Source organism: Bos taurus, chromosome Y (assembly GCF_002263795.3).
Source record: "Bos taurus isolate L1 Dominette 01449 registration number 42190680 breed Hereford chromosome Y, ARS-UCD2.0, whole genome shotgun sequence".
In the NCBI taxonomy this organism is placed as follows: Eukaryota; Metazoa; Chordata; class Mammalia; order Artiodactyla; family Bovidae; genus Bos; species Bos taurus.
The window spans coordinates 25,596,632-25,668,720 of NC_082638.1; positions in this window are offsets into that span (position 1 = coordinate 25,596,632).

Consider the following 72,089-nt stretch of genomic DNA (forward strand, 5'->3'; position numbering starts at 1 on the left):
GCGGGAAAAATCCTAGGGATGGAGGAGCCTGGTGGGCTGAAGTCCATGGGGTTGCTAAGAGTCGGGCACGACGGAGTGACTTCACGTTCACTTTTCATTTTCATACATTCGAGAAGGAAATGGCAACCCACTCCAGTGTTCTTGCCTGGAGAATCCCAGGGACAGGGTATCCTGGTGGGCTGCTGTCTATGGGGTCACACAGAGTCGAACATGACTGAAGCAACTTAGCAGCAGCAGTAGCAGCAGCAGCAGAGCTTTCGAACTTGCAAATAACATGAAATACCAAAATACGTTGTTACTTTTCCTTTCTCCACCTCTCTCTTTCTCTCTCTCTCTCACACACACACACACACACAATTTTTACATGTTAAAACACTTATGTGAAAAACAGGTAGTATATTTTTAAATAACATCTCAATATTTAAACAAAGCTGTACTTCATGTATTTAAAACAAAAACACATAAATTACACATTGGTTGCCCTATATTTGATATTATTGAAAAATTCTAAAATTTGAATTTTTTGTTTTTAATGGGGTTTTTAACTTTGACTGAAATACTTGCTTCAGACTTACTGAAAGTAGAATTAACGGTTTTTTTTTTTTTTTTTTTTTTTGCCTCCTACTTTTAGATTTGGGAGATGATGGATCAGAATCAGATGTGTTCACAGTAATGGATGCTACTTCCACCAATCCTGTTGAAGGGGTTCCAGTGATACCTGAAAAAAAACTCTTGTTTCAGGAGGTAATCCTTCTAGATGCTTAGGCTTCTTAAACATTTGATGACACTGGGTCTTGTGCTGTCTTTTCTCTTTAAAAGTTAAAAACTGTAGCCTACATTTGGAACACTGATGAAAACTTTTCCCAGTGCTGTCTATAATGACATATGTATGGTGTTGCAGTTTTAAACATTTGGAGACAAAAGGCGCAAAGTAAACTCTTAATGTTACCATGGTAAGTTCTGAAATGTGCATCCACATCTGCAAAGAATGATGATCTGTAACTGCAAACCTGGCATACATAGGGCATTTCACCAGGCTTATGATTATCTTTCATGTGCTGTTAGAGAACCTGATCTGTCTCAAAGGACAATTCACAGATTTTACAGACTGCAGAGGGCTCCTGGGAAGTATGGACACTTTCAATGTGAAACTGCAGCTGGAAGGGAGTAGAAAACTGGCAGTTGCAGTGCTGGCAGGTGGTGTGGTATTTCCAGCTGTCACCTCTCTGCCTCTCAAGCCCCAAATGGTGCTTCATGTGATTCATAAACTTGACATTTTTTAGAACTTTCAAGCAGCTGAGGCATTTAAAGGCTGTGTGAGTTTTCGGTTCTGGCTGCCCATCTCCTATATGCTGTCCATAGTAGAAGTCACAGAGTAACACAATCAGATTGCCTTCTGTGGGATCAACAATCTTGTTTTGACTTGCTACACTTGGAAAGTCAATTTTTGTCAGTCCATTTTACCCTAAAGGGCTTATAGGTTTGCAATGGACATTGTCCTTTAGAAAATGTGTTGGATAAGATTCTCCATTCTGAACATGGCTTAATGAGGTATGAACACTGTCTGGTGTGCTTTGCTGAGTAGTCACTGTTTGAAAAATATCTGGAGGGGACAAAGCTAAAGAATGTTCTCCTATAATTCCATCACTGAGTTTAGGCTTTTTGGGATTTGTGCTATTTGTTTCAGAAGTGGAAAGTCACTTTGATACATGAGGACTTTTATCCATAGCTCCTGCATAACTGCTGTTTCTACTGGATGCTGCAATGAACTTGTGAAGGTAATCAAAGGAGAACATAACTCTGAAAAGCTATTAGGCACTATTTGTGGTGAAATATTTTTAGAATCTGCTTTGGACAAAGGCTCAATAATAATAGGACTATCTGTTGATCTTGATTCAGAGACAGAAAGTGGCAAGACAGTCTTTGCTTCTGATGCAGGAGTCACATGATTAACAGGCTGTAATTTCTGAGCATTATCTTTCCTGAAGTGACCATACTTTTTTCTCCTTGAACAAGAATCTGGGGTAACTCTGTTCAGTATGTTTGAAATGACTGGTTTTGAATTTGAGGTCATCCCCACAAAGATCACATCAGCATCTTCATTTACACGTTCCACTCCAAAAAGATCAGTTCAGCGTGTTCATCATCTACTTATTTGATTTCTCCCTTGCTTTTCTGTGGTTCTGGCTCTTGTTCTTTTTCACGTAACATACATGGTCGTTTCATATTTTAAGTACTTTTTTTTTATTCTTGGAGGATGTGGCCACAAGTCCCAGTGCTTCCTTGAAATAAACTGCCACCTAAGTATAAATATACTACATATTATTTAAGTACAGAAAAATGTGCTATTTGTTTGTCTCCAAAACTCTAAGGTAGTTATAAACACCCTTATCTTACAGATAAAGACATTTAGCATCAAAGAGACTAAATGACAGCTGAAAAACCTATGACTACAAGTCTACATGACTCGAGAATCGTAGCTTTGTCCCATGTTGATTTTAATATTTTCTATTTAAAGAAAGAAAGAAAGAAAAAAAAAACCCACCACTGTTCATTAGGTCAAATCACATGTAAAGGACAATTTTTTTTACAAAAGCACTATTTTACAGCGTTTAGAAATATGGACTTTGGAGTCAAAGAAGATTAACCTGGAATTCTAAGTTAACCACACACCAGCTGCATCTTTTTCAGCAAATGTATAATTTTTAAATGCGTTTCCGTATCTTAAAGACAAACAAGCTTATTTCCTAGACTTAAGGTTAACAACTCCTTTTTTTAAAGCATCAGCTATTCAATGGCATCTTGTTTTGTAGGAAAACTGAAAAAAAAAAAAAAACCCTTATCTTAAATGCACATTACAACTGATTCACAAATACTAATTTCATAAATATTAATACAGAAAATAGGGCACAAATTCAAAGTATATAGTATCTCTACATAGTTAGCAAACAGCATAATTCGATGTCAAGCACTTAACACAGGCCTAGGAAATTGAGAATGAACTCTCTTGATAATCTCACCCCAAATCCACACTGATACATCCTAAATTTCTCCCTCTAATCCTGACTAAACTTAAATCCAACAATGCTTTATCCTTCACTCCACATGTCTCTTCCCCATAAGCAGGCAAAATGAGGTCAGTATTTCTCTAATACCAAGATCAGACAGAGACATCACACACAGACACACAACCAATGTCCCTTATGAATACAGATGCAAGAGTCCTCAACAAAACACTGGCAAAAAAACCCCTAACAACATATAAAAAAGGTTATATGCCATGACCACATGGGATTTATGCAGGTATGCAAAGTTGGTTCATTATATGAAAGTCAATCGACACTATGCCATTTTAATACAATAAAGGACAAAAAACATATTTGCCTGCAGAAAAAGCATTTCCCTGAGTCTAGCACCTATCCATAATAGGGGTTAAAAACACTTAATAACTAAGAACAGAAGAGTACTTTCTCAATCAAAGGGTACCTGTAAAAGACCCACAGCTAACATCATACTTAATAATGAAAAACTGAGAGCTTTCCCCCTAAGATTGGGAACAACACGAGGAAGTCTATCCCACACTTTGGCTCAATATTATACTGGCAGTTCTATAACCAGAGCAATCAGGTAAGAAAAAGGAATTATTGTTTTGGTTGTTTAAAAAAAAAAAGCCTTCAGAATGGAAAGGAAAAAGTCAAAGTATATTGGAGATAACATACTTTTATATATAGAAAATCCTGAAGAAACCACAAGTATTAGAAGTAATAAAAAGCTTTCAGAATACAAGATAAATATTTTAAAAATCAAGCAGATTTCTATACAATAGCAACAAACAGTTTGAAAAAGAAATTAAGTAAACACTTGACTGTACACTAGCATTAAAAAGAATACTTAGGATGTCAGAAAGAGAAAGACAAATATCATATGGTATCACTTACATGTGGACTCCAAAATATGATACAAACGAACTTATCTATGAAACAGAAACAGACTGAGAGACATAGAGAGTAGACTATGTGATTACCAAGAGGGGAAGGGTGGGGGAGGCATAGATTGGGAGCTGGTGATGAGCAGATGCAAATTATAATGTTAATATATAGAATAGATAAACAAGATCCTACTGTATAGCACAAGGAAATATATTCATAGTTTGTGATAAATAATAATGGAAAAGGATATGGAAAATATTGTGTGTGCATGTGTGCGTATTTACATATGAAGGAAAGGAAAGGTAAAAGGAAAGAAAGGAAAGGACAACTCTTGGCAAGCACGTACAGAAAGTGGATCCTTGTGTGTTATGGGTAGATTTTAAAATGGTGCAACTGCTACAGAAAACAGTATAAAGCCTCCTCAGTAAATTAAAAATAGAACTACCACATGATTCAGCAATTCCACTTCTGGATATAAATTTAAAAGAAGTTAACATGGGGTCTTGAGATATTTGCACAGCCATGCTCAAAGCAGCACTAATCACAACATCTAAGAGTTGGAAGCATCTAAACGTCCATCAAATGTGATATATACATACAATGGAATATTATTTAGCCATATAAAGGAAATTTTGCCACATGCTGCAACATGCATGATCCTTTAAGACATCACCTATAGGAGAACATAGGCCAAACACTCGCTGACATATATCACAGCAGGATCCTCTATGACCCACATCCCAGAATATTGGAAGTCAAAGCAAAAATAAACAAATGGGACCTAATTAAACTTAAAAGCTTCAGCACAACAAAGGAAACTATAAGCAAGGTGAAAAGACAGCCTTCAGAATGGGAGAAAATAATAGCACATGAAGAAACTGACAAACAGCTAATCTCAAAAATATACAAGCAACTCCTACAGCTCAATTCCAGAAAAATAAATGACCCAATCAAAAAATGGGCCAAAGAACTAAATAGACATTTCTCCAAAGAAGACATACAAATGGCTAACAAACACATGAAAAGATGCTCAACATCACTCATTATCAGAGAAATGCAAATCAAAACCACTATAAGGGACATTTTCACTCCAGTCAGAATGGCTGTCATCCAAGTCTACAAGCAATAAATGCTGAAGAGGGTGTGGAGAAAAGGGAACCCTCGTACACTGTTGCTGGGAATGCAAACTAGTACAGCGACTATGGAGAACAGTGTGGAGATTCCTTAAAAAACTCGAAACAGAACTGCCATATGACCCAGCAATCGCACTGCTGGGCATACACACTGAGGAAAACAAAATTGAAAGAGGCATGTACCCCAATGCTCATTGCAACAGTATTTCTAATAGCCATGCCATGGAAGCAACCTAGATGTCCATCAGCAGATGAATGGATAAGAAAGCTGTGGTATATATACCCAATGGAGTATTACTCAGCCATTAAAAAGAATACATTTGCACCAGTTCTAATGAGGTGGATGCAACTGGAGCCTATTATACAGAGTGAAGTAAGCCAGAAAGTAAAAGCACCAATACAGTATACTAACACATATATACGGGATTTCAAAAGATGTAACCATAACCCTGTATACGAGACAGCAAAAGAGACAGAGATGTATAGAACAGTCTTTTGGACTCTGTGGGAGGGGAAGAGGGTGGAATGATTTGGGAGAATGGCATTGAAACATGTATAATATCATATATGAAACGAGTTGCCAGTCCAGGTTTGATGCATGATACTGGATACATGGGGCTGGTGCACTGGGACAACCCAGAGGGATGGTACGGGGAAGGAGGAGGGAGGAGAGTTCAGGATTGGGAACATATGTATACCTGTGGTGGATTCATTTTGATATATGGCAAAACCAGTACATTATTGTTGTTAAAAAATAAATAAAAAATAAATTCACTTAAAAAATAAAACATCCAGCCAAAGGAATTAAGCCAGTCATAAAAAAAGACAAATACTGTAAGTTTCCACTTATATGAAATATCTAACATAGTCAAGCAATAGAAAGGAACAAAGTAGAATGATGGAGTCCAGGATCTAGGGAAACAGGGAAGAAAAGAGGAGTTGTTGTTAAATGGGACAGGTGATGGGTATAGTTTCAATTTTGCAAGATGAAAAGGTGTAAAGATATGTTTCTTAACAATATGATAAGGAATTCCATGATAGTTCAGAGGTTAGGACTCCACGCTTTCCTATCAGGGGCCTGGGTAGGGTTCTCAACCAGGAAACTGTCATTCAAGCTGCATAGCATAGCGAAAACTATGACAACAACAATAAAACAACACTGTAACTGTGTGTGTGTGTGTGTGTGTGTGTGTGTGTGTGTGTGTGTGTGTATTAGTTGCTCAGTCATGTATGAGTCTTTGCTTTCACATGGACTGTAGCCCATCAGGCTCCTTTGTCCATGGGGTTCTCCAGGCAAGAATACTGGAGTGGGTTGCCATTTCTTTCTCCAAAAAGGCTGATGAAAGTATGTGAAATACTTAGCATGTAAAAATGGTTAAAATGGTGAAAATTTAAGTTAGATTTTTTTTTTACAACAATTAAAAACTTTTAACAACCAGGAAAAGAATTTGAATAGACATTTCACCAAAAATACTGCTTAACATGATTGAAAGTGAAAGAAATTAAGTCGCTCAGTCCTGTCCGACTCTTTGCGACCCCATGGACTGTCACCTATCAGGATCCTCCATCCATGGGGTTTCCAGGCAAGAGTGCTGGGGTGGATTGTCATTTCCTTCTCCAGGGGATCTTCCTGGCCCAGGAATCAAACCCAGGTCTCCTGCATTGCAGGCAGACACTTTACCTTCTGAGCCACCAGGGAAGCCCTTAGCAAAATGTAAATCAGTTTCATTGAAATACTACTTCACACACATTAGCTTGGCTATAATCAAAACCAGGAAAAATAACAAGGGCTGCAGAGAATGTGGAGAAAACGAATCTTCATATATTGTTGAAAAATGTTGAAAATATACTGCTGAAATATATTGTTGAAAACATATTGCTCTAAAATGGTACAACCACTTTGGTTTGTCAGTACCTCAAAAATTAAATATATAGTAGCCATATGATCCAGAAATCTCACTCTTTTGTATATATATAAAAAAAAATCCCTGAAACTATTAAGTCCATTCAAAAACAGTGTTCCCAACAGCATTACTCACAAGAGCCACAAAGAATACACCATCCAAATATTATCTATTAATTGATGAATGGATAAAAAATCGTGGTAATTGTTCTCAATGGAGTTCATGTAAGCCATATACCATATTGATGTACCATATACAGCCATTAAAATGCATTGCTATACAGCCAAGAAGTGGATGAATCTTGAAAATACACAAACTAGGGGACTTCCCTGGAAATGTTTAAGTGTTTAAGACTATGCACAGTTTCCATCCCTGGGCAGGGAACTAAGATCCCACATGCCACATAGCAAAATAAATAAATATTTTAAAAGAAAGCGTGACATCTGAATAAAGCCAGACACAGAGGTCACACATTGCATGTGGGAGAACTGTAGGTAGAAAAGAAGCAGGAAAGAGAAGCATTCTGTAACGCAAATGAAACATTTTTTTCCAGGGAGGAGGAAATGCACTGCTCTGATAAAGGCTGTCAATAAATTAAAGAAAATAACAACTAAAAATTGACCACTGAGTTAAACATTTGCAATTCACTGTTGACTTTGACAAGAGTGAATTTAAAGGAAAATGAGAGACCTGGAGATAACAGATTCTACAAACAACTCTGAAGAAGTCTACCATAAGCAAATATGAAATAAAAAAAGCATAGGCGATGTGTCACCAAAGGACAGATTTTTAATGAGAGGTAAGATTATAGTCATTCTGTTTGCTGATGGGAACCATCCAGAGAAACAGAAAACTTAATCCAGGACAAAGAAGAGACCTGCTAGAATATCACTGAATAAACAAGAATTGAGGTGGCAAGAATACACAGAAGAACTGTACAAAAACAGATCTTCATGACCCAGATAATTAGGGTGGTATGATCACTGACCAAGAGCCAGATATCCTGGAATGTGAAATGAAGTGGGCCGTAGAAAGCATCACTATGAGAACAGCTAATGGAGGTGATGGAATTCCATTTGAGCTATTTCAAATCCTGAAAGATGATGATGTGAAAGTGCTGCACTCAATATGCCAGCAAGTTTGGAAAACTCAGCAGTGGCCAAAGGACTGAAAAAGGTCAGTTTTCATTCCAATTTCAAAGAAAGGCAATGCTAAAGAATGCTCAAACTACTGCACAATTACACTCATCTCACATGCTAGTAAAGTAATGCTCAAAATTCTCCAAGTCAGGGTTCAGTAATATGTGAACTGTGAACTTCCTGATGTTCAAGCTGGTTTTAGAAAAGGCAGAGGACCCAGAGATCTAGTTGGCAACATCCGCTAGATCATGAAAAAAACAAGAGTTCCAGAAAAATACATTTATTTCTACTTGATTGACTATGCCAAAGCCTTTGACTGTGTGGATCACAATAAACTGTGGAAAATTCTGAAAGAGTTGGGAATACCAGACCACCTGACCTGCCTCTTGAGAAATCTGTATGCAGGTCAGGAAGCAACAGTTAGAACTCATCATGGAACAACAGACTGGTTCCAAATAGCAAAAGAGTAAGTCAAGGCTGTATACTGTCACCATGCTTATTTAACTTCTATGCAGTGTGATATCATGAGAAACTCTGGAGTGGAAGAAGCAAAAGCTGGAATCAAGATTGCAGGGAGAATTATCAATAACCTCAGTTATGCAGATGATACCACCCTTATGGCAGAAAGTGAAGAGGAGCTAAAAAGCCTCTTGATGCAAGTGAAAGTGGAGAGAGAAAAAGTTGACTTAAAGCTCAACATTCAGAAAATGAAGATCATGCCATCCGGTCCCATGTACTTCATGGCAAATAGATGGGGAAACAGTGGAAGCAGTGTCAGATTTATTTTTGGGGGATGCAAAAGCACTGCAGATGGTGACTGCAGCCATGAAATTAAAAGACACTTACTCCTTGGAAGGAAAGTTATGTCCAACCTAGATAGCATATTCAAAAGCAGAGACATTACTTTGCCAACAAAGGTCCATCTAGTCAAGGCTATGGTTTTTCCTGTGGTCCTGTATGGATGTGAGAGTGGGACTGTGAAGAAGGCTGACCACTGAAGAATTGATGCTTTTGATCTGTGGTGTTGGAGAAGACTCTTGAGAGTCCCTTGGAAATAGATCCAACAAGTCCATTCTGTAGGAGATGAGTCCTGGGAATTCTTTGGAAGGAATGATGCTGAAGCTGAAACTCCAGTATTTTGGCCACCTCATCCAGAGTTGACTCATTGGAAAAGACTCTGATGCTGGGAGGGATTGGGGGCAAGAGGAAAAGGGGATGACAGAGGATGAGATTGCTGGATGGCATTACTGACTCGATGAACCTGTCTGAGTAAACTCCGGGAGTTGGTGATGGACAGGGAGGCCTGGCGTACTGCTATTCATGGGGTCACAAAGAGTTGGACATGACTGAACAACCGAGCTGAATTGACCCTTAGAAAATGGCCAGGTATGGCATGCCAACAAACAAACAAACAAACAACAACAACAACAACAAAAACGGGCGCAAACCACATTTCAGGAAGGAAACATCTACAGGTAAATACTTAGTCAATGCTTAGAAAAAAGCCTCTGGAAATGTGCCTCATTTGCTCTATTATCAGTGAATTGAAAACTTAAACTGCAAGGCAATAATACTAATGGGAAACCAAAAAGGCCATTATCCAAAAGTCTACAGACAAGAAAGAGTAGAGCAATGTTAGTAAAGGGGAACCCTGTATGCCATTGGTGGGAGGTAAGGTAAGTGCTCAGAGACTTTATAAGCATGGCTGCCAAAGTACCTAGGAATCACAAAATGATGTAGATGATGTCATATGTCAGCTCCACTTCCAGAGTATTTGAGCAATCAACAGATCGTGAAAAACACACACAACACCCCCACCTCTACAAACATACCCTGGAGCAGCAGTCACAATGCCCAAGAGATGAAAGGAAAGAGAATCGCTGGCTGCAAATTAAAAGAGAAACATATGGGACATAGAGACACAATAAATATGAGTCTGACATTATGAAAATGCAAAAAAAAAAAAAGCCATTTGCAGGAATATGCAGAAACCTAGAGTGAATCACAGTAAGTAAAGAAAGGCAGATTAAAGAGATATTACAACATATGCCTTCCAGAAGGGATTAAAAAACATATTGATGGGATGAGTACCCAAGGAAAAGTGAAATGGACTTACACTCCTGGTAAGAAAATTACAGTTGGCAAAGGGTTTTGGTGGGTGAGAGGCCAACAGGTCAAGGCTGGAATAGACTTATACCCACAAATACCTATGCAATTCATAATCCACATGGACCTCCTGTATCAAGAGATATGTACTCAATAGATTCCAAAAGATACCTCTGACAATAACCAGAGCTAAATTCCTCCAAGTGTCTATGGAAAGGAAGGTGGAACTGTTTCTATGCAACAACTACAACGGTGTTAATAGTCTTAAAAAATATATAGTTTCGCTTTAAAAAAAAAAAAATCAAAGAGTAAACAACCAAAACTTTTGGTGACTACCTGTGTCTCATTTTACTCTCATTTACAACCAGACTTGGGAATAACACAGAGGCTGCTGTTACCATGGGTACAAGAGGAGGGAATGAAGAAATGCTGTCACCTTGTGGACATTTTCTCTAACAGCAACCTTAAAATTCTTGCTGATGGCCACAATATTCACAAGGGTGCTGAGCTCTAACTGATATCCACCCTTAACAAATTTTCAGGATTCACAGAGGGGAAAATAAGTAAAGTAAACTTGGGAGAAGCTAACAGGAAGAGGATATGAACAGCTAAACATAATTCCGTGTTTCTTTAAAAAAGCACATGACACATAGGGTGAATTCTAAGAGATACAGACATCTAAACTCTGAGGACATTATCACCTCCGCCTGAGCATGGAAAAGGGCCACTGTCAAATCCTGGACGTGGCATCAATGGCAGAGTAGGAGTAGTACAGTGGACGCTTTAAGGTAATGCTTTAATGGACCTGGTAAGAGCCACTATGGACATGACTAGAAAGGTGCACTCCCATGAAAGAAAAATAAATAAATAAAGAGGTCATGACAGCATGGTAAATCAGATCCTCTCCTGCAGTATTTCAGACATGAACAGATTTCAAACACCACACACCCCAAACTAGATCCTGCTGCATCATTCAGAACATCAAAGCAATGAAAGGTAAGATAGTGTACTTGGATAGAGGAATGGATAAAGAAGTGTGATATAGGTCTGGAATGAAGCTTTAATCAGGACTGAAATTTGAAAGTAGGCCCTCTTCACCGATAGAGAGAAATCCAGAGATCGTCACACTAAATGAAGGAACATTTCAAGAAATATCATGGGATACATTGGAGTGGTGGGATACAGAAATCCACTGCAGTGTGTGCCCACACAAATGTGATGTGGACATCCAAACTGGCAAGAAACTTATGGTAGCCAAGGACCTTGGTGGATGGAAGGGATAAATCTGGAACTTGGTATTAATTTCTTCCCACAGATACATATTAAATACAAAATCCGTATAAACCTATTGCAGCAAGAGTGGTAGACAAAACAATTTCTAATAATATGTAGGGAAAAGCAAGCACCGCTGAATACATAATGTCATCTCAGTGTTTCAGAACAAGAATCTGTACATGTAAAACCAACTCATCCTTGTCTTCAACTTAAAGAGAATATGAGCACTTACTTCAAAGATCCAAAAGTGAGGATACATCAGGTTTCATGGCATCCTTTGGCTCATTCTGCTCTAATGTACTCCCAGGCCTGACAAAAACACTCAGACATCACAGGCCATCCTAAAAAGGAGCAAATAATAAAGTCTTGCAGCATAGAGTTTTCTCTGTAACAGCAGCCTTAAAACTATCACTGATGGACATCTGATATACACAGGGTCCTATTGCTGGACTTGATATGACACCTACCCTTGAACATGACAGTAGTCACTCATCAAAAAAATAAATAAATAAATAAGTGAAAAAGAAATACAGGACACTCTTAAGAAGAAAATATCAACATTTAAATACAGCTCAAACTGCTTGGAAAAAAAAAAAGAGACTCCCTTAATATTCCAAAGGCTTCTGAGCTTTAAATATATCTGTCTTTAGAGGAGAACATAGACAAAATACTCTCTGACATACATCACAGCAGGATCCTCCATGACCCACCCCCCAGAATATCGGAAATAAAAGCAAAAATAAACAAATGGGACCTAATTAAACTTAAAAGCTTCTGTACGACAAAAGAACTATAAGCCAGGTGAAAACACAGCCTTCAGAATGGGAAAAAAAAATAATAGCAAATGAAGCAACTGACAAACTAAACTCAAAAATATACAAGCAACTCCTACAGCTCAATTCCAAAAAATAAATGACCCAATCAAAAAATGGGCCAAAGAACTAAATAGACATTTCTCCAAAGAAGACATACAGATGGCTATGAAACACATGAAAAGATGCTCAGCATCACTCCTTATCAGATAAATGCAAATCAAAACCACAATGAGGTACCACTTCACACCAGTCAGAATGGCTGCGATCCAAACGTCTACAAGCAGTAAATGCTTGAGAGGATGTGGAGAAAAGGGAACCCTTTTACACTGTTGGTGGGAATGTAGATTTGTATGGCCACTATGGAGAACACTGTGGAGATTCCTTAAAAAAAAAAAAAAAACAACTAGAAATAGGACTGCCATAGGGCCTAGCAATCCTGCTGCTGGGCATACACACTGAGGAAACCAGAAGGGAAAGAGACACGTGTACTCCAATGTTCATCGCAGCACAGTTTCTCATACCCAGGACATGGAAGCAACCTAGATGTCCACCAGCAGATGAATGGATAAGAAAGCTGTGGCATATATACACAATGGAGTATTACTCAGCCATTAAAAAGAATACATCTGAAGCAGTTCTAATGAGGTGAATGAAACTGGAGCCTATTATGCAGAATGAAGTAAGCCAGAAAGAAAAACACCAATACAGTATACTAACACATATATATGGAATTTAGAAAGATGGTAATGACAACCCTGTATGCGAGATAGGTAAAGAGACACAGATGTATGGAACAATCTTTTGGACCCTGTGGGAGAGGGAGTGGGGGATGATTTGCGAGAATGGCATTAAAACATGTATAATATCATATTAGAAATGAATCGCCAGTCCAGGTTCCATGCAGGATAAGAGAAGCTTGGGGCTGGTGCACTGAGATGACCCAGAAGGATGGTATGGCTAAGGAGGTAGGAGGGGGTTCAGGATGGGGGAAATGTGTACACCTGTGGCAGATGCATGTTGATGTATGGTGAACCACTACAATAGTGTAAAGTAAAAAATAATAAGAATAAAATAAATAAATACAGAAATACAGAAATGAAAACAAAAAACCAAAATTGCTAACTCTTTTGTGTGGATGAAAAATGTCAAATAGCACACCATATCTGGAAGAAAATACCAACAGGTAAATACAGTTCTCAGTATTTATTTAAAAGCACATGAAATACACTCATTATAGTGAATTACTAAGAACTCTTTTAGCTTCACCTTTTTGTGATCCCGGAGACCATAGCCCAACAAGTTCCTCTGTCCTTGGAATTTTCCAGGCAAGAATTCTGGAGTGAGTCGCCATTTCCTCCTCCAGGGCATTTTCCCAAATCACATCTCCTTTGACTCCTGCCTTTGCTGAAAGATTCTTAACAACAGTGCCACCTGAGAAGCCCAGTGTATTACATAGATAATCCAACTATGCTAATGAGTTATCACCTCTGAGTAGTGAAAAAGTACCAAATACTATACAGAGAAGACATGGTAGAGAAACATTGTTAAAGGGGAATCTTTATGGTACTAGTGAGATATATTTGGTAGGAGTCATTATAAATGTCACTACTAAGTGCCCTTTATTTTTTTTTTTAATTTAATTTTATTTTTCAATTTTACAATATTGTATTGGTTTTGCCAAATATTGAAATGAATTTGCCACAGATATATATGTGTTCCCCATCCTGAACCCTCCTCCCTCCTCCCTCCCCATACCACCCCTCTGGGTCGTCCCAGTGCACTAGCTCCAAGCATCCAGTATTGTGCATCGAACCTGGACTGGTAACTCGTTTCATACATGATATTTTACATGTTTCAATGCCAGTCTCCCAAATCTTCCCACCCTCACCCTCTCCCACAGAGTCCAGAAGACTGTTCTATACATCTGTGTCTCTTTTGCTGTCTCCTTTACAGTGTTACTGTTAACATCTTTCTAAATTCCTTATATATGCATTAGTAAACTGTAGTGGTGTTTTCCTTTCTGACTTACTTCACTCTGTATAATAGGCTCCAGTTTCATTCACCTCATTAGAACTGATTCAAATGTATTATTTTTAATGGCTGAGTAATACTCCATTGTGTATATGTACCACAGCTTTCTTATCCATTCATCTGCTGATGGACATCTAGGTTGTTTCCATGTCCTGGCTATTATAAACACTGCTGCTATGAACATTGAGGTACACATCCCTCTTTCCCTTCTGGTTTCCTCAGTGTGTATGGTGAGCAGTGGGATTGCTGGATCATAAGACAGTTCTATTTCCAGTTTTTTAAGGAATCTCCACACTGTTCTCCATAGTGGCTGTACTAGTTTGCATTCCCACCAACAGTATAAGAGGGTTCCCTTTTCTCCACACCCTCTCCAGCATTTATTGCTTATAGGTGTTTGGATCGCAGCCATTCTGACTGGTGTGAAATGGTACCTCATAGTGGTTTTGATTTGCATTTCTCTGATAATGAGTGATGTTGAGCATCTTTTCATGTGTTTGTTAGCCATCTGTATGTCGTCTTTGGAGAAATGTCTATTTAGTTCTTTGGCCCATTTTTTGATTGGGTCATTTATTTTTCTGGAATTGAGCTGTAGGAATTGCTTGTATATTTTTGAGATTAGTTGTTTGTCAGTTGCTTCATTTGCTATTATTTTCTCCCATTCTGAAGGCTGTCTTTTCACCTTGCTTATAGTTTCCTTTGTTGTGCAGAAGCTTTAGAATTTAATTAGGTCACATTTGTTTATTCTTGCTTTTAATTCCAATATTCAGGGAGGTGGGTCATAGAGGATCCTGCTGTGATGTATGTCGGAGAGTGTTTTGCCTATGTTCTCCGCTAGGAGTTTTATAGTTTCTGGTGTTACATTTAGATCTTTAATCCATTTTGAGTTTATTTTTGTGTATGGTGTTAGAAAGTGTTCTAGTTTCATTGTTTTACAAGTGGTTGACCATTTTCCCCAGCAGCACTTGTTAAAGAGATTCTCCTTAATCCATTGTATATTCTTGCCTCCTTTGTCAAAGATAAGGTGTCCATATGTGTGTGGAATTATCTCGGGGCTTTCTATTTTGTTCCATTGATCTATAATTCTGTCTTTGTGCCAGTACCATACTGTCTTGATGAGTGTGGCTTTGTAAAAGAGACTGAAGTCAGGTAGGTTGATTCCTCCAGTTCCATTCTCTTTCTCAAGATAGCTTTGGCTATTCGAGGTTTTTTTTGCATTTCCATACAAATTGTGAAGTTATTTGTTCTAGCTCTGTGCAGAATACGGTTGGTAGCTTGATAGGGATTGCATTGAATCTATAAATTTCTTTGGGTAGTATAGTCATTTTCACTATATTGATTCTTCCAAACCATGAACATGGTATATTCCCCCATCTATTAGTGTCCTCTTTGATTTCCTTCACCAATGTTTTATACTTTTCTATATATAGGTCTTTAGTTTCTTTAGGTAGATATATTCCTAAGTATTTTATTCTTTCCGTTGCAATGGTAAATGGAATTGTTTCCTTAATTTCTCTTTCTGTTTTCTCATTATTAGTGTATAGGAATGCAAGGGATTTCTGTGTGTTGATTTTATATCCTGCAACTTTACTGTAATCATTGATTAGTTCTAGTAATTTTCTGGTGGAGTCTTTAGAGTTTTCTATGTAGAGGATCATGTCATCTGCAAATAGGGAGAGTTTTACCTCTTCTTTTCAATTTGGATTCCTTTTATTTCTTTTTCTGCTGTGATTGCTGTGGCCAAAACTTCCAAAACTCTGTTGATTATTAATGGTGAAAGTGGGCCCCCTTGTCTTGTTCCTGACTTTAGAGGAAATGCTTTCAATTTTTCACCATTGAGGATAATGTTTGCTGTGGGTTTGTCATATATAGCTTTTATTATGTTGAGGTATGTTCCTTCTATTCCTGCTTTCTGGAGAGTTTTTATCATAAATGGATGTTGAATTTTGTCAAAGGTTTCTCTGCATCTTTTGAGATAATCATATGGTTTTTATTTTTCAATTTGTTAATGTGGTGTATTACATTGATTGATTTGAGGATATTGAAGAATCCTTGCATCCCTGGGATAAAGCCCACTTGGTCATGATGTATGATCTTTTTAATGTGTTGTTGGATTCTGATTGCTGGAATTTGTCTTTTCAAGAATACGAGAGACTGAGCATATGACCTGGCAGCTCCACTCCTAAGAGTATGTATTAAAACAAAACAAAACAGATTTTGAAAAAAACATGTAACTCAACCATGTACTGCAGGGAGATGAACAACATCCTATAATGGCACCACACTCCGGTACTCTTGCCTGGAAAATCCCATGCACGGAGGAGCCTGGTAGGCTGCAGGGCATGGAGTCGTGAAGAGTCAGACAGGACTGAGCGACTTCCTTTTCACTTTCTACTTTCATGCATTGGAGAGGAAATGGGAACCCACTCCAGCGTTCTTGCCTGGAGAATCCCAGGGATGGGGGAGCCTGGTGGGCTGCCGTCTTGGGGTCTCAGAGTAGGACACAATGAAGCAGCTTAGCAGCAGCAGCAGCATACATGAAAAATCAGGCTTCCCTTGTGGCTCAGCTGGTAAAGAATCCACCTACAAAGCAGGAGACATGGTTTCGACCCCTGGGTGGGAAGATCCCCTGGAGAAGGAAAAGGCTACCTACTCCAGTATTCTGGCCATGGGCCGTATAATCCATGTGGTCGCAAAGAGTCGGACATGACTGAGTGACTTTCACTACCACTACTATACATGAAAATCAAGAAACTGATGCAGCCACTATTGAAAACAGTAAGCAGGTCTTTTATAATAATAATTATTATTTTTCCTTAAGGGTAATTGCTTTTCAGAGTTTTGTTGCTTTCTTTCAAACCTCAACATGAATCAGCCATATGTATACATATATTCCTTCCTTTTGAACTACCTGCCCATTATCTCCTTCCTTGGTATAGAGTTTTTTTTATACTCTAAAAATACAGTTACTATATGATCCAACAATAACACTTCTGGGCATATATCCATTAAGATGAAAACTCCCATCAGAAAAGTGATATGCACAACAGTGTTTATAGTAGCACAATGTACAGTAGCAAAGACATGCAAACGACCTTAAGGCACTTAAATATGTGAGTGGATAAAGACAGATATATTATGCATACAATGGAATATTATCCATAAGAAAGAACGAAATAATGCTAGTTTTTCCAACATGGATGGACCTAGAGATGATCATACTAAATAAGTCAGAGAAAGACAGGAGCTTAGGTGGGTTCAGCTCACCTTGACACATCCTTTGGACCTCAGTTGATGGGAGATCTTCATCTTTTCCTCCTGGGTATCTAGAGTCAGCTGTTCCAAGAATGATGCTAAAACTGAAACTCCAGTGCTCTAGAGCCTTCCCAGTCACCTTAGTAATTTTGAAGACTCGCAGTGGTCTACTTCAGAGCCCCTGAGTACCCCTATATATACCCTTCCCCAGGTGGCCACACCCTTACACTTTATGAGGTCAGCAAGCCACTTGCACAGCTAATGGAGGCCCTGGTGAGCCTTGACCTCACAAAGCCTCATCCTGACACCTCTAGGGGAGTATGGGGAGCAAGTCAGAGAGCGTTGACCTCTCCCGATTCTTTTAACCACACCCTCTAGCTTCCTAGAGTTTTGGGCCACCTTTAAAATTTCTTATTTTACATGTTCTTTGTCCAGAAGCTTAAAAGGGAAAATTTACATAACTTTTTTTGTAGTAAAACTCCTGCATGACTGAATAGAAAATAAACACGGAATTATAAAATGACAATTGAGAAATATTTGGAAGACAGCTGACAAATGACTCATTTACCTCATTTATGCAGAGTCCGAAGTTAAAATAAGAAAAGATGAAAAACCCAATAGAAGAGAATTGTGAAAAAAACAAGAATAATTAAAAAAAAAAACATAAAAATTACCCTCCCCCGAAAAAAGGAAAATTACCAAAAATCAGGAAGAAATGTCATACCTACCTGGTAATAAAATAAATGCAAACGAAAACAATAATGGATTATGATTTCTTACCATGAAAACTGCCAAAGTTCAATGACAAAGTTGAAATATACCAAATTTTTCCTCCAAATGGACGATGACAAATTGGAAAAGGAGTGTTTCAGCAGTGTTGTGAGCGCATAGTGTGACGCAACTTTCTGAAGGACAATATGACATTATCTAGTAAATTTATAAATACATAGAGCCACTTGGCAAGACCCTGTTTGGAATGTCCATTTCAGAAATATTTCTGCAATTTCACCTAGATTATATATCTAATGCTCATTGAAAAAAAAATTTTTTTTTCCCCATTATCCTAGATAATTTCTTTGGTATACTTCCCCACACTGTCTTTCCCCATGCAACCCCTGTTCTCAGTTCTGTTATTGTAGATTACATCTGCTTCTTTTAGAACATCCTTTAAATGGAGCCTAGAGTATGTACACATATACACATGTAGTTGCTTAACAATGTTGTGTTACATTCTGCTGTACACAAATCACACTAGGTGTACAAGTGTATAAACATAACCTCTTTCATTTAATTTTCTTCTAAATTTAGGTCATCACAGAGCATGGAGGGCAGTTCCCTGTGCTACACAGATAGTTCCCATTAGTTATCAAGGCATTATTTTCAAAAATATGCAAATGGCTACGTAGCCCAGTATCAAAAACAAACAAACAAACAAAAAACACCTTCGTAACAAAACAGGCAGATCTAAATAGTCATTTCCCAAAAGAAATCATACAGATGATGAAAAAACACTTGAAAAGAGGCTACGTTCAGGTTAGTCACTCAGTCGGGTCCGACTCTTTGTGACCCTATGGACTTCAGCAGGCCAGGCCTCACTGTCCATCACCAACTCCCGGAGTCCTCCAAACTTATGTCCATTGAGGCAGTGAAGCCATCCAACTATCTCATCCACTGTCGTCCCCTTCTCTGTCTGCCCTCCATCTTTCCCAGCATCAGGGTCTTTTCAAATGAGTCAGCTCTTCACATCAGGTGGCCAAAATATTGGAGTTTCAGCTTAAACATCAATCCTTCCAATGAACACCAGGACTGATCTCCTTTATAATGGACTGATTGGAACTCCCTGGAGCCCATGGGACTCTTAAGAGTCTTCTCCAACACCACAGTTCAAAATCATCACTTCTTCAGTGCTCAGCTTTCTTTACAGTTCAACTCTCACATCCATACAGGACTACTAGAAAAAACATAGCCTTGACTAGATGGTCCATCGTTGGCATAGTAATGTCTCTGCTTTTTAATAAGTTGTCTAGGTTGATCATAACTTTCCTTTCAAGGAGTAAGTGTCTTTTAATTTCATGGTTTCAGTCATCACCTGCAGTGATTTTCGAGCCCCCCAAAATAAAGTCAGCCACTGTTTCTGCCATTTCCCCATCTATTTACCATAAAGTGATGAGACCATGATCTTCATTTTCTGAATGTTGAGCTTTAAGCCAACTTTTTCTCTCTTCTTTCACTTTCATCAAGAAGCTCTTTAATTCTTCTTCACTTTCTGCCTGCAGAAAGGGTAGTGTCGCCTGCATATCTGAGGTTATTGATATTTCTCCCAGCAAACTTGATTCCAGCTTGTGCTTCCTCCAGCACAGGGTTTCTCAAGATGTACTCCACATATGAGTTAAATAAACACGACAACAATATACAGCCTTGATGTGCTCCTTTCCCACTTTGGAACCAGTTTGCTGTTCCATGTCCAGTTTTCACTCTTGCTTCTTGACCTGCATACAGATTTGTGAAGAGGAAGGTTAGGTGGTCTGGTATTTCCATCTCTTTGAGAATTTCCTACAGTTTATTGTTATTCACACACTCAAAGGCTGTGGCATAGTCAATAAAGAATAAATAGATGTATTTCTGGAATTCTCTTGCTTTTTCACGACCTGACAGATGTTGGCAATTTGATCTCTTGTTCCTCTGCCTTTGCTGAAACCTCCTTGAACATCTGGAAGTTCATGGTTCACGTATAGCTGAAGCCTGGCTTGGAGAATTTTGAGCACTACTTTACTAGTGTGTGAGATGAGTGTAATTGTTCTGTAATTTGAGCATTCTTTGACATTGCCTTTCTTTAGGATTGGAAGGAAAACTAATGTTTTCCAGTCCTGTGGCCACTGACGAGTTTTCCAGATTTACTGGCATATTGAGTGCAGAACTTTCCAGCAGCATCTTTGAGAATTTGAAATAGCTCAACTGGAATTCCATCACCTCCACTAGCTTTGTTTGTAGTGTGGCTTCCAAAGGCCCACTGGACTTCACATTCCAGGATGTCTGTCTCTAGGTGAGTGATCAGACCATTGTGATTAAATGGGTCTTGAAGATATTTTTGGTACAGTTCTCCTCTTAGTGTTTTCTGCTTCTGTTAGGTCCATATCATTTCTGTCATTTATTGAGCCCATCTTTGCATGAAATGTTCCCTTGGTATCTCTAATTTTCTTGAAGAGATCTCTAGTCTTTTCCATTCTTTATTTCCTTCTATTTCTTTGCACTGATCACTGAGGAAGGCTTTCTTATCTCTACTTGCTATTCTTTGGAACTCTGCATTCAAATGGATATAGCTTTTCCTTCCTCCTTTGCTTTTGGCTTCTCTTCTTTTCACAGCTATTTGTAAGGCCTCCTCAGACAGCCATTTTACTTTTTTGCATTTCTTTTTCTTGAGGATGGTCTTGGTTCCTGTCTCCTGTACAGTGTCATGAACTTCCATCCATAGTTCATCATCACTATTCATTAGAGAAATACAAATCAATACTACAATGTGGTATTCCTTCACACCAGGCCGAATAGATAGCAACAAAAATTCTACAAGCAATAATTCCTGGAGAGAATGTGGGAAAAAAGGGAACAATCTTGCACTGTTAGTGGGCATGTAAATTGGTACTGCCACTATGGTGAAGAGTATTGCTGCTCCTTTAAAAACTAAAACATATAATCACCTTATGACCTACTCCTGGGCATTTTTTCTGGAAAAAACCTTAAAACCAAAAGATTGATACACCCTAATGTTCATTACAGTATTATTTCCTGGAGGCACGACATGCAACATTTTTTAATTATAGCAAAAATGGAAAAAAGAAAAAAAAAGTATAAAGCAAGCAGTCTCTAAAGATGTGGTCAAATTACTCAGTATTTGTAAAAGAAAAATCTTCAGTATAAGTAAACAAAGCAAGAACCACATATCAGAACCAAGTTATTTGCTAAAATTCAAATAACAGAAAGTATTTTATAGTGAAAGAACTAACACACCCTGATATTTTATCTCTCCAGCTCAGGAACTCAGAATTACTTCTTTTTTTTTTTTTTTAATAAATTTTATTTTATTTTACAATATTGTATTAGTTTTGCCAAATATCGAAATGAATCAGCCACAGGTATACCTGTGTTCCCCATCCTGAACCCTCCTCCCTCCTCACTCCCCATACCCTCCCTCTGGGTTGTCCCAGTGCACCAGACCCAAGCATCCCAAGTATCATGCACTGAACCTGGACTAGCGACTCATTTCATACATGATATTATACATGTTTCAATGCCATTCTCCCAAATCTTCCCACCCTCTCCCTCTCCCACAGAGTCCATAAGACTGATCTATACGTCAGTGTCTCTTTTGCTGTCTCGTACACAGGGTTATTGTTACCATGTTTCTAAATTCCATATATGTGTGTTAGTATACTGTATTGGTGTTTTTCTTTCTGGCTTACTTCACTCTGTATAATAGGTTCCAGTTTCATCCATCTCATTAGAACTGATTCAAATGTATTCTTTTTAATGGCTCAGTAATACTGCATTGTGTATATGTACCACAGCTTTCTTATCCATTCATCTGCTGATGGGCATCTAGGTGTGCTTCCATGTCCTGGATATTATAAACAGTGCTGCGATGAACATTGGGGTACATGTGTCTCTTTCCCTTCTGGTTTCCTCAGTGTGTATGCCGAGCAGTGGGATTGCTGGATCATAAGGCAGTTCTATTTCCAGTTGTTTAAGGAATATCCACACTGTTTTCCATAGTGGCTGTACTAGTTTGCATTCCAACCAACAGTGTAAGATAGTTCCCTTTTCTCCACAACTTCTCCAGCATTTACTGCTTGTAGACTTTTGGATCGCAGCCATTCTGAGTGGTGTGAAATGGTACCTCAGAGTGGTTTTGATTTGCACTTCTCTGATAATGAGTGATGTTGAGCATCTTTTCATGTGTTTGTTAGCCATCTGCATGTATTCTTTGGAGAAATGTCTATTTAAGGAACTCAGAATTCTGAGCGAGTAGTAAATGAGATCATGGGCGATTTCTTTCTTTCTTTCTTTTTTTTCTAAGCAATTAACATTTTCTGTTATGATCATGTGTTAATTTTTTAATAAATTATACAGTATATTTTTCAATATGTGAATAATGTATCTGGATTTTATAAATTTCATTCATAAGCATTCTTCTGTTTCTCCATGAGATGGCAGTATAAGCACAGTAAATATATGAGTGAATACATTCGGATTTTATAAATTACATTCATTATCATTTTTCTATTTCTGCTTGAGAGGGCATCATATGCATCCATTCAGTTCAGTTCAGTCGTTCAGTGGTGTCCGACTCTTTGGAACCCATGAATCGCAGCACGCCAGTCCTCCCTGTCCATCACCAACTCCCAGAGTTCGCTCAGACCCACGTCCATTGAGTCAGTGATGCCATTCAACCATCTCATCCTCTGTCGTCCCCTTCTCGTCCTGCCTCCCAACCCTCCCAGCATCAGAGTCTTTTCCAATGAGTCAATTCTTCGCATGAGGCGGCCAAAGTACTGGAGTTTCAGTTTTAGCATCATTTCTTCCAAAGTAATCCCAGGGCTGGTCTCTTTCAGAATGGACTGTTTGGATCTCCTTGCAGTTCAAGGGACTCTCAAGAGTCTTCTCCAACACCAGAGTTCAAAAGCATCAATTCTTCGGCGCTCAGCTTTCTTCACAGTCCAACTCTCACATCCATACTTGACCACTGGAAAAACTATAGTCTTGACTAGATGGATTTTTGGTGGCAAAGTAATGTTTCTGCTTTTCAATATGCTATCTAGATTTGGTCATAACTTTTCTTCCAAGGAGTAAGCGTCTTTTAATTTCTTGGCTGCAGTCATCATTTGCAGTGATTTTGAAGCCCCCCAAAATAAAGTCTGACTTTGTTTCCACTGTTTTCCCTCTATTTCCCATGAAGTGATGGGACCGAATGACATGATCTTCATTTTCTGAATGTTGAGTTTTTAGCCAACTTTTTCCCTCCCCTCTGTCACCTTCATCAAGAGCATAGTAAACATTTATTCATACGCACATATACATATGAGAGAATACATCAACATTTTATGAATTACATTCATAGTATTATTCTATGTCTCCAAAAGACGAAACATAAGCACAATGAATATTTTTTCATACCCACATATAATCTGGAGAGTCTCTTGGATTGCAAGGAAATCAATCCAGTCAATCCTTAAGGGTATTACTCTTGGATATTCACTGGAAGGACTGATGCTGAAACGTCAATTCTTTGGCTACCTTATCTGAAGAACTGACTCATTGGAAAGGCCCCTGATGCTGAGAAAGATTGAAAGCAGGAGGAGAAGCACACAACAGAGGATGAGATCATTGGTTCACATCACTCACTCGGTGCATCTGAGTTTAAGCAGGCTTGGGTAGTAGGTAATTGGACAGGGAAGCATGGCATGCCACAGTTCATGGAGTCGCAAAGAGTTGGACTCGACTGGGCAAATTAAGTGAAGTGACAGATACATATAAAATCCTTATACACACTCAAAATGGACATACTATACCAAGAGTGATTTATAAGCACTTTTTAATAATATATTTTAGAAAATAACCATAGATGAATAGCTCTATGTATGGTTAAAAAGATACAGGAATATGTACAGTTACAACAATAAGGCCATTTGAGTCAATATGCAAGGTCTGAGAGCTGATCATACTAAATGAAGTGAGGCACACAGGGAAACATATATACCAAATAATATCATAATATCCAAATGTGGAATCTAAGATATGACACAAATGAACATATGTATGAATCAGAAAGACACTCATAGACATAGAAAATAGACTTACAGCTTCAGGGCAGAGAGAATTGGGGGAGAAATGGAGTAAGAGACTGGGGTTAAGAGATAGAAAACAAATTATATGGAATGGATTGACAAATTCCTACTCTAGAGCACAGAGGACTACATTCAGTATCCAATTATAAATCATAATCAAATGTGATTTAAAAAGGCATATATATATATATAAATTATATATATATATGTCTTCCCTGGCAGTCCAGTGGTTAAGACTGCAGATTTCCACTGCAAGGGATGCAGGTTCAAACCCTGGTCAGGGAACTAATTCCACTTGCTGCACAGTTTAGCCAAAAAAAAAAAAAAAAACAAGAGAGAGATATTAAATAAAAGAATGTGTGTGTGTGTGTATATATATATATCTCCACACTCAACGTATACATATGTAAATATATGTCTATAAGTGAATCACTTTGCTGTAAAGCAGAAATTAACACAAAATTATAAATGGACTATACTTCAGTTCAAAAGTAGCATGACTGAGGAAAGAAAAGATTGCTATATTTCATTGTGTGTAAAGTTAATATCCAAAGAAAATTGCTGTATACAAACACGGCTGACTACTTAATGGCAGGCTTGCTGAGATACTTAAGGAGACACATACTGAAATGCACCAAGGAAAAAGATTGATTGTTGATTGGAAAGAGGGATGGACAAATGGATAGATAGGTGACAAAGAAAGTTGATAAATCGGTTACAAAACCAGGCTTCTATGTATGCTGTGTAAAAGAGACACACCTGAAACCAAGGGGCATATACAGAGTGAAAGTGAAGGGCTGAGAAAAGGTATTTCATGCAAAATGTGAGCAACAGGAATCAGGAGTAGCAATACTCATATCAGATAAAATAGACTTTGAAATAAAGGGTGTGGAAAGAGACAAAGAAGGCCACTACATAATGGTCAAAGGATCAATCCAAGAAGAAGATATAACAATTAAAAATATATATGCACCCAACATAGGAACACTCAATACGTAAGGCAAATGCTAACAAGTATGAAAGGGGAAATTAAAAACAACACAATAATAGTGGGAGACCTTAAGACCCTACACACACCTATGGATAGATCAACCAAACAGAAAATTAGCAAGGGAACACAAACTTTAAGTGATACAATGGATCAGTTAGACCTAATTGATTTCAAAAGAACGTTTCACGCCAAAGCAATGAATTTCACCTTTTTCTCAAGTGCACATGGAACATTCTCCAGGATAGATCACATACTGGGCCACAAATCTAGCCTTGGTAAACTGAAAACAAAAATCAAAATCATTTCAAGCATCTCTTCTGATCACAAAACAGTAAGATTGCATGTCAACTACAGGGGGAAAGAAACCGTGACAAATAGAAACATATGGAGGGTAAACAACGTGCTTCTGAATGACCAACATATAACAGAAGAAATCAGAAATGAAATGCAAATATGCATAGAAACAAATGAAAATGAAAACACAACACATACAAATGGCTGTGAAAAGAAGAGAAGAGAAAAGCAAAGGAGAAAAGGAAAGATATAAACATCTGAATGCAGAGTTCCAAAGAAAAGCAAGAAGAGAAAAGAACGCCTTTTTTTCAGCGATCAATGCAAAGAAATAGAGGGAAATAACAGAATGGGAAAGACTAGGGATTTCTTCAAGAAAATAAGAGATACCAAAGGAACATTTCATGCAAATATTGGCTCGATAAAGGACAGAAATGGAATGGACCTAACAGAAGCTGAAGATATTAAGAAGAGGTGGCAAGAATACACAGAAGAACTGTACAAAAAAGATCTTCATGACCCAGATAATCACGATGGTATGATCACTGACCTAGAGCCAGACACCCTGGAATGTGAAGTCAAGTGGGCTTTAGAAAGCATCACTACGAACAAAGAGAGTGGAGGTGATGGAATTCCAGTTGAGCTATTCCAAATCCTGAAAGATGATGCTATGAAAGTGCTGCACTCAATATGCCAGCAAATTTGGAAAACTCAGCAGTGGCCAGAGGACTGGAAAAGGTGTTTTCATTCCAATCTGAAAGAAAGGCAATGCCAAAGAATGCTCAAACTACGGCAAAATTGCTTTCATTTCACACGCTAGTAAAATAATGCTCAAAATTCTCCAAGCCAGCTTCAGTAATATGGGAACCATGAACATGCTGATGGTCAAGCTGGTTTTAGAAAAGGCAGAGGAACCAGAGACCAAATTGCCAACATCCGCTGGATCATGGAAAAAGCAAGAGAGTTCCAGAAAAACCTCTATTTCTGCTTTATTGACTATGCCAAAGCCTTTGACTGTGTGGATCACAAAAAACTGTGGAAAATTCTGAGAGAGATGGGAATCCCAGACCACCTGATCTGCCTGTTGAGAAATTTGTATGCAGGTCAGGAAGAAACAGTTAGATCTGGACATGGAACAACTGACTGATTCTAAATAGAAAAAGGAAAAAAAAAATAAATAGAAAAAGGAGAACGTCAAGGCTTTATATTGTCACCCTGCTTATTTAACTTCTATGCAGAGTAAATCATGAAAAACGATGGACTGGAAGAAACACAAGCTGGAATCAAGATTGCAGGGAGAAATATCAATATCAATATCAATAACCTCAGATATGTAGATGACACCACCCTTACGGCAGATAGTGAAGAGGAACTAAAAAGCCTCTTAATGAAAGCGAAAGTGGAGAGTGAAAAAGTTGGCTTAAAGCTCAACATTCAGAAAACGAAGATCATGGCATCCGGTCCCATCACGTCATGGGAAATAGATGGGGAAACAGTGGAAGCAATGTCAGACTTTATTTTTTGGGCTCCAAAATCACTGCAGATGGTTACTGCAGCCATCAAATTAAAAGACACTTACTCCTTGAAAGGAAAGTTGTGACTAACCTAGAGAGCATATTCAAAAGCAGAGACATTCCTTTACCAAAACATTCGTCTAGTCAAGGCTATGGTTTTTCCTGTGGTCATGTATGGATGTGAGAGTTGGACTGTGAAGAAGCCTGAGTGCTGAAGAATTGATGCTTTTGAACTGTGGTGTTGGAGAAGACTCTTGAGAGTCCCTTGGACTGCAAGGAAATCCAACCAGTGCATTCTGAAAGAGATCAGCCCTTGGATTTCTTTGGAAGGAATGATGCTAAAGCTGAAGCTCAAGTACTTTGGCCACCTCATGCGAAGACTTGACTCATTGGAAAAGTCTCTGATGCTGGGAGGGATTGGGGGCAGGAGGAGAAGGGGAAGACATAGGATGAGATGGCTGGATGGCATCACTGACTCCATGGGCATGAGTCTCAGTGAAATCCGGGAGTTGGTGATGGACAGGAAGACCTGGCATGCTGCGATTCATAGGGTCACAAAGAGTTGAACATGTCTCAGCGACTGATCTGATCTGATCTGATCTGAAGGGAAAGGTTCATAGAAATACAAACTTACCCTAAGAAACAAGAGAAACCTCAAATAAATGACCTAACTTTACACCCAAATCAACTAGAAAAAGAAGAAGTGAAGAATCCCAGGGTTAGAAGAAGGAAAAAGTAATAATAACAATTAGGTAGTATACTCGTTTTCACTATATTGATTCTTCCAATCCATGAACATGTTATATTTCTCCATCTATTAGTGTCCTCTTTGATATCTTTCACCAGTGTTTTATAGTTTTCTATGTACAGGTCTTTAGTTTCTCTAGGTAGATACATTCCTAAGTATTTTATTCTTTCCATTGCAATGGTGAATGGAATTGTTTCCTTAATTTCTTTCTGTTTTCTCATTATTAGTGTATAGGAATGCAAGGGATTTCTGTGTGTTGATTTTATATCCTGCAACTTTACTGTAATCATTGATTAGTTCTAGTAATTTTCTGGTGGAGTCTTTAGGGTTTTCTATGTAGAGGATCATGTCATCTGCAAATAGTGAGAGTGTTACTTCTTCTTTTTAATTTGGATTCCTTTTATGTCTTTTTCTGCTGTGATTGCTGTGGCCAAAACTTGAAAATCTATGTTGAATAGTAATGGTGAAAGTGGGCACCCTTGTCTTGTTCCTGACTTTAGAGGAAATGCTTTCAATTTTTCACCATTGAGGATAATGTTTGCTGTGGGTTTGTCATATATAGCTTTTATTATGTTGAGGTATGTTCCTTCTATTCCTGCTTTCTGGAGAGTTTTTATCATAAATGGATGTTGAATTTTGTCAAAGGCTTTCTCTGCATCTTTTGAGATAATCATATGGTTTTTATTTTTCAATTTGTTAATGTGGTGTATTATATTGATTGATTTGAGGATATTGAAGAATCCTTGCATCCCTGGGATACAGCCCACTTGGTCATGCTGTATGATCTTTTTAATGTGTTGTTGGATTCTGATTGCTAGAATTTTGTTAAGGATTTTTGCATCTATGTTCATCAGTGATATTGGCCTGTAGTTTTCTTTTTTTGTGGGATCTTTGTCAGGTTTTGGTATTAGGGTGATGGTGGCCTCATAGAATGAGTTTGGAAGTTTACCTCCCTCTACAACTACCCAAAGCAACTTATAGATTCAATGCAATCCCTATCAAGCTACCAACGGTATTCTTCACAGAGCTAGATAAATAATTAAACAATTTGTATGGAAATACAAAAAAAAAAAAAAAAAACTCAAGTAGCCAAAGCTATCTTGAGAAAGAAGAATGGAACTGGAGGAATCAACCTACCTGACTTCAGGCTCTACTACAAAGCCACAGTTATCAAGACAGTATGGTTCTGGCACAAAGACAGAAATATAGATCAATGGAACAAAATAGAAAGCCCAGAGATAAATCCATGCATATATGGACACCGTATCTTTGACAAAGGAGGCAATAATATATAATGCATTAAAGACAATCTCTTTAACAAGTGGTGCTGGGAAATCTGGTCAACCACTTGTAAAAGAATGAAACTAGAACACTTCTAACACCATACACAAAAATAAACTCAAAATGGATTAAAGATCTAAATGTAACACCAGAAACTATAAAACTCCTAGAGGAGAACGTAGGCAAAACACTGTCTGACATACATCACAGCAGGATCCTCTATGACCCACCTTCCAGAATATTGGAAATAGAAGCAAAAATAAACAAATGGGACCTAACTAAACTTAAAAGCTTCTGCACATCAAAGAAAACTATTAGCAAGGTGAAAAGGCAGCCTTCAAAATGGGAGAAAATAATAGCACATGAAGAAACTGACAAACAACTAATCTCAAAAATATACAAGCAACTCCTACAGCTCAACTCCAGAAAAATAAATGACCCAATCAAAAAATGGGCCAAATAACTAAATAGACATTTCTCCAAAGAAGACATACAGATGGCTAACAAACACATGAAAAGATGCTCAACATCACTCATTATCAGAGAAATGCAAATCAAAACCACTATGACATACCATTTCACACGACTCACAATGGCTGTGATCCAAAAGTTTACAAGCAATAAATGCTGGAGAGGACGTGGAGAAAAGAGAACCCTCTTACACTGTTGCTGGGAATGCAAACTAGTACAGCCACTATGGAGAACAGTGTGGAGATTCCTTAAACAACTGGAAATAGAACTGCCTTATGATCCAGCAATCCCACTGCTAGGCATACACACCGAGGAAACCAGAATTGAAAGAGACACATGTACCCCAATGTTCATAGCAACACTGTTTATAATAGCCAGGACATGGAAGCAACCTAGATGCCCATCAGCAGATGAATGGATAAGAAAGCTGTGGTACATATACACCATGGAGTATTACTCAGCCACTAAAAAGTAGAAATTTGAATCAGATTTAATGAGGTGGATGAAACTGGAGCCTATTATACAGAGTGAAGTAAGCCAGAAAGAAAAACACCAATACAGTATACTAAAGCATATATATGGAATTTTGAAAGATGCTAACAATAACCCTGTGTACGAGACAGCAAAAGAGACACTGATATATAGAACAGTCTTATGGACTCTGTTTCAGAGAGAGAGGGTGGGAAGATTTGGGAGAATGGCATTGAAACATGTATAATATCATGTATGAAATGAGTTGCCAGTCCAGGTTCGATGCACGATACTGGATGCTTGGGGCTAGTGCAATGGGATGACCCAGAGGGATGGTATGGGGAGGGAGGAGGGTTCAGGATGGGGAACACATGTATACCTGTGGCAGATTCATTTTGATATTTGGCAAAACTAATACAATTTGTAAAGTTTAAAATAAAATAAAATTTAAAAAAACAATTAGGGCCGAAATACATGAAAAAAAGCACAGGAAACTATAGCAAAACTCAGCAAAATAAACGCTGGTTCTTTGAGAAGATAAATAAAATAGACAATCCATTAGCAAAACTCATCAAGAAAGAAAGGGGGGATAATCAAATCAACAAAATTAGAAAGGAAAATGGATAAATCACAACAGACAACACAGAAGTACAAAGGATCATAAAAGACTACTATCAGCAGCTATAGGACAATAAAATGGACAACTTGGAAGAAATGAACAAATTCCTAGAAAAGTATAACAATCCAAAACTGAACCAGGAAGAAATAGATAATCCCAACATACCCATCACAAGCATGGAAAGCAAAACTGTAATCACAAATCTTCCATCGAACAAAAACGAAGCTCAGGACCAGATGACTTTTCACCCTCATGGTTACCTTGGACACCTGGAGAGAACAAGAGAGGGAGCACAGAATGCCACTTGTTTGGGGAAGAGGGTGAAGATGGATAGGAACGATAGTTTCAGGAAAAGTGTGACCAGAGAAGGGCTATGTGCCAGGCCAGTAGAGGGCAGGGGGTCTCATGGGGCGGTGTCAATGGGCAAGAGGAGCTTGGATGGGTGCAACTCACCTTGACACTTTTGTGGACCTCAGTTGACAGGAAGTCTTCATCTTTTCCTCCTGGTTGCCTGAAGTCAGCTGTTCCATAAGTGCTCTAGAGCCTTGTGGCTTCTGAGTCTCTTTAGTCATTTTGAAGACTCCCAGTGGTCTTCTCCAGAGCCCCTGAGCACACCTCTATATACCCCTCCCTAGGGTCCACAGCATTATGCTTTATGAGATCAGTAACTCACTTCCCCAGCCAATGGTGGCCCTGGCTGAGAATTGACATCACAAAGCGCAATCCTGATACCTCTAGGTTAGAATGGGGGGCAACTCAGATGATTTGATGGGGGCGGGGGGGAATGCATCATTTTTAATGGCCCTTAGGAGCCCTCCAAACTCACCTGTCATCCTCATCTCTCTAAGTCAACTCTGTTGTGTCACAAGGCAGGGAGCATGTGTCTCCTCCAGACCTTGACCCACAGCCACAGTATCGAGGCTTTGATTCTGTTCTCTCCCACATTTCGCCATCACCTAGATTGTAATATCTTGCCTAAAGTACCTCCATGATAATTAGGCTGTATTGAAGTGTCTGTGGAAATGAAAATCATCCCACCTTCCTCCTACAGTTCAGTTCATTCTCTCAATCGTGTCTGACTCTTTGAGAGGTGGTCTTAAAGCACTTTCAAGACCATTTAATTCTGGGCCACCTCCCAGAAGCTTTTTCCATCCCACCTCCTTTGTTCTAGCTTCCATTCAGACACTGCTGTCTTCAGACTGTGAGACTGCGCTGAATACACTTGCCCTTTCTCCACATGGAGCTGTCTTGCTTCAAGTCTTGGACTCATGGTCACCTCACTATGTGTAAAAAAAATGGTTCCCCAAAGACGTGCACATGAATGTTCATAGCAGTCTTATTTCTAATAGTCAAAAAGTTGAGATGAACAAGATGGCAGAGTGGTAGTTGCAGGAGGAATACACCTCTCTCCTTGGACACATCAGGAATACATCTTCAGACACAGAAGTGCTTGCAGAACACCAGCTGAGAGCTGACAGGAGTACCTGACCAGTGGAAAAGAATGTATAGAACCACAAAACTTGGTAGGATGAAGGAACTAGGGGGAAAAACAGGAGTGTTAATAGGTCTGAACCTGCCCTTGGTGGGTGGGAGAACTGAAGTAGGTTTCCACTCCCCACATTGGAGTAATTGTTTGGATCAGAGGAGAAACAGTTAAGGCTGAGAATGAATCAGCTGATCTGTGGCAGCCTACACCAATACATACAATGTATGACATAGCATAATCCATTGGTTTTTGTCCCCTTAAGAGTGTAGCATTCGTTAAACATTTGAAAATCCATCAGGATAAAGCAACTTACTAAAGAACTGAAAATGATGACACAGTAGGGTCATCTCGATAAATGCTGAAAAATAATTTGATAAAATCTAATATCCCTGGGTTGGGAAGATTCCCTGAAGTAGGGATTGGCTACCCACTTCAGTATTCTTAGGCTTTTCTGGCAGCTCAGCTCTTAAAGAAAGTGCCTGGCATCTCAGAGATCTGGGTCCATCCTTGGGTTGGGAAGATCCCCTGGAGGAGAGCATGGCAACCCATTCCAGTATTCTGGCCTGGAGAATCCCCAAGGCCAGAGGAGCCTGTTCGGCCTACACTTCATGGGGTTGCAAAAAGCTGGACACAACTCTGTGACTGAGCACATTCTGTAACATTTTAGCAAACTAGAAATAGAAGAAGAAATAGAAATAGAATTGGAGAAGGCAATGGCACCCCACTCCAGTACTTTTGCCTAGAAAATCCCATGGATGGAGGAGCCTGATAGGCTGCAGTCCATGGGGTCGCACAGAGTCGGACAGGACTGAAGCGACTTAGCAGCAGCAGAAATAGAAGACTTCCTCAACCTTATGAAAGTACTACACTATCACTAACATCACACTTTATGGTAGAACACTGAGTGTTTTACTTCTAAAATCACAATCAACAGAAAGATGTCCACTCTCATTATATTGAATTTCTGTCCATGAAGTCATATTAGGAAATGATTGAAAAGCTATCCAGTTTGGAAAAGAAGAATAAAGCTGTTTTTATCTGTTGGTGACATCTATGTAGAAAATCCAATGAAATCTACAGGAACAGAATACCTAAAACTAAGAATTAATTTACGCAATGTCACAAGATATACAGATGATATATAAAATGTAATTAATTGCTTTTCTATATAGTAGACCAATTTAAAATTAAAATAAAAAATAATAATAGTCACATTGAAGAAAGAAAAACTTAAGAATCAGACAGAATATATGAAACACACCAATGCAAAAATGGACAAAAGATTTGAACAGGAAATTCACTAGATAATGATATACAGACGGCAAGTAAGCATGCAGGGCACACCGAAAGTATGGCTCTCATGAGAGACAGAGAAGAACAAGTGTGATGAGGAAGTGAAAATATTTGAACATTCATGCACTGCTTATGGGAATACAAAATAGTACACCATGGTGGAAAACAGTTTGGAAGTTCCTTCAAAAGTTAAACATTGGGTTACCATATGTCCCAGCAATCCCTTTCTTAGGTTTATACCAGCAAGTATGAAAAAAAAAAATACCCAAAGAAGTGCACATGAATGTTCATAACAGTCTTATTTCTAGTAGTCCAAACGTTGAGATGAACAAAATGGCAGAACAGTAGCTGGAATTGTAGTACATTTCACTCCACGGATACATCAAGGACACACCTTCAGACACAGAAGTGTGTGCAGAACATCAACTGAGAGCTGACAGGAGTACCTGACCAGAGGAAAATAATAAACAGTACCACAAAACTCGGTAGGGTGAAGGAACTAGGGGTGTGGGGAACAGGAATGTTAATAGGCCTGGACCTGCCCTCGGTGGGTGGGAGAACTCTAAGTCGGTGTCCCACCCCTACCTGGGATCAACTGTCTGGATCAGAGGAGAAATATTTTAGGCTGAGAGTGAAACAGTTGATCTGTGGTAGCCTAAATGGAATGAGAATCAGACAGTCCTTGCCACAGTCATACACACCCCAGACAGGGACACAGGTCCCATAGAAGGGACAGCAGTTGGGATCTGGATTTTGCAGATTGTGGAGCAATCCTAGGGCAAGGGCTGGTATTGACTGCAGAGAGACGGACTGATGGGATGTGAGGAAGGAGATCGGGTTGGAAATGCTTGTGGAGGAACACCAGGCCACATGGAAGCAAGGGGATCCTACTGGGTCAATCATAGTAGGTGGAGCCCTCACCATAGTCTCTTTCTCCCCATACACCAGCATCGGCAGCTGAACAATAGAGAGGCTGGCCAATCAAGTGCCTGACTTACTGATCTGCAGACTAGGACCCCACCCAGGGGCCCCATCTATGTGCCTGATGCTCCAAACAACAGAGAAGTACCCCAGGCAAGGGAGCCCTCTAAGTGCCTGAAAGAGTGGAGCTATGGAGGAAGAGTGGCAAAAGAGGCCTCCTTATCACCAGCTACAAGAGGCTGGTGAAAAGACTCTGATAGGGTCAAAACTTCTGCGGCAGAGGAGGTCATTGTCCCTGCACAGTTATCGCTACCACGGTCCCCAGAAATCAAGAAGCTATGCCAAGTTCATGCTCAATGCTCGCTGGGGCAGAGCTGCTACAGGCCAAAAAAGTCTTGTGTCTATGGATACCTGGTCACTTCAGTTCAGTTCAGTTCAGATCAGTTCAGTTCAGTCGCTCATTCCTGTCCCACTCTTCGCGACCCCATGAATCGCAGCACGCCAGGACTCCCTGCCCATCACCACCTCCCGGAGTTCACCCAGATCCACGTCCATAGAGTCAGTAACGGCATCCAGCCATCTCATGCTCTGCTGTCCCCTTCTCCTTCTGCCCCTAATTCCTCCCAGCATCAGTCTTTTCCAATGAGTCAACTCTTCTCAAGAGGTAACCAAAGTACTGGAGTTACAGCTTCAGCATCATTCCCCCAAAGAAATCCCAGGGCTCAATTGCTTCAGAATGGACTGGTTGGATCTCCTTGCAGTCCAAGGGACTCTCAAGAGTCTTCTCCAACACCACAGTTCAAAAGCATCAATCCTTAGGCGCTCAGCCTTCTTCACAGTCCAACTCTCACATCCATACATGACCGCAGGAAAACCCATAGCCTTGACTAGACGGACCTTTGTTGGCAAAGTAATGTCTTTGCTTTTGAATATGCTATCTATGTTGGTCATAACTTTCCTTCCAAGGAGTAAGTGTCTTTTAATTTCATGGCTGCAGTCACCATCTGCAGTGATTTTGGAGCCCCCCAAAATAAAGTCTGACACTGTTTCCATCGTTTCCCCATCTATTTCCCATGAGGTGATGGGACCGGATGCCATGATCTTCGTTTTCTGAATGTTGAGCTTGAAGCCAACTTTTTCACTCTCCACTTTCACCTTCCTCAGGAGGCTTTTTAGTTCCTCTTCACTTTGTGCCATAGGGCGGTGTCATCTGCATATCTGAGGTTACTGATATTTCTCCCGGCAATCTTGATTCCAGCTTGTGTTTCTTCCAGTCCAGGTTTTCTCATGATGTACTGTGCATAGAAGTTACATAAGCAGGGTGATAATATACAGCCTTGACGTACTGCTTTTCCTAATTGGAACCAGTCTGTTGTTCCACGTCCAGTTCTAACTGTTGCTTACTGACCTGCATAGAGGTTTCTCAAGAGGCAGGTCAGGTGGTCTGGTATTCCCATCTCTTTCAGAATTTTCCACAGTTTATTGTGATTCACACAGTCAAAGGCTTTGGCATAGTCAATAAAGCAGGAATAGAGGTTTTTCGGGAACTCTCTTGCTTTTTCCATGATCCAGCAGATGTTGGCTGATCATGTTTCCATGATCTCTGGTTCCTCTGCCTTTTCTAAAACCAGCTGGAACATCAGGAAGTTCACAGATCACGTATTGCTGAAGCCTGGTCTAGAGAATTTTGAGCATTACTTTACTAGCATGTGACGTGAGTGTAACTGTGCAGTACTTTGAGTATTCTTTGGCATTGCCTTTCTTCGGGATTTGAATGAAAACTGACCGTTCCAGTCCTGTGGACACAAGCTGAGTTTTCCAAATTTGCTGGCATATTGAGTGCAATACTTTCACAGCATCATCTTTCAGGATCTGACATAGCTCAACTGGAATTCCATCACTTCCTCTAGCTTTGTTCGTAGTGCTGCTTTCTAAGGCCCACTTGATTTCACATTCACATTCACAAAATCACTGCAGATGATGACTGCAGGTATGAAATTAAAAGACGCTTACTTCTTGGAAGAAAAATTATGACCAACCTAGATAGCATATTCAAAAGCAGAGACATTACTTTGCCAACAAAGGTCCGTCTAGTCAAAGCTATGGTTTTTCCTGTGGTCATGTATAGATGTGAGAGTTGGACGGTGAGGAAGGCTGAACACTGAAGAATTCATGCTTTTGAACTGTGGTGTTGGAGAAGACTCTTGAGAGTCCCATGGACTCCAAGGAGATCCAACCAGTCCATTCTGAAGGAGATCAGCCCTGGGATTTCTTTGGAAGGAATGATGCTAAAGCTGAAACTCCAGTACTTTGGCCCCCTTATGCGAAGAGTTGACTCATTGGAAAAGACCCTGATGCTGGGAGGGATTCGGGGCAGGAGAAGGGGACGACAGAGGATGAGATGGCTGGATGGCATCACTGACTCGATGGACGTGAGTCTGAGTGAACTCTGGGAGTTGGTGATGGACTGGAGGCCTGGCCTGCTGCGATTCATGGGGTCGCGAAGAGTCGGACACGACTGAGCGACTGAACTGAACTGAATAATATATAAAAAGACACTGAAAACTGCCACAAAAGGAAACGTCCAAGTTCCGATAGTTGTGAACATTGGAGACAAAAAACGTATAGGAGTAGGACCGGATTAGAATGAGCTCCCCCCAAATCAGGTTCAGAGTTCAGCACAGTTTTGGAGGGCATCCTAGGGAGGTGAGGTGGACTGCAATTTTAGCGGGTGAAAGGACTCTGAGAGCAATGACTAAAGAAAAACCTGTATTATTCTCATGTTTTGACTTGCTCTGTAGATTCTTTAGGATTTTTGTTTGTGTGGTTGGTTTCAATTCCTTCCCCTCGCCCACGGTGTAGTTGCCAATTTCATTGGCACTATGAAATCTAATGAAGCTTTTGAGCCTTATTTTTCTTCGGTCACATTTTTATTGCTGTTATGAATCTCTGTCTCTATATACAGCTTTTGAAATTCTGTGGAGTTTCCTTTTCTCTCTCTCTCTCTCTTTTTCATTTTTTAAACCTATTATTATTTTTTCTACATTTATTATTTGTTTACTTTCCCTACTGTTCTCTTCCCCTTGCAGTTAATCTTTAATGTATATAAATCTTTTCAGTTCAGTTCAGTTCAGTGGCTCAGTTGTGCCCGACTCCTTGTGACCCCATGAACCACAGCACGCCAGGCCTCCCTGTCCATCACCAACCCCCGGAGTCCAACCAAACCCATGTCCATCGAGCTGATGATGCCATCCAACCATCTCATCCTCTGTTGTTCGCTTCTCCTCCTGCTCTCAATCTTTCCCAGCATCAGGGCCTTTTCCAAAGAGTCAGCTCTTCACATCAGGTGGCCAGAGTATAGGAATTTCAGCTTCAACATCAGTCCTTCCAATGAACACCCAGGACTGATCTCCCTTAGAATGGACTGGTTGGATTTACTTGCAGTCCAAGGGACTCTCAAGAGTCATCTGTATCTCTATTTAACTCTGCACATGTATTTTTTCCTTTCTTTCCTTTTCTCTCAATATATTTGTTAGTTTTATTTTCATTCTTTTATTCTCCAATTGGCACCTTGCTCTAGTTTTGTTTCCCAGTTTGTGCTTCAGGTGGTTCTATTCTGGTATGTATGTATATATATATATATATATATATACATATAATTTTTTTTCCCTTTGTTCACCAGGTCAATCAATCTATTGTACTTAATTTTGCTGGAATGTTTTAATTTTGCTGGTGGGTGTATATGTACGTGTGTCTATTCAGTCATACTTTTTACTCTTGTGATGAACCTCTGCTTCTACATTGGATTTTTACAGTTCTTTGGAGGATTCCTTGTTTTCCCATTTATTTTTGATTTTTTAATTATTTTCTATTTTTATTGTTTTAAATTTTAATTTTTTAAACCTATTATATTTATTCCATTGTTTGCCTTTCCTCTGTTCTTGTCCCCTTGCAGTTAAACTTTAAACAAACCTTGTTCATCTACCTCTATTGAACCTTGCATATCTATTCTTTCTTTCTTTTCTTTCCTTCCTTTCCTCTCAACATTTTGTTAGTTTTATTTTCAGTGCTTTCATTCCCACTTGGGACTTTGCTTTAGATTTCTTTTCCAGCTTGTGCACTCGTTAGTTTTGTGCTTAACTGGTAGATATCATTTTTGGTTTCCGTTGTTTGCTAGGTCAGTCTATTATAGTTTATTTTTGTTGAACTGTTTGGATTTTGCTGATGGTTGTATATGTGTATATTCCCATATATTGGAATATATGTGTATATTCCTTTATTTTAATTATTATTTGTGTGACAGTGTAACTGCCATTTGTCAGGGGTTCCCCTTTGGTTTCTCTCTCTCTTTTTTTTTTTTTTTTTGGATATTTATTTTAATCTAAATTAATACCATAACAAACCACCTGTAGTAACGGTGTTCCTGGCCAATGATCCAGCCCCGAGCATTTGGAGTGGGAGCACTGACTCCAAGACCCTATACAACCGGAGAACTCCTAACCTTAGGGAGTATCAATTACTGAGAACTCACTCACGCAAACTAAACCACTTGAATACAAGACCTAGAATCACCCAACCACCAATCAGGACAACCCAACCCAGTGTAGGACACCTCATCCAAACAGCAAATAGGACAAAAATAGAAACCCAGTCGTCAGCAGACAGGATTACCCTTCTCAATCAGCCCTGCACATCAGAAGGAAAAGAAAGAAAAAAAAAAAAAAAAACTCAGCACCAATCTCACCCAATGCAAAGCTTACACAAACCATTGGACCAAACTTAGGAGTGCAGAAAGTAAAAGGAAGAAAGAATGCAAATTTGAAGGCTGGCAAAAGGAGACCTCAAACACAATAAGATCTTTTTAAAAATGAAGAAATGACAAAGAAATGCTGCACAAACAAAGGAACAAACTGGACACACAGAAATTTAAACAAATGAAGAGGAAATAGGCAAACTGCCTGAAAAACTATTCAGAATAATGATAGTAAAGATGATCAAAAACTTTGAAAATGACATGGAGACAATGCAAGAATCAATGAGCAAACCCCTAGTTGAATTGAAGAATAAGCAAAAAATAAATTGAAAAATAAATAGAGAGACAAACAACAATTACTGAAATTAAAAATACTCTAGAAAGAATCAAGAGCAGGGTATCTGAACCAGAAAATGAATCAGTGTGTTGAAAGACAAAATGGTGGAAACAACTGCGGAAGGGCAGAATAAAGTCAAAAGAATGAAAAGAACTTAGGATAGTCTCAGAGACCTCTTGGACAATGTTAAATGCACCAAGATTCAAATTATAGGGGTCCCAGAAGAAGAGAGAAAAATAAAGGGTATGAGAAAAGTTTAGAGGAGATTATACTTGAAAAACCCCCAACATGGAAAAGGAAATAGTCAATCAAGTCCAAGAGGTGCCAAGAGTCCCATTTGTGATAAACCCAAGGAGAAACAGCCCTAGACATATACTAAGCAAACTAAGGAAGATGAAACACAAAGAAAGAATATTAAAAGTAGCAAGTTAAAAGTAAGAAGTAACATCCAATGGAAACCCCATATGTTTCACAGCTGATCTTTCAACAGAAACTCTGCAGGCCAGAAGAGAATGGCATGCCGTATGTAAAGCACTGAAAGAGAAAAATCTACAGCCAAGATTACTGTACTGGGCAAGGATCTCCTTCAAAATTGATGGAGAAATCAAAGATTTTCAGACGAGCCAAAGGTAAGAGAATTCTTTACCACAAAACCAGCTTTACAACAAATGGTAAAGGGACTTATATAGTCAAGAAATACAAGAGAAGAAAAAAGAAATACAAGAGAACAAAACCGACCCCAAACAATTAAGAAAATGGCAATAGGAGCACTGCTGCTGCTGCTGCTAAGTCGCTTCAGTCCTGTCCGACTCTGTGCGACCCCATAGAGGGCAGCCCACCAGGCTCCCCCGTCCCTGGGATTCTCCAGGCAAGAACACTGGAGGGGGTTGCCATTTCCTTCTCCAATGCATGCAAGTGAAAAGTGAAAGGGAAGTCGCTCTGTCATGTCGAACTCTGTGTGACCCCATGGACTGCAGCCTACCAGGCTCCTCCGTCCATGGGATTTTCCAGGCAAGAGTACTGGAGTGGGGTGCCATTGCCTTCTCCGAATAGGAGCACATATGTCAATAATTATTCTAAATATAAATGGATTAAATGTTCCAACCAAAAAGCCCAGACTGGCTAAATGGATACATAAACAAGACCTCGGGGTGGGGGCGCGGTCCTAAGATGGCAGAGGAATAAGATGGGGAGACCCCATTCTCCCCAACACATTCATCAAATGATCATTTGAACGCTGAGCAACTTCCACAAAACAATTTCTGAATGCTGGCAGAGGACACCAGGTACCCAGATAGGCTGCTCATTGTCTTTGAAAGGAGAACAAAGGATTGAGCAAATACCAAAGCAGAACTAGCCGGCTGTCTCCAGGCCCCTCCCCCAACAAGAGGCAGACAGCCATGTGTGTGGCAGCCAGAACCAGAAGGCAAGGGGCGACCTAAGCCTCAGAGACCGGCATTCTCCACCAAACTGTGAGCAGGCTGCCAGTTTCTGACCATGTCCTCCTGGAGTCCTGGATGGTTGACATCTGCCAGGAGAGTTGCAGCTTGAGATCAGCTCCCCAGAGGAGATACATGATACACCTGAGGCAGTATTCTCATGGCACACCCAGGAAACTGAGCGGCCTGGACCCAGTAGGTAATTAAGATGCATGGCCCACTTGGGAGAGTGCGTTGGCCAAGCACCTGGTCGCCTGAGCTGCTGGGACCTGGGAAGGCCACAAAACGCACGTGCATCTGAGTCTGTGACTTTGCGGTGTACCTGAAAACCTGAACCTGAGCAGCTTAGACCTGGGAATTGCAGGAAATGCAGGGCCCACATTGGGCAGTACCCCTGAAGAGCAATCTGGAACCTGAGCAGTGTACACGTGGAAAGCACACACCACCATGAGCTTGGGAAAGCCCAGTGTGTTCCATACGCTGCAAGCACTTTCCCAAAATACACACCAACATTATTTATTTGCAGTGTTCCTCCCTCCCTACAACTCAACTGAACAAGTGAGCCGAAATAAGTGACCACCTTTGCCCCCTTGTGCCAGGGCAGAAATTACACACTAAAGAGACTTGTAAAGAGAGGAAGCCAAAATAAACAAAGAAAAGGGAACCCCTCTGGGAGTGAGAGGTGCAACAGATTACAACCCTGTAGTTAATATTGACTAAGCATAGGAAGGGGCTTATAGATCTTGTAAAGAAATGCAAGCTGGAACAAGGAATTATCTGAAACTCAACTGAACCCACACTGCCCACAACGGCTCCAGAGAAATTCCTAGATACAGTTTTTCTATTATCAACCTTCTAATTTTTTTAAATTATTTATTATTTTTTCCTTCTTACTTTTTTTTTTTTTTTAATTTTACAATACTGTATTGGTTTTGCCATACATCCACATGAATCTGTCATGGGTGTACACGTGTTCCCCATCCTGAACCCCCCTCCCACTCCCTCCCTGTACCATCCATCTGGGTCATCCCAGTACACCAACCCCAAGCATCCTGTAACCTGCATCAAACCTGGGCTGGCGATTCGTTTCTTATATGATATTATACATGTTTCAATGCCATTCTCCCAAATCATCCAACCCTCCTCCTCTCCCACAGAGTCCAAAAGACTGTTCTATACATCTGTGTCTCTTTTGCTGTCTCACATACAGGGTTATCGTTACCATCTTTCTAAATTCCATAGACATGTGTTAGTATACTGTATTGGTGTGGGTTTTTTTTTTTTTTTTTTCCCCTTTCTTTCTTTCTGGCTTACTTCACTCGATATAATAGGCTCCAGTTTCATCCATCTCATTAGAACTGATTCAAATGTATTCTTTTTAATGGCTGAGTAATACTCCACTGTGTATATGTACCACAGCTTTCTTATCCATTCGTCTGCTGATGGACATCTAGGTTGCTTCCATGTCCTGGCTATTAGAAACAGTGCTGTGATGAACATTGTGGTACACGTGTCTCTTTCAATTCTGGTTTCCTTGGTGTGTATGCCCAGCAGTGGGATTGCTGGGTCATAATTAATCCTTTAATTTTCAATTTTACAACCTATTACCTTGCAAAATATGACCCTATTTTTAAAGCATATTTCATATTTTTAAATATATTTTGTGATTGATTGTGTTTTGTATTTTTAATATTGTATTTCAGAGAGTCTACCCTCTCCTCTAGATTTTTTTTTTTACTTAAATTAATTTACTTGTTTTAATTGGAGGCTAATTACTTTACAAAATTGTAGTGGTTGTTGCCATACATTGACATGAATCAGCCATGGGTGTATCAGTTCAGTTCAGTTCAGTTGCTCAGTTGTGCCCGACTATTTGCGACCCCACGCGCTGCAGCATGCCAGGTCTCCCTGTACATCAACAACTGCTGGAGTCTACCCAAACCCATGTCCATTGAGTCGGTGATGCCATCCAAACATCTCCTCCTCTGCTGTCCTCTTCTGCCCTCAGTCTTTCCCTGAATCAGGGTCTTTTCAAATGAATCAGGTGGCCAAAATATTGAAGATTCAGCTTCAAAATCAGTCCTTCAAATGAACACCCAGGACTGATCTCCTTTGGGATGGACTGGTTGGGTCTCCTTGCAGTCCAAGGGACTCTCAAGAGTCTTCTCCAACGCCACAGTTTAAAATCATTTATTCTCGGGAGCTCTGCTTTCTTTATAGTTCAACTCTCATATCCATACATGACCACGGGAAAAACCATAAGCTTGACTAGATGGACCTTTGTTGACGAAGTAATGTCTCTGCGTTTCAATATACTGTCTAGGTTGGTCATAACTTTCTTTCCAAGGTGTAAGTGTCTTATAATTTCATGGCTGCAATCACCATCTGCAATGATTTTGGACCCCTCTCTCCTCTCAAAGTATAACGTCAGCCACTGTTTCCCCATCTATTTGCCATGAAGTGATGGGACTGAATGCCATTATCTTAGCTTTGTGAATGTTCAGCTTTAAGCCAATCTTTTCAATCTGCTCATTCTCTTTCATCAAGAGGCTCTTTAGTTCTTCTTCACTTTCTGTCCAAAAGTGGTGTCATCTGCATATCTGAGTTATTGATATTTCTTCCGGCAAACTTGATTCCAGATTGTACTTCCTCCAGCCCAGCGTCTCACATGATGTACTCTGCATATAAGTTAAGTAAGCAGGGTGACAATATACAGCCTTGACCTACTCCTTTTCCTATTTGGAACCAGTCTGTTATTCCATGTTCAGTTGTAACTGTTCCTTCCTGACCTGCATACAGGTTTCTCAAGCGGCAGGTTACGTGGTCTGCTAATATATACCATGGGTGTATACCCATGGATGTATGTGCGTGCCTAATCCTGAACCTCCTCCCATCTCCCTCCCCATCTCATTCCTCAGGATTGTCCCAGTGCACTGGCCCTTGGCACCCTGTCTCATGCACCAAACCTGGACTGGCCTTCTATTTCACATATGGTAATATGCATGCTCCGCTTCTATTCTCCCAAATCATCCCACCCCTAGCTTCTTCCATAGAATCCAAAAGTCTGCTATTTATATCCGTGCCTCTTTTGCTCTCTCACATGTAGGGTCCTCATTACTATCTTTCTAAATTATATATATATGTGTATATATATATATATATATATATATATATATATGTTAATATAGTGTATGGATGTTTTTCTTTCTGACTTGCATCACTCTGTATCATAGGATCCAGTTTCATTCACCTCATTAGAACTGATTCAAATGCACTCTTTTAAATAGCTGAGTAATATTCCATTCTGTATATGTACCAAAGCTTTACTATCCATTCATCTGCTCATGGATATCTAGGTAGCTTCCATGTCCTAAACATGAAAACACCGCTGTGATGATGAACATTGGGGTAGACGTGTCTCTTTCAATTCTGGTTTCCTCAGTGTGTATGCCCAGCAGTGGGTTTCCTGGGTCACATGACAGTACTAGTTCCAGCTTTTTAAGGAATCTACACAGCGTCCCCCATACTGGCTGTACTAGTTTGCACTGCCTCCAACACTGTAAGAGGATTCCCTTTCTTCTGCAGTCTGTTCAGCATGTATTGTTTGTCGACGTTTTGATAACAGCCATTCTGACAGGTGTGAGATGGTACAACATTGTGGCTTGATTTCCATTTCTGTGATAATGAGTGATGTTGAGCATCTTTTCATGTGTTTCTTAACCATCTGTATGTCTTCTTTGGAGAACTGTCTGTTTAATTCTTCAGCCTAATTTTTGATTGGGCCATTAATTTTTTCTGGTATTGAGTTGCATGAGCTTCCTGTATATTTTTGAGTTTCACTTAGTCAATTGCTTCATTTACTATCATTTTCTCCCGTTCTGATGACTGTCTTTTCACCTTCCTTGTTTCCTTCATTGTTCAGGAGCTTTTAAATTTGATTCGTTCCGTTGGTTTATTTTTGCTTTTATTTACATTACTCTGGGAGGTGAGTCATAGAAGGTCCTGCTGTGATTTATGTCAGAGACTGTTCTGTCTATATTTTCCTCTAGAAGTTTTACAGTTTCTGGTCTTTCATTTAGATCTTTAATCCATATTTAGTTTATTTTTGTGTATCATTAGAAAGTATTCTAGAGTCATTATTTTACAGGTGGTTGGCCAGCTTTTCCAGTGCCACTTGTTAAAGAGATCGGTCTTTTCTCCATTGTATATTCCTGAGTCCTTTGTCAAAGATAAAGTGACCATAGGTGCGTGGATTTATCTCTGGGCTTTCTATTTTGTTCCATTGGTCTATATTTCTGTCTTGGTGTCAGTAACATATTGTCTTGATAACTGTAGCTTTGTACTATAGTCTGCAGTCATGCAGGTTGATTCCTTCAGTTCCATTCTTCTTTCTCAAGATTGCTTTGGCTATTCGAGGTTTTTTTTTTTTTCCCCTTCATACAAACTGTGCAATGATTTGTCCTAGTTCTCTGAAAAACACTTTTGGTAGGTTGATAATTACTTTAAATGTAAACAGATTAAATGTTCCAACCAAAAGACACAGACTGATTGAATGGATGCAAAAACATGACCCATATATATATGCTGTCAACCAGAAACCACCTTCAGATGCAAAGACACATATAGCCTGAAATTGAGAGGATGGAAAAATACGTTCTATGCAAATGGAAAGCAAAAGAAGGCTGGGATATTAATCCTGATATCAGACAGGCCTTAAAATAAGAATACTATAAAAAATAAGGAAAGACACTACACTATGATAAAAGGATCAATCCAAGAGGGAGACATAACAGTTGTAAACATCTATGCACTGAACACTTTATTGCCGAATTTTACCTTAAATTGAAGAAACTAGCGAAAATGACTAGATGATTCAGGTATGAACTAAATCAAATCCCTTATGTTTATACAGTGGAAGTGACAAATAGATTCAAGACAGAATATTGAAGATTCAAGACAGAATCAAGATAGACAGAATGCCTGAAGAACTATCGATGGAGTTTTGTGACAGTGTACAGGAGGCAGTGATCAAGACCATACCCAAGAAACACAAATGCCAAAAGTCAAAATGGTTCTCTGAGGAGGCCTTCCAAATAGCTGAGAAATGAAAAGAAGCAAAAGACAAAGGAGAGAGGGAAATATATACCCATTTGAATGAAGAGTTCCAAAGAATTGCAAGTAGAGATAAGAAAGCCTTCCTCAGCAATCAACAAAAAGAACAGAGGAAAACAATAGAATGGGAAAGACTAGAGATCACGTCAAGGAAATTAGAGATACTAAGGGAGCATTTCATGTAAAGATGGGCACAATAATGGACAGAAATGGTACGGACATAAGAGAAGCAAAAGATATTAAGAATTGATGGCAACAATGCACAGAAGAATTATACAAAAAAGATCTTCATGATGCAGATAACCAGGATAGTGTGGTCACTCACCTAGAGCCAGACATCCTGGAATGTGAAGCCAAGTGGATCTTAGGAAGCAAAGCTAGTGGAAGTTATGGAATTCCAGTTGAGCTATTTGAAATCCTAAAAGACGATGTTGTGAAAGTACCATGCAATATGCCGGCAAAGTTTCAAAGCTCGGCAGTGGCCACCGGAGTGGAAAACGTCAGTTTTCATCCCAGTCTCAAAGGAAGGTAATGCCAAAGAATGCTCAAACAACCACACAGTTGCACTCATCTCACGTGCTAGTAGAGTAATGCTCAAAATTCTCCAAGCCAGGCTTCAACAGTATGTGAACTGTGAACTTCCAGATGTTAAAAGTGGACTTAGAATAGGCAGAGGAACCAGAGATCAAATTGCCAACATCCACTGGATCATGGAAAAAGCAAGAGTTCCAGGAAAAACATATATTTCTGCTTTATTCAATATGCCAAAACCTCTGAGTGTGTGGGTCAAAATAAACTGTGGAAAATTCTAAAAGAGATGGGAGTACCAGGCCACCTGACTTGCCTCCTGAGAAATCTGTGTGCAGGTCAAGAAGCATCAGTTAGAACTGGACATGAAACAACAGACTGGTTGCAAGTCGGGAAAGGAGTATATCAAGGCTGTATTTCATCACCCTGCTATTTAACTTACAAGCAAAGGACATCATGCTAAATGCCAGGCTGGATGAAGCACAAGCTGGAATCAAGATTGTCAAGAGAAATATCAGTAATCCCATGTATGCAGATAACACCACCCTTATGGCAGAAAGTGAGGACCTAAAGAGCCTCTTGATGAAAGTGAAAGAGGAGAGTGAAAAAGTTGGCTTAAAACTCAACGTTGATTCACAAAACTAATATCATGGCATCCAGGCACATCCCTTCATGGCAAGTAGATCAGGAAACAATGGAAATAGTGCCAGACTGTTTTTCGCAGTTGGGGAGGCAAATCACTACAGATGTTGATTGCAGCCATGAAATTCAAAGGTGCTTGCTCCTTGGAAGTCACGCTATGACTTACTTAGAAAGCATTAAAAAGCAGAGACATTATTTTACCAACAATCAACCAATGTGTCAAAGCAATCCTTTTTGCAATAGTCATGTACTGATGTGAGAGTTGGAGGAGAAGGAAAGCTGAGTGCCTAAGAATTCATCCTTTGGAACTGTGGTGTTGGAGAAAACTCTTGAGGATATCAAAGCAGTCAATCCCAAGAAAATCAGTCCTGAACATACACTGAGATGACTGAAGCTCCAATACTTTGGCAACCTGATGCAAAGAAGTAACTCATTTGAAAAGACCCTGATGCTGGAAAAGATTGAAGGCCAGAAGAGAAGGGGACGATAGAAGACGAGATAGTTGGATGGCATCCTCAATGCACATGAGTTTTAGCAAGCTCTGGAAGTTGGTGATGGACAGGGACAGGGAAGCCTGGTGTGATGTTTTACCATAAAGTATGATGTTAGTTATACAGTGTATTACCATCATCAGGTTGAGGAAGTTTTCTATTTCTAGTTTGCTAAGAGTTTTTATACAGAATGTGTTCAGTCACTCAGATCTGTCCAGCTCTTTGCGACCCCATGGAGTTTAAACCCAAATGGTTCCTCTGGTTGAGGATTCTCCAGGCAAGAATATTGAAGTTGGTTGCCGTGCCCTCTGCCAGGGCATCGTCCCAACCCTGGAATAGATATCAGACTTTATCAAATTATTTTTCAGCGTTTTTCGAGATGACCCTACTGTGTTTTATTTTTTGTCCTTTAGTACTTTGAATTACACTGATTGATTTTCAAATGTTTAACCAATCCTGCATTCTTAGGGGACAAAAATTAATAGATTATGCTGCGTTGTCTTTGTATATATTGACATAGTCTGCGCTTCACTCTGAACACTTTCTGTTGCTACGTCTTCAAGTGCACAATTTTCTCCTGCTGTCCTGTCTAATCTGTCATTTATTCTATCGACTGTGTTTGCCATCTGACGTTACAGTTTTCCTATCTACAAGATGGAATTGGTCTACTTTATTATTTGCATGTCTCTACTTAATTTTACAAAATGCAAAAAACACAGTCATTCCAATATTTTAATGTCTCTGTCGGCAATGTCTTAAATCTATGCCGCTTCTGGGTCAGTTTGATTTCTCAAGGGAAATTTAATATGATCTTTTCTTACCTTAGTGAGATTAAATATCTTTTTAAGGTGGTTAGTGTATAGTCCCATATCTTTCTTGTCAAATGGCTGCTCATGTCTTTTAAACATCTCTGAATAAAGTGAATGTCCAGTAGTACATCTTTCTTAGAAACTGTTGGCTCGTGTGTTTTTCACATTTTTCTATCATTCTTTAGGTTCTTTGTTATAAAATTTTAACAGCCATCTTTTGGGTTTGTTTATGGTGCTTTTTTTTTTTTTTTTCCTACCTCTTAAAATTTTAAGCAGTGTCATGCATCCAGGGTGAATAAGGAACCAGTGTACACCAGGAAGTGAGCACTTCACAGGAAACCCAGGAAGTCCCATTAAGACAAAAAACTGTGTACCCCAGGGCACACCTCAGGCTGGCTGACCCTGCTTGTCAATTAGGAACACAAGGACTGAGATGAAGCCGACACCTCATTCCCCTTTCCTCCAGAGGCAAGCACCTCAGTGAGAGACCTTGGGAACCAGACGGGGATACATGATTACACAGTGTTCCTTCCAGGAAGCTGGAATCTTGTCGTAGCTCTTCATGGAAATGAATTCCAGCATGGTCTCAATGGTGACGTAAGCAGCAATGGAGGTACCAGCTGGAAAACAAGATGAGAAAAGAGATTTGTAAGGGCACATGTTGAGAAAGCCCTTTCCAGATGAGGCTCACACAATCTGAGCAAGCACCGCCCCTTCAGGGGAATACTAATCACTCAAAGGTCGTCATTTCTTTCTTGGGATGCCTCATCCCCATCACCCTGTATAAACCCAAACTTGGGTATTACACCTAACGAGGTGAGCATGAGTCCTAGATTTGAAACTAGACAGCTCCAAGTGGACCAATAGCAAAAATATTCAGTGCATTCTCACAGCCTGAAGACAGGGGTTTCAGACTGGAAACTAGAAAAGTGAGGACACCTATGTGCAAACTGAGCAAAGGAAGTGGGATGGAAAAGATTCCTGGTAGGTGGTCCAGAATTAAATGGTGCTCAAAGTGCTTTAAGACCACCTTATAGGAGGAAAGTAGAATGATTCTCTTTTCCACAGAAACTTCGATAGAACCTAATTATCATGGAGGAATTTTAGGCAGGATATTAAAAACTAGATAATGGTAGAATGTGAGAGAGAAAAGAATGAAAGCCTGAATACTGTGGCTGTGGGCCAAGGTTTGGAGGAGATCCAGTCTCCCTGCCATGTGGCCCTTCATGTAGACTTAGAGAGATGAGGATGGCAGGTGAGTTTGGAGGGTTCCTAAGGCCATTAAAAATGCTACCTTCCCCCCACCAAATCATCTGAGTTGCTCTCCATCCTCCCCTAGAGTTGACAGGATCGGGCTTTGTGATGTGAAGGCCCACTCAGGGCCACCATTGGCTGGGGAAATGAGTTGCTGACCTCATAAAGCATAAGGCTGTGGCCCCCTGGGAGGGGTATGCATAGGGCTGCTCAGGGGCTCTGGAGCAGACCACTGCGAGTCTTCAAAATGACTAAGGTGACTGGGAAGCCACAAGGCTCTAGAGAAGTTGTGGAACAGCAGACTCTAGATACCCAGGAGGAAAAGATGAAAAGCTCCTGTCAACAGATGTCCAAAGAAGTGTCAAGGTGAGCTGAACCCATGCAAGGTCCCTTTGCCCATTGAGACCGCCCCATAAGACACCTCCCCTTGTCCTTGCCAGGCCCTTACCCCTTCTCCTCCCACACCCCTTCTCCTGAAGCCATTGTTCTCATCCATCTTCGCCCTCTTCCCCAAACAAACCGCCACTCTGTACTCCCTTTTTTTGTTTTCTCCAGGTGGCCAGGGTAACCATGAGGGTGAATAAGCCATCTGGTCCTGAGCTTATTTTTTCTTGTGGTTGGAAGCTTTTTGATTGCAGTTTTGCCTTCTATGTTCGTGATGGGTCTGTTGAGATTATCTACTTCTTCCTGGTTCAGTTTTGGAAGGTTATACTTTTCTGAGTATTTGTCCATTTCTTCTAAGTTGTCCATTTTATTGTCATATAGCTGCTGATAGTAGTCTCAGGATCTTTTCTATTTCTGTGTTGTCTGTTGTGATTTTTCCATTTTCATTTTAATTTGTTGAATTGATTCTTCTCCCTTTCTTTCTTGATGAATCTGGCTAATGGCTTGTCTTTTTTTTTTTCCTTTTTTAATCTTCTTAAAGAACTGTCTTCCTTTTGCTGATTTTTGTAACAGTTTCTTTTCTTTTTCACTTATTTCTTCCCTAATTTTTATGATTTCTTTCCTTCTGCTAACCCCGGGGTTCTTCATTTCTTCTTTTTCTCATTGCTTTAGCTGGGACGTTAGGTCATTTATTTGAGGTTTCTCTTGTTTCTTCAGATAAGCTTGTATTTTTATGAATCTTCCCCTTAGCACTGCTTTCTGAATCCCATTGGTTTTCATTTCATTTTCATTCATATCGTGTTTTCATTTTTGTTTGTATCTATGCATATTTTCATTTCTTTTCTGATTTCTTCTGTTATATGTTGGTTATTCAGAAGTGTGTTGTTCAGCCTCCATATGTTTGTATTTTTAATAGTTTTATTTTTCCTGCTGTTGTAGGTTGTTTAGTCGCTCAGTCGTTTCCGACTCTTGTGGCCCCATGGACTGTAGCCTGCCAAACTCCTCTGTGCGTGGAACTCTCCAGGCCAGAATACTGGAGTTGGTTGCCATTTCCTTCTCCAGAGAATCTTCCCAACTCAGGAATCGAACCTGGGTCTCCTGCATTGCAGGCAGATTCTTTGCTGACTCAGCTACAACATCTAATCTTACTGCATTGTGATCAGAAATGATGCTTGAAATGATTTCATTTTTGTTTTCTTTTTCTAATTTACCAGGGCTAGATTTATGCGATCTATCCTGGAAATGTTCCATGTGCACTTGAGAAAAAGGTGAGATTCATTGTTTTGGGGTGAAGTGTCCGATAGATATCAATTAGGTCTAACCGGTCCATTGTATCATTTGAAGTTTGTGTTTCCTTGCTGATTTTCTGCTCGGTTGATCTATACATACATGTAACTGGGATATGAAAGTCTCCGACTATTACTACATTACTTTTAATTTCCCCTTTCAAATTTGTTAGCATTTGCCTTACGTACTGCGGTACTCCTATGTTGGGTACATAGGTATTTATAGAAGAAAAGGAGAGAGATAAACATCTGAATGCAGAGTTCCAAAGAATAGCAAGAAGAGATAAGAAAGCCTTCTTCAGCAGTCAATGCAAAGAAATAGAGGAAAACAACAGAATAGGAAAGACTAGGGAATCTCTTCAAGAAAATCAGAGATACCAAAGGAACCTTTCATGCAAACCTTGGCTCGATAAAGGACAGAAATGGTATGGACCTAACAGAAGCAGAAGATATTAAGAAGAGATGGCAAGAATACACAGAAGAACTGTACAAAAAAGATCTTCATGACCCAGTTAATCATGATGGTGTGTTCACTGACCTAGAGCCAGACATCCTGGAACGTGAAGTCAAGTGGGCCTTAGAAAGCAGCACTACGAACAAAGAGAGTGGAGGTGATGGAATTCCAGTTGAGCTATTCCAAATCCTGAAAGATGATGCTGTGAAAGTGCTGCACTCAATATGCCAGCAAATTTGGAAAACTCAGCAGTGGCCACAGGACTGGAAAAGGTGAGTTTTCATTCCAATCCCAAAGAAAAGCAATGCCAAAGAATGCTCAAACTACCACACATTTGCACTCATCTCACACACTAGTAAAGTAATGCTCAAAATTCTCCAAGCCAGGCTTCAGCAATATGGAAACCGTGAACTTCCTGATGTTCAAGCTGGTTTTAGAAAAGGCAGAGGAACCAGAGATCAGATTGCCAACATCCGCTGGATCATGGAAAAAGCAAGAGTGTTCCGGAAAAGCATCTATTTCTGCTTTATTGACTATGCCAAAGCCTTTGCCTGTGTGGATCCCAATAAACTGTGGAAACTTCTGAAAGAGATGGGAATACCAGACCACCTGGTCTGCCTCTTGAGAAATTTGTATGCAGGTCAGGAAGCAACAGTTAGAACTGGACATGGAACAACAGACTGGTTCCATATAGGAAAAGGAGTCCGTCAAGGCTGTATATTGTCAACCTGTTTATTTAACTTACATGCAGAGTACATCATGAGAAACGCTAGGCTGGAAGAAATACAAGCTGGAATCAAGATTGCCGGGAGAAATATCAATAACCTCAGATATGCAGATGACACCACCCTTATCGCAGAAAGTGAAGAGGAGCTAAAAAGCCTCTTGATGAAGGTGAAAGTGGAGAGTGAAAAAGTTGGCTTAAAGCTCAACATTCAGAAATCGAAGATCATGGCATCTGGTCCCATCACTTCATGGGAAATAGATGGGGTGACAGTGGAAACAGTGTCAGACTTTATTTTTCTGGGCTCCAAAATCACTGCAGATGGTGACTGCAGTCATGCAATTAAAAGACGCTTACTCCTTGGAAGGAAAGTTATAACTAACCTAGATAGCATATTCAAAAACAGAGACATTCCTTTACCAACAAAGGTCCATCTAGTCAAGGCTATGGTTTTTCCTATGGTCATATATGGATGTGAGAGTTGGACTGTGAAGAATGCTGAGCGCCTAAGGATTGATGCTTTTGAACTGTGGTGTTGGAGAAGACTCTTGAGAGTCCCTTGGACTGCAAGGAGATCCAAGCTGTCCATTCTGAAGGAGATGAGCCCTGGGATTTCTTTGGAAGAATGATGTTAAAGCTGAAACTCCAGTACTTTGGCCACCTCTTGAGAAGGATTGACTCATTGAAAAAGGCTCTGTTTCTGGAAGGGATTGGGCGCAAGAGGAGAAGGGGACGACACAGGATGAGATGGCTGGATGGCTTCACTGACTCGATGAACGTGAGTCTCAGTGAATTCCGGGAGTTGGTGATCTACAGGGAGGCCTGGCGTGCTGCGATTCCTGGGGTTGTGAAGAGTCAGAAACAACTGAGCGACTGATCTGATCTGATCTGATATCTTCTTCTTGTATTGATGCTTTGATCATTATGTAGTGGCCTTCACTTTCTCATTTCACAGGCTTTATTTCAGTCTATTTTATCTGATATGAATATAGCTACTCCTGCATTCTTTGGGTCTCCACTTGCATGAAATACCTTTTCCCAGCACTCCACATTCAAGCTATATGTGTACCTTGGCTTCAGGTGGTTCTCTTGTAGAGAGCATATAAAGGAGTCTGGTTTGGTAACCATTTTACAATACTTCCTTTGTCACCTATCTATCCATTTGTCCATCCCTCTTTCCAACGCACAGTCGATCTTTTTCCTTGTTGCTTTTGTTTTAAATTGCAGACATCAGTATGTGTCTCCTTAGATATTTCAGCAAGCCTGCCATTAAGTAGTGAGCTGAATTTGTTTACAGCAATTTTCTTTGGATACTAATTTTAGATACAATGATATATAGCAATATTTTCTTCTCACAGTCACGTTACTTTTTAACTGAAGTATAGTTGATTTACAACATTGTGTGAATGTCTGTTTTACAGAAAAGTGATTCAGTTATGCATATATATACGTGTAAATGCATTGTGTGTACACACACACACACACACACACATATACACATTCTTTTATTTAATCTTTATGTATGTATGCATTTATTTATTTATTTAATTTTTTTTACTACACTGTAGTGTGTGTGATTAGTTCTATAACCAGGATTTGAACATGTATCCACTGCAGTGCAAGTGTGGAATCTTTACTGCTGGACTGCCAGGGTTCCCCCATATATATTTGTTTTCATTATAAGTTATCATGGGATACTGAATATATTTCTCTGTGTTCTACAGTAGAAACTTGTCAATCCATTCCATGTACTCTAGTTTATATCTCCTCCCCCCAATCTCTTAGTCCATTGCTCCCCCAATTCTCTCTGCCTTGGAAGCCTCAAGTCTGTTATATATGTCCATGAGCTTGCATCTGTTGCATACACATGTTCATTTGTGTCATATCTTAGATTCTACATTTGAATGATATAATTTGGTATTTGTCTTTCTCTGTGTGCCTTATTTCATTTAGTATGATTATCTCTCGGGCCATGCATGTTGACTCAAATGGCCTTATTTTTGTAGTTGTACATTTTCTTGTATCCTTCTAACTATACATAGAATTATTCATCTGTGATTAATTTCCTGTCTATATTTTTTAAATGAGTGTAGTACACCACTCTTGGTATAGTACATCCATTTTGAGTCTGTATTAGGATTTTATATGGATATGTCAGTCACTTCAATTCAATTGCTCAGTTGTGTCCGATGGTTTGGAACCCCATGGACTGTAGCATGCCCCGCTTTCCCTGTCAATCACTAACTCCGGGAGCTTGTGTCTCCTTCCTTCTCAGCTTTATTATAGTTCGTATTTCTTGTTTGACAAATCTGTACAGAGTTTCCTTTGTTGTGGCTGTACTGATTCTTGCTCCCTTACATCGATACACAGAGGCAGTCAGCAGTGTTTATTTTCTCTGACCTGCTCTCAGAAGTGTGTACGACATCACTCTTGCTAAGTCGGTCCCTGTAGATTATGTATGTGACAGGTATTTGTGGGAATCCATGAATTTCAGCCTACCAATATAAGCCTTCCAGGGAGTTCCATTTTACCTCTGTTGGGGTACTCACTACCAGCAATATTGTCTGTCCTATGTGAAACGTAAATTCTGTAACACAACTCTCATCTGCCCTTCTTCAGTGACTCTGATTATCACAATTGTCTGTACCTCTGACAAGGTCGTTCTTTCCTTGTTTCAATGCTTGAGTCATATTCCGTCATGAACCCCTACCCCATTCCTTTATCTGTTCATCTCTCTGTCCCCGTGTACTTCCTTTAATTTCATCTCTGGGCATTGGGAATCCTGCTGCAGTGCATGCTCTTGGGCATGTGGTTTTCAAAGTCTGTGTATTTCTGAAGTATCATAGGAGTGGAGAAGCCCTGTCATATTTTCTTTTTTTTTTTTTTTATAAAGTCACGTGGACAGTGATTCTTATACTGGCTCCTCCCGCTGATATACCCTCACTACTATAAAAGGATCCCGCTGACTAATGTTAATCTACCATTTCTGGCCTGGTCTGTTTTCCACGGTGGCCTTTTTCACTGGTCAGAGTTGATATCTTGTGGCAGTTTGTATCTCTGATAAGAAACCTTGTGGAGTACTATTCATGGGCTTTTTGCTTTTAGAAAGCACTTTGAGTTGTATTTTCCTGTTGATACTTTCTTCCTGAGAGTGTTCCAGTTGTGTGTGTGTGTGTGTGTGTGTGTGTGTGTGTGTGTGTTTATTTATTTAATTTTGGGTGTGTGACCTTGACATGTTCAAGGGTGGGTGTCCTGTCGAGTCCAGAGGCCTTGTGAATATCAGATGTCCATCAGCGATAGTTTTGATGCTGCAGTTGCAGAGAAAATCTTCCATGCTGAAGGGTTTCTTTATTCTGTCCTATTTTAGGATGGTCTGTGCCGCCTGAGAGTTTTACTCAGGCCTGGTTGTATATTAAAGTAGAAAGAGCCAGAGGATGCCGGCAAACCTGGTGACTGCTCACACTTGGTGACTGCTCACACTTGGATTTTATTTTAAGTAAAAGTCAATCCTTGATTGACAAGGACACGTTTGTTTTACTTGTACAGATTCTTGTTCCATGGGACTGAGAATACTAGATATTCAGCTGTGCTTGTTTTCACCTACATGTTATTAGAACGAGTCTCATCTACCACTCTTGCTGAACTAGGTTTGCATGGATTCTGTATGTTATATGTATCTCTGGGAAGAAATTAGTACCAATTTCCAGATGTATCCCTTCCATGCAACCAGGGTCCTCTGCTATCCATAAATTTCATGCCAGGTTGGATGCTCACATCACCTTTGTGTGGGTGCTAACTGCTCTGGATTTTTGTATAGCAATTGTCCGTTGCATCCCATAATGCATCCCATAATGTTTCTTGAGTCGACTCTCCTTCACTCAGTGTGATGATCTCTGGGTTGATCTCTCTCTCTGAAGACGGCCTATGTTCATATTTCAATGCTTGATTCAAAAATCATTCTAGACCTGTATCATGTTTGTTTATCCATTGCTCTCTCCAGGTATGCTAACTTTGCTTTCATCTCTTCAATGTTCTGAATGGTGCCATGGGAGGTTTGGGGTGTGTTGTGTGCAAAATCTCTTCATTTCTGAAATATTCCAGGAGAGGATCTGATTAATCAAACTGTCTCTACCTCTTTATTTATTTATTTATTTCTCTCTCATGGGAGTGCACTTTTCTAGTCATGCTCATATGACTCTTACCAAGTCTATCCCACCAGTACTCTAAAGTGTCCACTGTAGTAATGTTACTCTACCATTGATACCATGTCCAGCTTTTGACACTTGAGCATGTTCCATGCTCATGCAGAGGTGATAATGTCCTCACAACTTTGATGTTTATGTCTCTTAGAATTCACCCAATGTGCAAATTGCCATGTGCTTTCTTAAATAAACATGGAATTGTGTTTACCTGTTCACATGCTCTTCCTGTTAGCTTCTCCTGTGTTTACGTTATTTTTCCCCTTAGGTGAGCTCTGGTAATTTGTCATGGGTGGGTATCAGTTGGAGCTCAGCACCCTTGTGAATAGTGTGTCCATCAGCAAGCATTTTAAGGTTACTGTTAGAAAAAAAAAAAAATGTCCACAAGACGCCAGCATTTCTTCATGCCCTGCTCTTGTTGCTCTGGTAACAGAAGCCTCTGTGGTTATCCCAGACCTGCTTGTAAATGAGAGTAAAATAAGAAAGAGGAAGCCACCCAAAGCTTTTGTCTCTTGAGCCTTTAAGATTTTTTTTTACTATAAGTAAAGTTTTATTTCTTACTTAAGACTATTTACTCCATTGTAATTATTGCAGGTAAACAGTTTCTCCTTCCCTTCCACAGACAACTGGAGGTATTCTGCTGCAGTTATTGTCACCTATTTTTTTCAGAATCTGAAAAAATCAACAGAATCTGTTGAGGACATGTCTCTTGATACAGGAGGTCTGTGTGGATTATGAATTGCATAGGTATTCAGGGGAATAAGTCTATTGCAGCCTTCACCTTTCAGCTTCTTATGCATTGACACCATTTGCTAACTGTAAGTTTCTTACCAGGAGTGTAAGTACATTTCACTTTTGTTTGGATACTAATGTTAACCTACATTTGTCAGGGGCTTGAACAAGAGAAGGACCCAGCCTGGTTCATGGCAGCGACAGAGATGCTGACTCAGGAGTATTTGTTGGGGGTTTGAACAAAGGCAGAACTCACCCTGGTTCAGTGCAGGGACCGAATTGCAGGATCAGGAGTGTTTCTCGGGGCTTAAACATTGGGAGCACCCAGCCTACTTTTGTGCAGGGATCCTTATGTGGGTTCAGGATTATGTGTTGGGAGACTAACGAGGGCAGAACCTAGATTCGTTCAGTGCAGTGACAGAGAGGTGTGATCAGGAGTATTTTCAGCAGCCCTGCTAAAAGGCAGAAACCATCGTAGTTCAGTGCAGGGACCGAGCTGTTGGCTCAGATTATTAGTCAGGGTCTTGAACAAGGATAGGACCGAGGCTAGCTCAGTGCAGAGACCGAGATGCAGGCTCAGGAGTGTTTTGTTGGGGTTTTGAAAATGGAGGGCCCAGCCAATTTAGTGCAGAGACCGAGAGGAGGGCTCAGGAATATTTGTTGGGGACTTGAACATGGAAAGAACCCAGCCTGCTTCAGGGCAGGGACCAAGATTTTAGCTGAGGAGTATGTGTTGGGGGATCTAACAAGGGCAGGACCTAGACTCGTTCAGTGCAATGACCGAGATGTAGGTTCAGGAGCATTTGCCAGTGGCTTGATCTCGTGCTTGACCCCGCCTAGTTCAGTGCAGGTAATGAGATGTGGGCTCAGGAGTGTTTCCCGCAGCTTGACTATGGGAAGGACCCAGCCTTCTTCAAAGCAGGGACCAAGACGTGGGCTCAGGAGTCTGTGTTGGGGTATATAACAAGGGCAGGACCTAGACTTCTTCAGTGAAGTGACCTAGAGGTGGGCTCAGGAGCATTTTGCGGAGGCTTGAGTAAATGCTGGACCCAGCTAGTTCAGTACAGGGAATGAGATGTGGACTCAGGAGTGTTTCCCGCGGCTTGAACATGGGAAGAACCCGGCCTTTTTCCAAACAGTGACCAAGATATGGTCTCATGAGTGTTTGTCGGGGTCTTCAACTAGGGCAAAACCCAGCCAAGTTCAGTGCAGGGGCTGATATGTAAGCTCAGGAGTGTTTGTCGGGGCTTGAACAAGAGCAGAAAGCATCTGCTTCAGGTCAGGGACTAACCTGTGGGTTCAGGATTATTTGTTGGGGGATCTAACTGTGGCAGGACCTAGACTCATTCAGTGCAGTGACCAAGAGGTGGACTCAGGAGCATTTTCCGGGGGCTTGAGCAAATGCTGGACCCAGCTAGTTCAGTGCACATAAAGAGATGAGGGCTCAGAAGTGTTTGTCCAGGCTTGAACAAGGGCAGGGCCCAGTGTAGTTCAATGTAGTTCCCTGCACTGAACCAGGATGAGTTCTGACCTTGTTCAAACCCCCAACAAATACTCCTGAGTCAGCATCTCTGTCGCTGCCATGAACCAGGCTGGGTCCTTCTCTTGTTCAAGCCCCTGACAAATGTAGGTTAACATTAGTATCCAAACAAAAGTGAAATGTACTTACACTCCTGGTAAGAAACTTACAGTTAGCAAATGGTGTCAATGCGTAAGAAGCTGAAAGGTGAAGGCTGCAATAGACTTATTCCCCTGAATACCTATGCAATTCATAATCCACACAGACCTCCTGTATCAAGAGACATGTCCTCAACAGATTCTGTTGATTTTTTCAGATTCTGAAAAAAATAGGTGACAATAACTGCAGCAGAATACCTCCAGTTGTCTGTGGAAGGGAAGGAGAAACTGTTTACCTGCAATAATTACAATGGAGTAAATAGTCTTAAGTAAGAAATAAAACTTTACTTATAGTAAAAAAAAATCTTAAAGGCTCAAGAGACAAAAGCTTTGGGTGGCTTCCTCTTTCTTATTTTACTCTCATTTACAAGCAGGTCTGGGATAACCACAGAGGCTTCTGTTACCAGAGCAACAAGAGCAGGGCATGAAGAAATGCTGGCGTCTTGTGGACATTTTTTTTTTTTTTCTAACAGTAACCTTAAAATGCTTGCTGATGGACACACTATTCACAAGGGTGCTGAGCTCCAACTGATACCCACCCATGACAAATTACCAGAGCTCACCTAAGGGGAAAAATAACGTAAACACAGGAGAAGCTAACAGGAAGAGCATGTGAACAGGTAAACACAATTCCATGTTTATTTAAGAAAGCACATGGCAATTTGCACATTGGGTGAATTCTAAGAGACATAAACATCGAAGTTGTGAGGACATTATCACCTCTGCATGAGCATGGAACATGCTCAAGTGTCAAAAGCTGGACATGGTATCAATGGTAGAGTAACATTACTACAGTGGACACTTTAGAGTACTGGTGGGATAGACTTGGTAAGAGTCATATGAGCATGACTAGAAAAGTGCACTCCCATGAGAGAGAAATAAATAAATAAATAAAGAGGTAGAGACAGTTTGATTAATCAGATCCTCTCCTGGAATATTTCAGAAATGAAGAGATTTTGCACACAACACACCCCAAACCTCCCATGGCACCATTCAGAACATTGAAGAGATGAAAGCAAAGTTAGCATACCTGGAGAGAGCAATGGATAAACAAACATGATACAGGTCTAGAATGATTTTTGAATCAAGCATTGAAATATGAACATAGGCCGTCTTCAGAGAGAGAGATCAACCCAGAGATCATCACACTGAGTGAAGGAGAGTCGACTCAAGAAACATTATGGGATGCATTATGGGATGCAACGGACAATTGCTATACAAAAATCCAGAGCAGTTAGCACCCACACAAAGGTGATGTGAGCATCCAACCTGGCATGAAATTTATGGATAGCAGAGGACCCTGGTTGCATGGAAGGGATACATCTGGAAATTGGTACTAATTTCTTCCCAGAGATACATATAACATACAGAATCCATGCAAACCTAGTTCAGCAAGAGTGGTAGATGAGACTCGTTCTAATAACATGTAGGTGAAAACAAGCACAGCTGAATATCTAGTATTCTCAGTCCCATGGAACAAGAATCTGTACAAGTAAAACAAACGTGTCCTTGTCAATCAAGGATTGACTTTTACTTAAAATAAAATCCAAGTGTGAGCAGTCACCAAGTGTGAGCAGTCACCAGGTTTGCCGGCATCCTCTGGCTCTTTCTACTTTAATATACAACCAGGCCTGAGTAAAACTCTCAGGCGGCACAGACCATCCTAAAATAGGACAGAATAAAGAAACCCTTCAGCATGGAAGATTTTCTCTGCAACTGCAGCATCAAAACTATCGCTGATGGACATCTGATATTCACAAGGCCTCTGGACTCGACAGGACACCCACCCTTGAACATGTCAAGGTCACACACCCAAAATTAAATAAATAAACACACACACACACACACACACACACACACACACACAACTGGAACACTCTCAGGAAGAAAGTATCAACAGGAAAATACAACTCAAAGTGCTTTCTAAAAGCAAAAAGCCCATGAATAGTACTCCACAAGGTTTCTTATCAGAGATACAAACTGCCACAAGATATCAACTCTGACCAGTGAAAAAGGCCACCGTGGAAAACAGACCAGGCCAGAAATGGTAGATTAACATTAGTCAGCGGGATCCTTTTATAGTAGTGAGGGTATATCAGCGGGAGGAGCCAGTATAAGAATCACTGTCCACGTGACTTTATAAAAAAAAAAAAAAAGAAAATATGACAGGGCTTCTCCACTCCTATGATACTTCAGAAATACACAGACTTTGAAAACCACATGCCCAAGAGCATGCACTGCAGCAGGATTCCCAATGCCCAGAGATGAAATTAAAGGAAGTACACGGGGACAGAGAGATGAACAGATAAAGGAATGGGGTAGGGGTTCATGACGGAATATGACTCAAGCATTGAAACAAGGAAAGAACGACCTTGTCAGAGGTACAGACAATTGTGATAATCAGAGTCACTGAAGAAGGGCAGATGAGAGTTGTGTTACAGAATTTACGTTTCACATAGGACAGACAATATTGCTGGTAGTGAGTACCCCAACCGAGGTAAAATGGAACTCCCTGGAAGGCTTATATTGGTAGGCTGAAATTCATGGATTCCCACAAATACCTGTCACATACATAATCTACAGGGACCGACTTAGCAAGAGTGATGTCGTACACACTTCTGAGAGCAGGTCAGAGAAAATAAACACTGCTGACTGCCTCTGTGTATCGATGTAAGGGAGCAAGAATCAGTACAGCCACAACAAAGGAAACTCTGTACAGATTTGTCAAACAAGAAATACGAACTATAATAAAGCTGAGAAGGAAGGAGACACAAGCTCCCGGAGTTAGTGATTGACAGGGAAAGCGGGGCATGCTACAGTCCATGGGGTTCCAAACCATCGGACACAACTGAGCAATTGAATTGAAGTGACTGACATATCCATATAAAATCCTAATACAGACTCAAAATGGATGTACTATACCAAGAGTGGTGTACTACACTCATTTAAAAAATATAGACAGGAAATTAATCACAGATGAATAATTCTATGTATAGTTAGAAGGATACAAGAAAATGTACAACTACAAAAATAAGGCCATTTGAGTCAACATGCATGGCCCGAGAGATAATCATACTAAACGAAATAAGGCACACAGAGAAAGACAAATACCAAATTATATCATTCAAATGTAGAATCTAAGATATGACACAAATGAACATGTGTATGCAACAGATGCAAGCTCATGGACATATATAACAGACTTGAGGCTTCCAAGGCAGAGAGAATTGGGGGAGCAATGGACTAAGAGATTGGGGGGAGGAGATATAAACTAGAGTACATGGAATGGATTGACAAGTTTCTACTGTAGAACACAGAGAAATATATTCAGTATCCCATGATAACTTATAATGAAAACAAATATATATGGGGGAACCCTGGCAGTCCAGCAGTAAAGATTCCACACTTGCACTGCAGTGGATACATGTTCAAATCCTGGTTATAGAACTAATCACACACACTACAGTGTAGTAAAAAAAATTAAATAAATAAATAAATGCATACATACATAAAGATTAAATAAAAGAATGTGTATATGTGTGTGTGTGTGTGTGTGTGTACACACAATGCATTTACACGTATATATATGCATAACTGAATCACTTTTCTGTAAAACAGACATTCACACAATGTTGTAAATCAACTATACTTCAGTTAAAAAGTAACGTGACTGTGAGAAGAAAATATTGCTATATATCATTGTATCTAAAATTAGTATCCAAAGAAAATTGCTGTAAACAAATTCAGCTCACTACTTAATGGCAGGCTTGCTGAAATATCTAAGGAGACACATACTGATGTCTGCAATTTAAAACAAAAGCAACAAGGAAAAAGATCGACTGTGCGTTGGAAAGAGGGATGGACAAATGGATAGATAGGTGACAAAGGAAGTATTGTAAAATGGTTACCAAACCAGACTCCTTTATATGCTCTCTACAAGAGAACCACCTGAAGCCAAGGTACACATATAGCTTGAATGTGGAGTGCTGGGAAAAGGTATTTCATGCAAGTGGAGACCCAAAGAATGCAGGAGTAGCTATATTCATATCAGATAAAATAGACTGAAATAAAGCCTGTGAAATGAGAAAGTGAAGGCCACTACATAATGATCAAAGCATCAATACAAGAAGAAGATATCAGATCAGATCAGATCAGTCGCTCAGTTGTTTCTGACTCTTCACAACCCCAGGAATCGCAGCACGCCAGGCCTCCCTGTAGATCACCAACTCCCGGAATTCACTGAGACTCACGTTCATCGAGTCAGTGAAGCCATCCAGCCATCTCATCCTGTGTCGTCCCCTTCTCCTCTTGCGCCCAATCCCTTCCAGAAACAGAGCCTTTTTCAATGAGTCAATCCTTCTCAAGAGGTGGCCAAAGTACTGGAGTTTCAGCTTTAACATCATTCTTCCAAAGAAATCCCAGGGCTCATCTCCTTCAGAATGGACAGCTTGGATCTCCTTGCAGTCCAAGGGACTCTCAAGAGTCTTCTCCAACACCACAGTTCAAAAGCATCAATCCTTAGGCGCTCAGCATTCTTCACAGTCCAACTCTCACATCCATATATGACCATAGGAAAAACCATAGCCTTGACTAGATGGACCTTTGTTGGTAAAGGAATGTCTCTGTTTTTGAATATGCTATCTAGGTTAGTTATAACTTTCCTTCCAAGGAGTAAGCGTCTTTTAATTGCATGACTGCAGTCACCATCTGCAGTGATTTTGGAGCCCAGAAAAATAAAGTCTGACACTGTTTCCACTGTCACCCCATCTATTTCCCATGAAGTGATGGGACCAGATGCCATGATCTTCGATTTCTGAATGTTGAGCTTTAAGCCAACTTTTTCACTCTCCACTTTCACCTTCATCAAGAGGCTTTTTAGCTCCTCTTCACTTTCTGCGATAAGGGTGGTGTCATCTGCATATCTGAGGTTATTGATATTTCTCCCGGCAATCTTGATTCCAGCTTGTATTTCTTCCAGCCTAGCGTTTCTCATGATGTACTCTGCATGTAAGTTAAATAAACAGGTTGACAATATACAGCCTTGACGGACTCCTTTTCCTATATGGAACCAGTCTGTTGTTCCATGTCCAGTTCTAACTGTTGCTTCCTGACCTGCATACAAATTTCTCAAGAGGCAGACCAGGTGGTCTGGTATTCCCATCTCTTTCAGAAGTTTCCACAGTTTATTGGGATCCACACAGGCAAAGGCTTTGGCATAGTCAATAAAGCAGAAATAGATGCTTTTCCGGAACACTCTTGCTTTTTCCATGATCCAGCGGATGTTGGCAATCTGATCTCTGGTTCCTCTGCCTTTTCTAAAACCAGCTTGAACATCAGGAAGTTCACGGTTTCCATATTGCTGAAGCCTGGCTTGGAGAATTTTGAGCATTACTTTACTAGTGTGTGAGATGAGTGCAAATGTGTGGTAGTTTGAGCATTCTTTGGCATTGCTTTTCTTTGGGATTGGAATGAAAACTCACCTTTTCCAGTCCTGTGGCCACTGCTGAGTTTTCCAAATTTGCTGGCATATTGAGTGCAGCACTTTCACAGCATCATCTTTCAGGATTTGGAATAGCTCAACTGGAATTCCATCACCTCCACTCTCTTTGTTCGTAGTGCTGCTTTCTAAGGCCCACTTGACTTCACGTTCCAGGATGTCTGGCTCTAGGTCAGTGAACACACCATCATGATTAACTGGGTCATGAAGATCTTTTTTGTACAGTTCTTCTGTGTATTCTTGCCATCTCTTCTTAATATCTTCTGCTTCTGTTAGGTCCATACCATTTCTGTCCTTTATCGAGCCAAGGTTTGCATGAAAGGTTCCTTTGGTATCTCTGATTTTCTTGAAGAGATTCCCTAGTCTTTCCTATTCTGTTGTTTTCCTCTATTTCTTTGCATTGACTGCTGAAGAAGGCTTTCTTATCTCTTCTTGCTATTCTTTGGAACTCTGCATTCAGATGTTTATCTCTCTCCTTTTCTTCTATAAATACCTATGTACCCAACATAGGAGTACCGCAGTACGTAAGGCAAATGCTAACAAATTTGAAAGGGGAAATTAAAAGTAATGTAGTAATAGTCGGAGACTTTCATATCCCAGTTACATGTATGTATAGATCAACCGAGCAGAAAATCAGCAAGGAAACACAAACTTCAAATGATACAATGGACCGGTTAGACCTAATTGATATCTATCGGACACTTCACCCCAAAACAATGAATCTCACCTTTTTCTCAAGTGCACATGGAACATTTCCAGGATAGATCGCATAAATCTAGCCCTGGTAAATTAGAAAAAGAAAACAAAAATGAAATCATTTCAAGCATCATTTCTGATCACAATGCAGTAAGATTAGATGTTGTAGCTGAGTCAGCAAAGAATCTGCCTGCAATGCAGGAGACCCAGGTTCGATTCCTGAGTTGGGAAGATTCTCTGGAGAAGGAAATGGCAACCAACTCCAGTATTCTGGCCTGGAGAGTTCCACGCACAGAGGAGTTTGGCAGGCTACAGTCCATGGGGCCACAAGAGTCGGAAACGACTGAGCGACTAAACAACCTACAACAGCAGGAAAAATAAAACTATTAAAAATACAAACATATGGAGGCTGAACAACACACTTCTGAATAACCAACATATAACAGAAGAAATCAGAAAAGAAATGAAAATATGCATAGATACAAACAAAAATGAAAACACGATATGAATGAAAATGAAATGAAAACCAATGGGATTCAGAAAGCAGTGCTAAGGGGAAGATTCATAAAAATACAAGCTTATCTGAAGAAACAAGAGAAACCTCAAATAAATGACCTAACGTCCCAGCTAAAGCAATGAGAAAAAGAAGAAATGAAGAACCCCGGGGTTAGCAGAAGGAAAGAAATCATAAAAATTAGGGAAGAAATAAGTGAAAAAGAAAAGAAACTGTTACAAAAATCAGCAAAAGGAAGACAGTTCTTTAAGAAGATTAAAAAAGGAAAAAAAAAAAGACAAGCCATTAGCCAGATTCATCAAGAAAGAAAGGGAGAAGAATCAATTCAACAAATTAAAATGAAAATGGAAAAATCACAACAGACAACACAGAAATAGAAAAGATCCTGAGACTACTATCAGCAGCTATATGACAATAAAATGGACAACTTAGAAGAAATGGACAAATACTCAGAAAAGTATAACCTTCCAAAACTGAACCAGGAAGAAGTAGATAATCTCAACAGACCCATCACGAACATAGAAGGCAAAACTGCAATCAAAAAGCTTCCAACCACAAGAAAAAATAAGCTCAGGACCAGATGGCTTATTCACCCTCATGGTTACCCTGGCCACCTGGAGAAAACAAAAAAAGGGAGTACAGAGTGGCGGTTTGTTTGGGGAAGAGGGCGAAGATGGATGAGAACAATGGCTTCAGGAGAAGGGGTGTGGGAGGAGAAGGGGTAAGGGCCTGGCAAGGACAAGGGGAGGTGTCTTATGGGGCGGTCTCAATGGGCAAAGGGACCTTGCATGGGTTCAGCTCACCTTGACACTTCTTTGGACATCTGTTGACAGGAGCTTTTCATCTTTTCCTCCTGGGTATCTAGAGTCTGCTGTTCCACAACTTCTCTAGAGCCTTGTGGCTTCCCAGTCACCTTAGTCATTTTGAAGACTCGCAGTGGTCTGCTCCAGAGCCCCTGAGCAGCCCTATGCATACCCCTCCCAGGGGGCCACAGCCTTATGCTTTATGAGGTCAGCAACTCATTTCCCCAGCCAATGGTGGCCCTGAGTGGGCCTTCACATCACAAAGCCCGATCCTGTCAACTCTAGGGGAGGATGGAGAGCAACTCAGATGATTTGGTGGGGGGAAGGTAGCATTTTTAATGGCCTTAGGAACCCTCCAAACTCACCTGCCATCCTCATCTCTCTAAGTCTACATGAAGGGCCACATGGCAGGGAGACTGGATCTCCTCCAAACCTTGGCCCACAGCCACAGTATTCAGGCTTTCATTCTTTTCTCTCTCACATTCTACCATTATCTAGTTTTTAATATCCTGCCTAAAATTCCTCCATGATAATTAGGTTCTATCGAAGTTTCTGTGGAAAAGAGAATCATTCTACTTTCCTCCTATAAGGTGGTCTTAAAGCACTTTGAGCACCATTTAATTCTGGACCACCTACCAGGAATCTTTTCCATCCCACTTCCTTTGCTCAGTTTGCACATAGGTGTCCTCACTTTTCTAGTTTCCAGTCTGAAACCCCTGTCTTCAGGCTGTGAGAATGCACTGAATATTTTTGCTATTGGTCCACTTGGAGCTGTCTAGTTTCAAATCTAGGACTCATGCTCACCTCGTTAGGTGTAATACCCAAGTTTGGGTTTATACAGGGTGATGGGGATGAGGCATCCCAAGAAAGAAATGACGACCTTTGAGTGATTAGTATTCCCCTGAAGGGGCGGTGCTTGCTCAGATTGTGTGAGCCTCATCTGGAAAGGGCTTTCTCAACATGTGCCCTTACAAATCTCTTTTCTCATCTTGTTTTCCAGCTGGTACCTCCATTGCTGCTTACGTCACCATTGAGACCATGCTGGAATTCATTTCCATGAAGAGCTACGACAAGATTCCAGCTTCCTGGAAGGAACACTGTGTAATCATGTATCCCCGTCTGGTTCCCAAGGTCTCTCACTGAGGTGCTTGCCTCTGGAGGAAAGGGGAATGAGGTGTCGGCTTCATCTCAGTCCTTGTGTTCCTAATTGACAAGCAGGGTCAGCCAGCCTGAGGTGTGCCCTGGGGTACACAGTTTTTTGTCTTAATGGGACTTCCTGGGTTTCCTGTGAAGTGCTCACTTCCTGGTGTACACTGGTTCCTTATTCACCCTGGATGCATGACACTGCTTAAAATTTTAAGAGGTAGGAAAAAAAAAAAAAAAAAGCACCATAAACAAACCCAAAAGATGGCTGTTAAAATTTTATAACAAAGAACCTAAAGAATGATAGAAAAATGTGAAAAACACACGAGCCAACAGTTTCTAAGAAAGATGTACTACTGGACATTCACTTTATTCAGAGATGTTTAAAAGACATGAGCAGCCATTTGACAAGAAAGATATGGGACTATACACTAACCACCTTAAAAAGATATTTAATCTCACTAAGGTAAGAAAAGATCATATTAAATTTCCCTTGAGAAATCAAACTGACCCAGAAGCGGCATAGATTTAAGACATTGCCGACAGAGACATTAAAATATTGGAATGACTGTGTTTTTTGCATTTTGTAAAATTAAGTAGAGACATGCAAATAATAAAGTAGACCAATTCCATCTTGTAGATAGGAAAACTGTAACGTCAGATGGCAAACACAGTCGATAGAATAAATGACAGATTAGACAGGACAGCAGGAGAAAATTGTGCACTTGAAGACGTAGCAACAGAAAGTGTTCAGAGTGAAGCGCAGACTATGTCAATATATACAAAGACAACGCAGCATAATCTATTAATTTTTGTCCCCTAAGAATGCAGGATTGGTTAAACATTTGAAAATCAATCAGTGTAATTCAAAGTACTAAAGGACAAAAAATAAAACACAGTAGGGTCATCTCGAAAAACGCTGAAAAATAATTTGATAAAGTCTGATATCTATTCCAGGGTTGGGACGATGCCCTGGCAGAGGGCACGGCAACCAACTTCAATATTCTTGCCTGGAGAATCCTCAACCAGAGGAACCATTTGGGTTTAAACTCCATGGGGTCGCAAAGAGCTGGACAGATCTGAGTGACTGAACACATTCTGTATAAAAACTCTTAGCAAACTAGAAATAGAAAACTTCCTCAACCTGATGATGGTAATACACTGTATAACTAACATCATACTTTATGGTAAAACATCACACCAGGCTTCCCTGTCCCTGTCCATCACCAACTTCCAGAGCTTGCTAAAACTCATGTGCATTGAGGATGCCATCCAACTATCTCGTCTTCTATCGTCCCCTTCTCTTCTGGCCTTCAATCTTTTCCAGCATCAGGGTCTTTTCAAATGAGTTACTTCTTTGCATCAGGTTGCCAAAGTATTGGAGCTTCAGTCATCTCAGTGTATGTTCAGGACTGATTTTCTTGGGATTGACTGCTTTGATATCCTCAAGAGTTTTCTCCAACACCACAGTTCCAAAGGATGAATTCTTAGGCACTCAGCTTTCCTTCTCCTCCAACTCTCACATCAGTACATGACTATTGCAAAAAGGATTGCTTTGACACATTGGTTGATTGTTGGTAAAATAATGTCTCTGCTTTTTAATGCTTTCTAAGTAAGTCATAGCGTGACTTCCAAGGAGCAAGCACCTTTGAATTTCATGGCTGCAATCAACATCTGTAGTGATTTGCCTCCCCAACTGCGAAAAACAGTCTGGCACTATTTCCATTGTTTCCTGATCTACTTGCCATGAAGGGATGTGCCTGGATGCCATGATATTAGTTTTGTGAATCAACGTTGAGTTTTAAGCCAACTTTTTCACTCTCCTCTTTCACTTTCATCAAGAGGCTCTTTAGGTCCTCACTTTCTGCCATAAGGGTGGTGTTATCTGCATACATGGGATTACTGATATTTCTCTTGACAATCTTGATTCCAGCTTGTGCTTCATCCAGCCTGGCATTTAGCATGATGTCCTTTGCTTGTAAGTTAAATAGCAGGGTGATGAAATACAGCCTTGATATACTCCTTTCCCGACTTGCAACCAGTCTGTTGTTTCATGTCCAGTTCTAACTGATGCTTCTTGACCTGCACACAGATTTCTCAGGAGGCAAGTCAGGTGGCCTGGTACTCCCATCTCTTTTAGAATTTTCCACAGTTTATTTTGACCCACACACTCAGAGGTTTTGGCATATTGAATAAAGCAGAAATATATGTTTTTCCTGGAACTCTTGCTTTTTCCATGATCCAGTGGATGTTGGCAATTTGATCTCTGGTTCCTCTGCCTATTCTAAGTCCACTTTTAACATCTGGAAGTTCACAGTTCACATACTGTTGAAGCCTGGCTTGGAGAATTTTGAGCATTACTCTACTAGCACGTGAGATGAGTGCAACTGTGTGGTTGTTTGAGCATTCTTTGGCATTACCTTCCTTTGAGACTGGGATGAAAACTGACGTTTTCCACTCCGGTGGCCACTGCCGAGCTTTGAAACTTTGCCGGCATATTGCATGGTACTTTCACAACATCGTCTTTTAGGATTTCAAATAGCTCAACTGGAATTCCATAACTTCCACTAGCTTTGCTTCCTAAGATCCACTTGGCTTCACATTCCAGGATGTCTGGCTCTAGGTGAGTGACCACACTATCCTGGTTATCTGCATCATGAAGATCTTTTTTGTATAATTCTTCTGTGCATTGTTGCCATCAATTCTTAATATCTTTTGCTTCTCTTATGTCCGTACCATTTCTGTCCATTATTGTGCCCATCTTTACATGAAATGCTCCCTTAGTATCTCTAATTTCCTTGACGTGATCTCTAGTCTTTCCCATTCTATTGTTTTCCTCTGTTCTTTTTGTTGATTGCTGAGGAAGGCTTTCTTATCTCTACTTGCAATTCTTTGGAACTCTTCATTCAAATGGGTATATATTTCCCTCTCTCCTTTGTCTTTTGCTTCTTTTCATTTCTCAGCTATTTGGAAGGCCTCCTCAGAGAACCATTTTGACTTTTGGCATTTGTGTTTCTTGGGTATGGTCTTGATCACTGCCTCCTGTACACTGTCACAAAACTCCATCGATAGTTCTTCAGGCATTCTGTCTATCTTGATTCTGTCTTGAATCTTCAATATTCTGTCTTGAATCTATTTGTCACTTCCACTGTATAAACATAAGGGATTTGATTTAGTTCATACCTGAATCATCTAGTCATTTTCGCTAGTTTCTTCAATTTAAGGTAAAATTCGGCAATAAAGTGTTCAGTGCATAGATGTTTACAACTGTTATGTCTCCCTCTTGGATTGATCCTTTTATCATAGTGTAGTGTCTTTCCTTATTTTTTATAGTATTCTTATTTTAAGGCCTGTCTGATATCAGGATTAATATCCCAGCCTTCTTTTGCTTTCCATTTGCATAGAACGTATTTTTCCATCCTCTCAATTTCAGGCTATATGTGTCTTTGCATCTGAAGGTGGTTTCTGGTTGACAGCATATATATATGGGTCATGTTTTTGCATCCATTCAATCAGTCTGTGTCTTTTGGTTGGAACATTTAATCTGTTTACATTTAAAGTAATTATCAACCTACCAAAAGTGTTTTTCAGAGAACTAGGACAAATCATTGCACAGTTTGTATGAAGGGGAAAAAAAAAAAAACCTCGAATAGCCAAAGCAATCTTGAGAAAGAAGAATGGAACTGAAGGAATCAACCTGCATGACTGCAGACTATAGTACAAAGCTACAGTTATCAAGACAATATGTTACTGACACCAAGACAGAAATATAGACCAATGGAACAAAATAGAAAGCCCAGAGATAAATCCACGCACCTATGGTCACTTTATCTTTGACAAAGGACTCAGGAATATACAATGGAGAAAAGACCGATCTCTTTAACAAGTGGCACTGGAAAAGCTGGCCAACCACCTGTAAAATAATGACTCTAGAATACTTTCTAATGATACACAAAAATAAACTAAATATGGATTAAAGATCTAAATGAAAGACCAGAAACTGTAAAACTTCTAGAGGAAAATATAGACAGAACAGTCTCTGACATAAATCACAGCAGGACCTTCTATGACTCACCTCCCAGAGTAATGTAAATAAAAGCAAAAAT